The sequence below is a fragment of the Procambarus clarkii genome, chromosome 8 (genome assembly GCF_040958095.1).
Source record: "Procambarus clarkii isolate CNS0578487 chromosome 8, FALCON_Pclarkii_2.0, whole genome shotgun sequence".
Taxonomy (NCBI): domain Eukaryota; kingdom Metazoa; phylum Arthropoda; class Malacostraca; order Decapoda; family Cambaridae; genus Procambarus; species Procambarus clarkii.
Window position 1 is genome coordinate 304,509 of NC_091157.1, and position 72,089 is coordinate 376,597.

General features: G+C 45.3%; 1 protein-coding gene across 1 annotated transcript; it reads left to right on the forward strand.

The window, feature by feature from the left end:
- The first annotated feature begins 11,045 nt into the window (after window positions 1-11,045).
- Window positions 11,046-34,986, forward strand: LOC138361656 (hematopoietic prostaglandin D synthase-like). Its single transcript, XM_069320868.1, has 3 exons — window positions 11,046-11,193; window positions 31,602-31,794; window positions 34,761-34,986. Exons 1-3 carry the CDS (start codon window positions 11,061-11,063, stop codon window positions 34,969-34,971), a joined length of 537 nt encoding a protein of 178 aa, XP_069176969.1. The 5' UTR covers window positions 11,046-11,060; the 3' UTR covers window positions 34,972-34,986.
- The last annotated feature ends 37,103 nt before the right edge of the window (window positions 34,987-72,089 follow it).

The window sequence follows — 72,089 nt, forward strand, 5'->3', positions numbered from 1 at the left end:
TTCCTTTACGACTTGGGACTTAAATCCATTTACACTTTGGGCTTCTGAGTCTTTTAGTTTGTCAATGCTCTTCCTGATTGTGTCGCGTGTAATTGGTATTTCTCTTAATTCATTCTCCTTACCTCCTACAAACATTTGTGCTGGTGATGGGATGTCATTCAAGCTTTCTAGTGTGAACACTGATGTTAGGTATTCATTGAGAGTGTTTGCCGCCCTTTTATGATACAACTTAAAATTGTTAGTCTCATCTTTTATGGGTCCTACGGAGTCAGTTCTTTGTTTGGGTTTTACTTCGTATATATTTGCCCGAAACGCTATGCGTATTAGTGGCTTTAGGTATTGTATTTTAAATTTTAAAATTTTGCCCCGAGGAGCGAGTTTATTGGGAGTACTTAGCTGTATAATTAGCAAGGTAATTAACTATAGTTTGCTGTGCTCCGTCCTTTAACAAATCCATTGACCCCTCCCCTAACCTGCCTATTTTGTGTAATAGTCGGTTTAGGATGATCCTTTCAAGCATCTTCCAAGTGCATTACATGAGACTGATAGGTCTGTAATTGCCAGGGTCATTGGGTTTCGGTATTGGGACCATTATTGCATGTTTCCATTGTGTGGGCAACACTCCACATAGGAATGACTTGTTAAACAGGTGGAGTAGTGGATTGCCAGACACTTCACACAGTGCATTGAGTATGTCGTAGGTGATGCCATCTTCACCAGGTGCTGTACTTTTACCCTTTTCATAGCCCCCTTTACTTCCTTGGCTGTGATTGGTTCCTCATACTCGTCATCACTAGATTGTGCTCTTGTTATCCTAATCCTTCTGTCATTATGTCGGAGGAGCTGTTCCCTGCTTACTTCTGCAGGGAGGGAGGAGGATGATGCTGCATCACTCCACTTGTGTATTAGTTCTTCAGCCTTACCCTAGGGGTCGTTGTGAGCCGCAGGCCGGGCTCTGCTCCCCTTAGCTACCTTAATTTTTGCCCACACTTGTCTTGCATACGTTTCTCTTCCAATAGAGCTAGTGAACTCTAGTCATTGTCTTTCCCTTTGTAACTCATCTGCAATGTATGTACTTTTACCTGAATAAAAAATCTAATCTAAATCTATATCTAATCTATATGCTTAGATATATGCAAATGAGAGAGTAATAGAGCGAAACCTTTAAAATACTGAACAATTTGGAGGATATTGATTCATACAATTTCTTCAAAAGGTCAGATGTAACACGAACAAGGAGCAAAGGTTTAAAGCTCAACAAGCCACAGTGTAGGAGTGACAACAAATGCTTTTTAACCCATACGATTATGATCATGGCAATAAGGTTTCTAAAACAGTAGGCATTCTTCCAAAGTCAGACACTGTACTATGTTCCTCGCCCTAACCTAGTCACTCAGTATTATTCACTCATTTATCTATGTCTTGTCTATTTTTGTCTTAAAGGTTACAAGACGTACATTAGTCAAAACAATTGGTGCTAAAAATGTTAAGGATCTCTTGTGAAACACGGGTATTAATAACAAAATTTATTATGTAAAATAAATAAAAATGGCCCAAGGGCCATGAAGTAACAAGAATGCAAGGCTGGCACAAGCTGGCGTAAGTAGAGAAGACGGAAGATTCTTCATATTAAAAGACCCTGCTTCTCCAAGATGGCAGTCACACCCTGCTTGCCCTGGACAATCACCATATGGAGAAGGACTGTTTACTGTGAAGGGAAGTCCACAAATGCAATGCCAGCATGAGTCAGTCTTGAAGGGTAAACGATGATGGCACCCTCACAGTAACACAAAAGCCGAGCAAGCCCAGTGAGGAAGACCTGTTGATGGGAAAGGAGGAGAATCATTAGTCACAACAAAATCCACATAGAAACAAAGGAGAGAAAAAAAATAAAGTGGATGTCTTCTTTTTGTATAGACATAATAAATATTGCCATTTGGCTATGTATTTATATGATATATAATAGAATACAGCATAAAACAAAATATGAGGGGTGGTAGGAGAAGAAAAGATTAGTGTTCAGTGAGAATCCACAAGGTCTTCTCTGAATACTCTTTATTTTCTTCAAGGCTGTGGGTCCCTACAATTGCACCAGAGGTGGTACACACCCCTATTATTATTTAAACAGGTGAGTAAAAATAGGTGAGTACACATACGGTGTCAGCAAACTTAGCCTCCAAACACACACACACACATGGTATCAGCAAGATTAGCCTCCAAACACACACACACACACACATGGTATCAGCAAGTTTAATCTCCAAACACACACACATGGTATAAGCACGCTTAGCCTCCAAACACACACACACACACATGGTGTCAGCAAACTTAGCCTCCAAACACACACACACACACACACGGTATCAGCAAGCTTAGCCTCCAAACACACACACACACACATGGTATCAGCAAGCTTAGACTCCAAACACACACACACACACACACACGGTATCAGCAAGCTTAGCCTCCAAACACACACACACACACACACGGTATCAACAAGCTTAGCCTCCAAACACACACACACACATGGTATCAGCAAGCTTAGCCTCCAAACACACACACACACATGGTATCAGCAAACTTAGCCTCCAAACACACACACACACATGGAATCAGCAAGCTTAGCCTCCAAACACACACACACACATGGTATCAGCAAGCGTAGCCTCCAAATACACACACACACATGGTGTCAGCAAACTTAGCCTCCAAACACACACACACACACACATGGTATCAGCAAGCGTAGCCTCCAAATACACACACACATGGTATCAGCAAGCTTAGCCTCCAAACACACACACACACACACATGGTATCAGCAAGCTTAGCCTCCAAACACACACACACACACACATGGTATCAGCAAGCTTAGCCTCCAAATACACACACACATGGTATCAGCAAGCTTAGCCTCTAAACACACACACACACACAAACGGTATCAGCAAGCTTAGCCTCCAAACACACACACACACACACATGGAATCAGCAAGCTTAGCCTACAAACACACACACACATGGTATCAGCAAGCATAGCCTCCAAATACACACACACACATGGTGTCAGCAAACTTAGCCTCCAAACACACACACACACACACATGGTATCAGCAAGCGTAGCCTCCAAATACACACACACATGGTATCAGCAAGCTTAGCCTCCAAACACACACACACACACACATGGTATCAGCAAGCTTAGCCTCCAAACACACACACACACACACATGGTATCAGCAAGCTTAGCCTCCAAATACACACACACATGGTATCAGCAAGCTTAGCCTCTAAACACACACACACACACAAACGGTATCAGCAAGCTTAGCCTCCAAACACACACACACACACAAACGGTATCAGCAAGCTTAGCCTCCAAACACACACACATGGTGTCAGCAAACTTAGCCTCCAAACACACACACACACACACATGGTGTCAGCAAACTTAGCCTCCAAACACACACACACACACATGGTATCAGCAAGCTTAGCCTCCAAACACACACACACACACACATGGTATCAGCAAGCTTAGCCTCCAAACACACACACACATGGTATCAGCAAGCTTAGCCTCCAAACACACACACACACAGAAAATGGGGACATTGAAACAGTTGATAAACTTGATTTCAAGAGAGAGAGACGTCACTATGGGGGAACTTCAAAATTTTTTTAATAAGTAATTAGGCAGACTTGTTGCTAGACAGGGAAGTAAATTAAATGTATGCCAAATTTGTCAAAATATACAATGAAGGCACACAAACATTCATACCAAAACAGAGATGCAGGGCCAGAAAACAGGATTGGTTCAACAGAAATTGAGAGAGGGCCACAGACCAAAAGACACAAAAATGGAATGAAAGACATTGAAAAACTACAAGCAGATGTCAACAAAGTTTTCGATTGGGCAGCAGAAAATAACATGATGTTTAACAGTGATAAATTTTAGGTATGGCAAAAATGAGGATCTGAAACATAATACAGGGTACAAAACACAATCAAATCTTCCCATAGTAGAAAAACAGCATGTCAAGGATTTGGGAATAATGATGTCCGACGATCTAATGTTTAGGGAGCATAACCAAGCAAATATTGCGTCCGCCAGAATAATGATCGGATGGATTATGAGAACTTTCAAATCCAGGGATCCCATCACAATGGTTGTACTCTTCAAGTCACTTATGTTGTCCCGTCTCGAGTACTGCTCAGTATTCACTTCCTCCTTCAGAGCAGGAGAGATTGCTGAAATAGAGGGAATACAGAGAACATATACGGCACGCATAGACGAGATAAAACACCTAAATTATTGAGATCATCTCAAAGCTCTCCAAATGTACTCTCTAGAAAGGAGACGAGAGAGATACCAAATAATATACACATGGAAGATACTGGAGGGCCAGGTCCCAAATCTACACAGTAAAATAACAACGTACTGGAGTGAACAATATGGAAAAAAATGCAAGATTGAACCAGTGAAGAGCAGAGGTGCCACAGGCACAATCAGAGAGCACTGTATAAACATCAGAGGTCCGCGGTTGTTCAACGTCCTCCCAGCGACTATAAGAAATATTGCCGGAACAACCGTGGACATCTTCAGGAGAAAACTGGACTGTTTTCTAAGAGAAGTTCCGGATCAGCCGGGATGTGGTGGGTATGTGGCCCTGCGAGCCGCTCCAAGCAACAGCCTGGTGGACCAAACTCTCACAAGTCGAGCCTGGCCTCGGGCCGGGCTTGGGGAGTAGAAGAGCAGAACCCCATCAAGCAGGTATCAATATAGAAAGTAGCCAAACCCCCAATCATACCAGCGATACAAAGATGCGAGAAACAACTATACAGCAGTAAGGGAAGAGGCAGAAAGAAATTTTTAAAAAGGGATAATGGATAAATGTAAAACAGAACTGGGCCTATTCTACAAATTCATAAACAACAAATTGCAGGTAAAGGATAATATCCAGAGGTTGAAAATAGGAAACAGATTCACAGAAAATGATAATGCAATGTGTGAAACATTAAACTAAAAGTTCCAAAGTGTGTTTATAGAAAATGAAATCTTAAGAGAACCAGACACAATAAGAATTTCTGAGAACATCATAGAGCGTATAGAGGTGTCTAGAGATGAAGTGGAAAATATGCTAAAGTAGCTAAGTAAGAACAAAGCAGTTGGTCCAGATGGAGTTTCACCATGGGTTCTGAGAGAATGTGCATCTGAGCTCAGCCTTCCACTTCGCCTGATCTTTCAGGCATCCCTGTGTACAGGAGTCATAGCAAACATGTGGAAAAGGCTAACATAGTTCCAATCTACAAAAGTGGCAACAGGGAAGACCCCACCTCTCTCAGTTATAGACCTGAATCATTGACAAGTGTAACAGTGAAAAGATTGAAAAAAAAAATAATAAAAACTAAATGGGTAGAACACCTGGAGAGAAATTATATGATATCACACAGACAGTATTGTTTTCGATCTGGAAGATCCTGTGTATCGAATTTACTCAGTTTCTATGATTGAGCCACAGAGATTTTAAAGGAAAAAGGTAGTTGGGTTGACTGCATCTATCTAGACATAAAAAAGGCTTTCGACAGAGTTCCACATAAGAGGTTGTTCTGGAAACTAGAAAATTTTGGATGGGTGACAGGTAAGCTTCTAACATGGATGAAAAATTTTCTGACTGATAGAAAAATGAGGGCAGTAATCAGAGGCAATCGGACTGGAGAAGTGTCACAAGTGGAGTACCACAGTACATGCACCAGAAATGTTCATTGTCTACATAAATGATCTACCAGTTGGAATACAGAATTATATAAACATGTTTGCTGATGATGCTAAGATAATGGGATGGATAAGAAATTTAGATGATTGTCATGCCCTTCAAGAAGACCTGGACAAAATAAGTATATGGAGCACCACTTGGCAAATGAAATTTAATGTGAATAAATGCCATGTTATGGAATGTGGAATAGAACACAGATCCCACACAACCTACAAATTATGTGAGAAATCTTTATATAATGCTTGCAAAATGTTCATTTTTAAAGCAGAAGATTAATTTCCTAGGTCATACAGTTACACCTTGAGGTATTACATTGAATGAATAAAAAATTATTGCTGCCCGTGATTTTCCAACACCTCGTACCGCAGAAGCCGTAAGACAGTTCACAGGTCTTGTAGGATTTTATCGTTCGTTTATTGCTGGATTCTCTATTATAGCCGCTCCGCTTTACAAGTTGCAAAGAAAAGATGAACCCTTTGTTTGGGGAGAGGCCCAGGATCAGTCATTCAAAAAACTCAAAGCAGCCTTGATTTCGTCACCTGTCCTTAGGTACCCAGATTTTTCTAAACCTTTTACGTTGGTTACAGATGCTAGTGACATAGGTTTAGGTGCTGCATTACTTCAAACAGAAGGTCACAGAGATCACGCAATAGCTTATGCTAGCCGTACATTATCTAAAGAAGAGAAAAATTATAGCGCAACAGAACGAGAAGCCTTGGCAGTTGTCTGGGCACTTAAACATTTCAAGGATACAATTTATAATTACCCAGTTCATGTTCTTACAGATCACCAACCATTAATTCCCTTGTTCAAAAATAAGAATCCAGTTGGAAAGTTTGCGAGATATTTGCTCACAATTCAAGAATTCAATCCCACATTTGGATATATTCCAGGGAAGCAAAATGTTGTAGCCGATGCGTTTTCTCGACACGTAGCTGCGATTCAGTTAAATTACCCAGCATTAGATGCTACAGTAGTAGAAACGGAACAAAGACAAGACCCCATATGGGCACCCGTCATTAAATTTTTGACTAAGCAAGACACTCGCCCGATTCATAAACCGCCAGTACCATTGAAAGAACTAGTTATGTTGGACAATTTACTGTGTAGAGTAGTAAAGCTAGGGACAGCCCCGAGGAAATGTTGTCAGTTAGTTGTTCCAGCTGTCTTGGTACCAACTGTGTTAAAAATTATCCATGATGCTCCTGCAAGTGCACATCCAGGAAAGGATCCTACACTCCAACAAGGTCAATTGAAGTATTTTTGGCCAAAAATGGCTAAGGAGATTGCTCATTATGTTGACAGATTTTTAACTTGTTTACAGCACAAAGGACATGTTTCAGGACCTAATCCAATTCAGGTGTACCCAGCAACTAAAGCTCCTTGGGAACGAATATCGATGGATTTATTGACAAATTTTGCGGAAACAGAGAAAGGGAACAAACATTTGCTTGTAATGGTCGATAATTTGTCACGGTTTTGCGAACTAGTTCCTATCCCGAACAAAACAGCAGAAACTATAGCCAGTGCATTCCATGACCAAATAATTTGTAGATATAGTATGCCTAAAGTAATCCTTTCAGATAATGGTCCAGAATTCAGTAATAGTATTTTAACTAGCTTGTGTGATTTATATAACATCAAAAAATGTAGCATCATGCCTTATAATCCAGCAAGTAATGGACTAGCCGAACGTACTAACAGGAAAGTGTTAGATGCCTTGAGAGTCACGTTGAATTTTGATAACAACAATTGGGATGATTTTATACCCTTAATTCAGTGTGCTATAAATTCTTCAATTAATGTTTCTACAGGTGACACACCTCACGCTATTCTTTATGGTACAGATAAGATCCTCCCTAATGAATTGATTAACGTACCTCCTACTCCCTTATATATCGTAGATGATTTTGTTCAGGTGAAGCGTAGACAGATGCAATTAGTATTCAAGAACAACGTGAACAACTGTCCAAAGCTACAGCCGAGTTCACTCTAGCAAGGAATGCACGAACTAAACCCAGTAAAATAACTATTGGATCTGTAGTAATGATACTTAACCAACACAGGTCTGGTCCTATGTACAAGTTAACTAAGAAATTTTTGGGTCCATATAAGGTAATCGAGCTTATTAAAGGTAACAAATACAGACTTAAGAACTTGTTAACAGGAGAGTATATAAATGAACATTTAGACCACATGAAGTTAGCTAAAATGACTGTTGACGAGACTGATGAGGAAGATGACAATGAACTTACCCAGACAGATCCTCCTATTGGGACACCACCTTCTGTGGTTGACAGACCACTTGATGTTCAGCAACCCCATACTAGCACTTATAATCTTAGATCTAGACCTCTCGTTTCAACCGTGCACTCACCACATGTCCATTGGCTAGATGTTAACGAGGATATCTCTCAAGATGATAGTTTGTCACATGAAGTTTCATCTGTTCCTGACCTTCAGTCAGAGCCAGAGTTGTATAGTGCTCTGGATGAGCTAGGTGTAGATATCCGCAGAATTTATAATTGAGTGCACTCTGCAGTTATTCTGTTTGTTTTGAAAAAAAAAAACTCATTTGCAGTATTTCTACCACATGTGTCTTATTATTACCAATACATATAAATATAGTATGATGTTTCTCAACTTTATTTTGTTATAAATTAGATGCCATTGTTAAGTCTACTACCATTTGTATTTTTACAGTGCTTGTCATAAGAGTTATTATTGTTCTAGCAACCACATTGTGGCCAGTGAATCCTGACTGCTATCACGCAGATGTTAGTCTTCTTGTTCCAGGTCTTGTATATAGCTTGTAAATATATGGCACATTAGTCTTGTAAATATATTGTATATTTCAGTGTCAAAGAAAAAAAAGAAAAAAAAATCATTATCTATCTTGAAATTCATTTGTGGTTGTTAGGTCAGAACTTTGTTCCATTAATGTAATAATTGTTTAATTTTGTATGGTTTTCAAGCACATGCCATTGACACATGTTAATAATTTTGTTTAGGCAATACCTTGAGTTGTATTGTTCATATCTGATCAGTAGACATACACATGTTCTTAATACTCTGGTTTAATCAAAGCATTGTTACCATGATTTTCACCTATTATGATGAATTTTTTTTTAGTGCATATATGCCGAGTTGTTAGTATTACGCACACCTGATCTTCTTTCAATGTTTTATTATGCAAAATTCACATGTAAGCCATTATTGAATGCCACCGAGGTCCTTCAGTATCATTGTAACTATATAGCTAGCCAGAGCTTGTCGACAAGGGACGTCGACTTGGTAGCGTGTCCGAGCGGTGTTATACTCAAATTCTATGGCAGTTGAAATGTAACCAATCACAGGCAAGTAGGCCTCTGACGTCATGCCAGACAGAGGAGCATCAGCCATTGCTCCCAGCAGCCTCAGTTCTCCTCACAGACTCAGAGTAGGTGGACCTCGGCTGGCTAGTTATACACCTGTTTGCCTCACTCAATAAATATACAGAAGCGACTACTGTGTCTACCTTCAACCCGAACAAGGCAAATGAATACTAGGTAACAGGGGCATAGGGTGGAAGAAACTCTGCCCATTGTTTCTCGCCGGCGCCCTGGATCGAACCCGGGACCACAGGAACACAAGTCCAGCGTGCTGTCCGTTCGGCCGACCGGCTCCCTCAAACCTGCACACCACCACGGGCTGATGTGCACATCACCACTGGCTGACGTGCACATCACCCCACAACCATCACGGGCTGACGTGCACCCCCCCCCCCGCGCCCACAACCACCACGGGCTGACGTGCACACACCCCCCCCCCCCCGCGCCCACAACAACCACGGGCTGACGTGCACACACCCCCCCCCCCCACAACCACGGGCTGATGTGCACACACACCCCCCCCCCCCCGCGCCCACAACAACCACGGGCTGACGTGCACACAACCCCCCCCCCCACAACCACGGGCTGATGTGCACCCCCCCCACCCACAACCACCACGGGCTGACGTGCACACACCCCCCCCCCCCCCGCGCCCACAACCACCACGGGCTGACGTGCAGACCCCCCCCACCCACAACCACCACGGGCTGACGTGCACACCCCCCCCCCACCCACAACCACCACGGTCTGACGTGCAGACCCCCCCCACCCACAACCACCACGGGCTGACGTGCACACCCCCCCCCCACAACCACCACGGGCTGACGTGCACACAACCCCCCCCCCCCACCCACAACCACCATGGGCTGACGTGCAGACCCCCCCCCACCCACAACCACCACGGGCTGACGTGCACACCCCCCCCCCCACAACCACCACGGGCTGACGTGCACACCCCCCCCCACAACCACCACGGGCTGACGTGCAGACCCCCCCCCCCACCCACAACCACCACGGGCTGACGTGCACACAACCCCCCCCCCCACCCACAACCACCATGGGCTGACGTGCACACCCCCCCCCCCCACCCACAACCACCACGGGCTGACGTACACCCCCCCACCCGCAACCACCACGGGCTGACGTGCACAACCCCCCCACCCACAACCACCACGGGCTGACGTGCACCCCCCCCCCCACCCACAACCACCACGGGCTGACGTGCAGACACCCCCCCCACCCACAACCACCATGGTCTGACGTGCACACCCCCCCCCCACAACCACCACGGGCTGACGTGCACACCCCCCCACCCACAACCACCATGGGCTGACGTGCACACCCCCCCCCACCCACAACCACCACGGGCTGACGTGCACACAACCCCCCCCCCCACCCACAACCACCATGGGCTGACGTGCACCCCCCCCCCACCCACAACCACCACGGGCTGACGTGCAGACCCCCCCCCACCCACAACCACCACGGGCTGACGTGCACACAACCCCCCCCCCCACCCACAACCACCATGGGCTGACGTGCACACCCCCCCCCACCCACAACCACCACGGGCTGACGTGCACACAACCCCCCCCCCCACCCACAACCACCATGGGCTGACGTGCACACCCCCCCCACCCACAACCACCATGGGCTGACGTGCAGACCCCCCCCACCCACAACCACCACGGGCTGACGTGCAGACCACCCCCCACCCACAACCACCACGGGCTGACGTGCAGACCCCCCCCCCCCACCCACAACCATCACGGTCTGACGTGCACACCCCCCCCCACAACCACCACGGGCTGACGTGCACCCCCCCCCCACCCACAACCACCACGGGCTGACGTACAGACCCTCAACTGTTGTTCTCTCCCGTTAACAGGACCACAACAACACCACCATGCCGGAGTACAAACTGGTCTACTTCAACACCGCGGGCCGCGCCGAGCTGGTCAGGTGGATCTTCGCCTATGGCGGCATCCCCTTCACTGACGAGCGCATCGAGAAGGAGGACTGGCCGGAGAGGAAGAAAAGTGAGTTTTAATTTAGTATTTGTCATTAGTTTAGCAGCATTTAACTGAACTATGACAAACAAAATATATCCAACAAAAAGTTGAATTAAATATCTGAAAAGTTAGATGTTCCAGTACTATAAGACTCATGTTGAGTTCATTATGTTCATTTCAACCCTGTATCACAACCCTTTTATTTACCTTAAAATGATATTGACACTTTCTATATCCTGTGATCTATAACTCTGGATAATGAGCATGATCTAGAGAATTGTCAAACGTTATATCGAGAGCTGAACATGCATTTCCCAAACCTAGAATATCCATGAATTAAGTATACAGTTTAAATTTTTCCCTGTGGGGCGAATTTATTGGGCAGAGGCACTCATCCTGTGAGTGGACATTCAGTCATAGCAGCATGTTCAATACCCCCCAACTGCAAGAAAACTTGTTGGGTTGTCCATCCTGTCACTTGAACCAAGACTGGCACGAGCTTAAATATCTCAAGTGAACAGCTTCTCAAACAAGAAGATTGACATTGTCAACCTTTAAAAATCTTTCGTTATTGTGCTGGTACAAAAGGGGGGGAATCTCTTAGAACAGTTGCTATATTTGACAAATAGTGTTTTTCTAACTCAAACAATGTGGGGTTTATTATTCTACCCATATTTCTGGGGTTTATTATTCTACCCATATTTCTGGGGTTTATTATTCTACCCATATTTCAAATGACTCTTAGATGTTCACATTCTCTCAGGTAGTGGTCAATGCGGTGTCCATCACTCTCGCTACAGATTCTGCAACTGCTCTGCTCAACTGTTGTTTCTATTCTAAATCTCCACGGATATTTGTATCCAAGACGAGTTCTTAATATTACTGATTCTCTCCCGTGGCCACCTCCTCTTCGTCCAAATAGATTGGAATTGCCAGCAGCAACCATATTGTTCCAGCGTACAGATTCACTGACTTGTTCTTCTATACTCCTTTCCTCAGTTACCTTGTCACGATGATATTGCCTGATAATACCTCTAATTAGTAGAAGAGTCTTGAATATGTAGTATTCCATATGGTCTCCTTTAGCGCCTACAGCAGCCAGCACATCTGCTCGTTCATTTCCACAGATTCCAACATGGGAGGGAATCCACAGAAATTCTACGCCTTTTCCCTGATTGGTTAGTACTCTCACAACTCTCTTGATTTCAGCGACTATCGCAAAATTTTGTGCCCGTTTTTACTAAGGCTCTGTAGCGCTGCTTGTGTATCAGTGTAGATCACTGCACCATTAGTTCTTCGTTCAAGAAATACGAACGCCATAACAATGGCAGTTAGCTTCGCTTGCATTGAAGAGGCATAGTTCTCAATGCGAGCTTTTTCTTCGTTTTTGCGTTGGAAGACATTATTCCTATTTACATTGTATGCGGCACCAGCCATTCCATTTACAGGATTAGATGACCCATCAGTGTATATTAGATCTAATTCATTTCCGGCTTAATAAATTCTTTATAAATTCCCTAAAGATACCTGTGCCACATTACCTTTGGTATCATGTTAGACTTTTTCGTTATCATTTAATTGATGATAATCCTACATGGGTCATCCTCCCAGGGAGGTAATCTCTCTCAAGCATAAGCTCACGGGCTTGCTCAAACAGGTGAAGTTCTTCGAGGCAGCAGACTGATCTGTGATGCCAGTTTTTTTATTTTCCTGTTTCCTTCTAAATAGCAAAGAACTCAGTTTTTTCTTGGCAATATCTTTGTAAGGGGGATCTCTGGCTATCTTAATTGCAAGCTCCGCATTCATTTCCTTAATTATGCTTTTTAACAGTCGAGAGAGAGAGAACTCCTCCCGTAGATTAGATGTTTTGGCAGTTCTTGGGACTTCAAGAATGAGTGTCATGGCTTCCTTTTGGTTGCTTTCAAATTTGTTCATCACACTTTGGGAACGAGTCCACAAAACTGGTGTGCCATAGTTTACGAAGGAGCACACATTTCGTACATCATTTAAAAAACGGCAATAGATGCTCCATGGCCATTCCAGGTCACAGCTTTCAGTGCCCTAAGTCGAATTTTACATGTTACTATAAATTGGTTGAGGTGCTCTTTCTTCCCCCTTGTTAGAGCCGACAGTGACACTAAGGCACCGATAATAGTCAACCCACTCAAGTTTTACATCATTAACTTGTAGTTCTTCATTATCTCCGCGCTTGTGATGAGACTATGCTTTTGTCTTGTTTATGAAGAGAGAGTGAAACCGAGTTCAACACATTTCCTTACAAGGAGGTCAATGGACTGTTTAATTTTTCCCAAGGTTTGGCCTGTATTAGGACATCATCTGCATACCCCACTTGTTGTGTTCCTTCCGGAATTTCAATACTTGCAATGGCGTTCATAAGTATGTCAAATAGTGTGGAGCTTAAGACTCCTTCTTGAGGGGGTCCAGAGTTCCACACTCTCTGTGGCTCATTTGGGTACTCAGCTTCATCCTGTGTCCCCTTGTGCGTGTGCCACCCGTGTTAAATAATCCATCCTTGTCCACCCTGTCAATTCCCCTGAGAATTTTGTATGTGGTGATCATGTCTCCCCTAGCTCTTCTGTCTTCTAGCGACGTGAGGTGCAGTTTACGTAGTCTGTCCTCATATCTCATGCCTCTTAGTTCTGGGACTAGCCTAGTGGCATACCTCTGAACTTTTTCCAGCTTCGTCTTGTGCTTGACTAGATACGGGCTCCATGCTGGGGGACACATACTCCAGGATTGGCCTTACATATGTGGTATACAAGGTTCTGAAGGATTCCTTACACAGGTTTCTGAAAGCAGTTCTGATGTTAGCCAGCCTCGCATAGGCCGCTGATGTTATTCTTTTGATGTGGGCTTCGGGAGACAGGTTTGGTGTGATATCAACTCCCAGATCTTTCTCTCTGTCCGTTTCGTGAAGGACTTCATCTCCCATTCGGTATCCAGTGACTGGCCTCTTAGTTCCTCCTCCTAGTTTCATTACCTTACATTTACTTGGGTTGAACTTTAGTAGCCATTTGTCGGACCATTCCTTCAGTTCGTCTAGGTCATCTTGTAACCTAATACTATCCTCCTCTGTCCTGATCCTCCTCATAATTTTTGCATCATCAGCAAACATCGAGAGGAAGGAGTCAATTCCTTCTGGGAGATCATTTACATATATCAGAAACAGTATTGGTCCAAGGACTGATCCCTGTGGGACTCCACTGGTGACTCCCCGCCACTCCGAGACCTCACCCCTCACGGTGACTCGCTGTGTCCTGTTGCTTAGGTACTCTCTTACCCAGTGGAATACCTTCCCTTTCACTCCTGCCTGCATCTCTAGTTTGTGCACTAGTCTCTTATGTGGTACTGTGTCAAAAGCTTTCTGGCAGTCCAGAAATATGCAGTCTGCCCAGCCCTCTCTCTCTTGTCTGATCTTTGTTGCCTGGTCATAAAACTCAATTAATCCTGTTAGGCATGATTTGCCATCTCTGAACCCATGCTCATGTTGTGTTACAAAGTTCCTTTGCTCCAGATGTTCCACTAGCTTTTTTCGCACAATCTTTTCCATCATCTTGCATGGAATGCAAGTTAGGGACACTGGCCTGTAGTTCAGTGCCTCCTGCCTATCACCTTTCTTGTATATTGGGACCACATTGGCCGTCTTCCAAATTTTTGGCAGTTCACCTGTTACCAGTGACTTCTTGTACACTATGGAGAGTGGTAGGCACAGAGCTTCTGCTCCTTCCTTTAGAATCCATGGTGAGATTCCATCCGGGTCTATAGCCTTTGTCACGTCCAAATCTAGCAGGTGCTAGATTTGGTAATCACAAACTCACCTGGTGGTGTCTGGGTTGATGTTCCCTTCCTTATCTCTGAGGCTTCTCCTTGCTCAGGTGTGAAGACTTCCTGGAATTTCTTATTGAGTTCCTCACACACTTCCTTGTCATTTGTAGTGAATCTTTCTGCCCCTATCCTCAGTTTCATTACCTGTTCCTTCACTGTTGTTTTCCTCCTGATGTGGCTATGCAGCAGTTTGGGTTGATTCTTTGCCCTGCTTGCTAAGTCATTTTCATATTGCCTCTCTACCTCTCTTCTCACCCTGACGTATTCATTCCTGGCGCTCTGGTATCTTTCTCTGCTCTCTAGTGTTCTGTTGTTTCTATAGTTTCTCCATGCCCTTTTACTTAGCTGCTTTGCTAGCTTGCAACTCTGATTAAACCATGGGCTTCTCATCTCCATTTCATGTTTTTCCTTTTGGACTGGGACGAACTTGTCTGCTGCCTCCTTACACTTCTGTGTGATGTAGTCCATCACGTCTTGAACCGTTTTTCCTCTGAGCTCTGTTTCCCAAGCTATTTCAGTTAGGAATTTTCTCATCTCATAGTTTCCCTTCCGGAATGCCGGCCTCTTGCTTTCTGATCCCTTCCTTGAGTATATTAACCCTTCTTCGACCTGATACTCAGAAAACAGTACACTGTGATCACTCATACCCACGGGGGCTTCATGATCAATTTTCCTTATGTTTGAATCGTTCAGAGTGAATACTAAGTCGAGTCTTGCTGGTTCATCATTGCCTCTCATTCTCGTGAGACCCTTGACATGCTGACTTAAAAAGTTTCTAGTCGTCACCTCCAGCAGTTTCGCTCTCCATGTTTCCTCACCTCCATGTGGTTCTTTGTTTTTCCCAGTCTATCCTTCCATGATTAAAGTCCCCCATGATGAGCAGATGGGATCGATTTCTACAGGCAGCAGCGGCTACTCTCTCAATGATAATGTTAACTGCTATGTTGTTTCTGTCATACTCTTGCCTGGGTCTTCTTTCATTTGGTGGTGGGTTATATATCACTGCTACTACTACTCTTGGTCCTCCCATCGTCATGGTGCCTGTGATGAAGTCTCTGAACCCTTCGCAGCCTGGAATAATCATCTCCTCGAAACTCCATTCCTTTCTCATCAGTAGAGCCACTCCGCCTCCTCCCCTTCATTCCCTCTCTTTTCTTATTACAGTGTAGTCCTGGTGAAACCCCCCCCTCCCCTTCGTTATGATTTCTGAGAGTTTTGTTTCTGTGAGTCTAATTACATCTGGGTTTACATCTTGTGTTCTTTCCCTAAGTTCACTGGCCTTGTTTGTAATCTCATCTATGTTCGAGTACATGACCTTGAAGCTGACTTTCTTCTGTCCATACTCAGTTTCTGTTGATTCCACTGGAGTTGGGGGGCAAGGGATGTCTGGGATGGGTGAACCTAGGAAGGAGAACCTGGGGGGTCTGGGGTGTGAGGGGGGCTGGGAGGATCTGGAACAGGGGGGAATAGGGGGGTCTGACGTGATGTGGCTAAGGGGATCCAGGGTTGGGGGTTAGTTGGGGCATGGGATGGGGGACCTGGAGGGGCATGTGGTGGGTTGTCACGGGTTGGGGTATGCAGAGTAGACTGGGGTGGGTTGACAGGGAGGTTAGGGGTTGGGGAGGGGAGGGAGGGGGTGGGGTAGGGAGGAGAGCTTGTGGTGGGGAAACTGGGAAGGGCACAGGTTGGAGAAACAGGGAAGGGCATGAGGTGTAGGAACAGCGAGGGTGGTAGGGGTTGGAGAAGAAAAGGGGTATGGGGGGGGAACATGGGGGGTCTGCTGTCAGGGAACTTGGGGGCATGGTCTGAAGGGGGACTTTACTGTCTGCGGAGGTGCAGGTGGTTGGTGGGGGATGGCTGAGGGGTTTGTTGGTGGGAGGCTTCTGTTACAATCTTCCCTGGGGGTGCTGGCCTGCTGGTGGGGGGATTCCCACTCCCTTCTGAGGTTCCTTGAGACACTGAGCTGAGTCCTGTGGCTCCCATATCCCCACCCCTTTCTCTGCATCTCCTTCTTGCTTCTGCAGCTTTCCTTCTCTCCTCCCTTGTCATGTCCATTTGCAGAAAGACGTAATCGTATCCCCCCCTAGCCTCACAAGTCTGCTCTTCCTGGATAGGATTTTTTCCTTTGTTGCCTCGTTCGTGAGCACTACCTTTATCAATCGTTTCCTTTCCTTCTTGTTGATGCCCAGCCTGAAAACCTTCTCTATGTTGCCATTTGGATCTTCCATATCCAGTCCCTCCAAGATCTCTGTCATAGTTGTTCGGTCCCTCCTTCTCCACTCCTCCCGATTGGATCCCTCTGGTTCCTGTACTCCTACAACTATAATTGCTCGTTTCCTTTCCAGCATTTGTTCAGCGCATTTTGCAGCTTCCTGTGAGGTAGCTGCTATCATAGCTGCTGCATCTAAAGCGGCCTTGGCACTTGGGCTGTTCTGCAGTATTCTGCAAAAGAGAGTCCCCCCTGGAAGGAGCCTTCCATCAGCTTCGTTCCCTGTTTCCAGGAGGTTGCATACTCTATACTGGTTTGAATTCTGATTTTCCCTGAGTCCCTTTATCTTCTCTCTGGCTTCCTCTAACTCACTCCTTTGGATCTGTATTAATAATTGCATTTATGCAGGTCTCTGCCGAATCCCCCTAATGTCTGGTTGAGCCATTTAAAGGTAGTATCCACCATTCTCCCCCTGTCCATGTGTGTAGTGATGTCCCTCCATCATTTTCCCTGGCTGAGGAAAAAAAACGTCCTGGTTTTTCTTGTGCGTTTGTTTGTTTATATGTAAGTGTGTTTGCTGTATGTGTACTCACCTATTTGTGCTTGCGGGGGTTGAGCTTTGGCTCTTTGGTCCTGCCCCTCAACAGTCAATCAATTGGTGTACAGATTCCTGAGCCTACTGGGCTCTATCATATCTACATTTGAAACTGTGTATAGAGTCAGCCTCCACCACATCACTGCCAAATGCATTCCATGCGTTAACAACTCTGACACTGAAAAAGTTCCTTCTAACGTCCCTGTGGCTCGTGTGGGTACTCAGTTTCCACCTGTGTCCCCTTATTCGCGTACCACGAGTGTTGAATAGTGTATCCTTGTTTACCCGGTCGATTCCCCTGAGGATTTTGTAGGTTGTGATCATGTCTCCCCTTACTCTTCTGTCTTCCAGTGTCGTAAAGTGCATTTCCCGCAGCCTTTCCTCGTAACCCATGCCTCTTAGTTCTGGGACTAGTCTAGTAGCATACCTCTGAACTTTTTCCAGCTTTGTCGTGTGCTTGACAAGGTACGGGCTCCATGCTGGGGCCGCATGCTCTAGGATTCGTCTTACATATGTGGTGTACAAGATTCTGAATAATTCCTTACACAGGTTCCTGAACGCTGTTCTGATGTTAGCCAGCCCCGCATATGCCGCAGACGTTATTCTTTTTATGTGGGCTTCAGGAGAGAGGTTTGGTGTAATATCAACTCCTAGATCTTTCTCTCTGTCCGTTTCATTAAGTACTTCATCTCCTATTCTGTATCCTGTGTCTGGCCTCCTGTTTCCACTGCCTAGTTTCATTACTTTGCATTTACTCGGGTTGAACTTCAACAGCCATTTGTTGGACCATTCACTCAGTCTATCTAGGTCATCTTGTAGCCTCCTACTATCATTCTTTGTTTCAATCCTCCTCATAATTTTTGTATCATCAGCAAACATTGAGAGAAACGAGTCTATACCCTCTGGGAGATCATTTACATATATCAGAAACAGTATAGGTCCAAGGACTGACCCCTGCGGGACTCCACTTGTAACGTCTCGCTAATCTGAGACCTCACCCCTCACACTGACTCGTTGTCTCCTGTTGCTTAGGTAGTCCATTATCAAATGGAGTACCTTCCCTTTCACTCCAGCCTGCATCTCCAACTTTTTTACTAGCCTCTTGTGTGGCACTGTATCAAAGGCTTTCTGACAATCCAAAAATATGCAATCTGCCCACCCTTCTATTTCTTGCCTGGTCGTAGAATTCAAGTAACCCTGTGAGGCAGGACCTGCCATTCTTGAACCCATGTTGATGCTGTGTTACAAAGTTCTTTCGCTCCAGATGTTCCACTAGCTTCCTTCGCACAAACTTCTCCATCAGCTTGCATGGTATGCAGGTTAGGAACACTGGCCTGTAGTTCAGTGCCTCCTGTCTATCCCCTTTCTTGTCTATCGGGACTACGTTAGCTGCTTTAAAAATTTCTGCCAGTTCCCCTGTTGCTAGTGATTTGTTATACACTATGGAGAGTGGCAGGCACAGTTCTTCTGCTCCTTCCTTTAGTATCCAAGGAGAGATTCCATCTGGACTTATATCCTTTGTCACATCCAACTCTAGTAAACACTTCCGTACTTCCCCGCTGGTAATCTCAAACTCATCCAGTGGTTCCTGGTTAACTATTCCCTCTCTTATCTCTGGAATTTCTCCTTGTTCTAAGGTGAAGACCTGGAAATTCTTATTCAGTTCCTCACACACTTCCTTGTCGTTTGTAGTGAATCCTTCTGCCCCTATCCTTAATTTCATAACCTGTTCCTTTACTGTTGTTTTTCTCCTGATGTGGCTATGCAGCAATTTAGGCTGAGTCTTTGCCTTGCTTGCGATGTCATTTTCATATTGTCTTTCTGCCTCTCTTCTCATCCTGACATATTCATTCCTTGCACTCTGGTATCTTTCTCTGCTCTCCAGTGTCCTGTTAGTCCTATAGTTTCTCCATGCACTTTTACTTTGCTGCTTAGCTAGCCTACATCTCTGATTAAACCATGGGTTTCTCATCTTCATCTCACTGTTTTCCTTTTGGACTGGGACAAACTTGTTTGCTGCTTCCTTGCATTTCTGCGTGATGTAGTCCATCATGCCTTGGGCCATCTTTCCCCTGAGCTCTGTTTCCCATGCTATATCTGTTAGGAATTTTCTTATCCCGTCATAGTTTCCCTTTCGGTATGGCAACCTTTTGTTTTCGGTATCCCTCCTCGAGTTCAATAATCCTTCTTCAATCAGGTACTCAAACACCAGGACACTGTGGTCGCTCATTCCTACTGGGTCCTCAAAACCGATTTCTCTTATAATGGAGTCGTTCAGAGTGAAGACTAGGTCGAGTCTCGCTGGTTCGTCATTTCCTCTCATCCTTGTGGGTTCTCTGATATGCTGGGTTAAAAAGTTTCTAGTCACCACCTCCAATAGTTTGGCTCTCCATGTATCCTTGCCTCCATGCGGTTCCTTGTTCTCCCAGTCAATCCTTCCGTGATTGAAGTCGCCCATGATGAGCAGGTGGGATCAATTTCTACATGCAGCAGAGGCTGCCTTCTCAATTATAGTGTTAACTGCCATGTTGTTGTTTTCATACTCTTGACTGGGTCTTCTGTCATTTGGTGGAGGGTTGTATATTACTGCTACTACTATTCTTGGTCCTCCCATTGTTATGGTGCCTGCTATGTAGTCTCTGAAATCCTCACAGCCAAGGATAGCTATCTCCTTAAAACTGCATTCCTGTCTCATGAGTAGGGCCACTCTGCCTCCTCCCCTACCTTCCCTCTCCTTATTACTGTGTACTCCTGGGGAAACACGGCATTCGTTATGATTCCTGCGAGTTTGGTTTCAGCGAGTCCGATTACATCTGGGTTCACTTCCTGTGCTCTTTCTCTTAGTTCACTTGCCTAGCTTGTGATCCCATCTATGTTCGAGTACATTACCTTGAAACTGACTCTCTTCTGTATCTCCTCAGGGGTGGGGGGGATATCTGTGGGATCTGGGGTGAGCGGGAGCTGGGAGGATGTGGTGCAGGGAGACTGGTGGAGGAGGAAGGGCTTGGGGGGTGGGTAAAAGGGGGAGGGTAGGGGGGTGAGAGGGGGAAAGTAGGGGGGGTGAGAGGGGGAGAGTAAGAGGGGGAGAGTGAGAAGGGGAGGGTTTGGGAGGGGGTGAGAGGGGGAGGGTTGGGGGAGCATGGGGGAAGGAGAGGCTTGGGGGGATCGGGGAGAAAGGGGGGCTTGGGGAGGCAGAAAAAGGGGAAAGGCTTGGGGGGCGTTGGGGGGGGGGGAAGGGAAGGCTGAGGTGGGTGAGGAAGAGGGGAGGGTTTAGGGGAGTGGTGGAGAGGGGAAGGCTTAGGTGGGGTAGGGGAAAGTGGGGGGCTTAGGGGGGTGGGGGAGAACGGAGAGCTTGGAGGTGGGAGAGACGGGAGGGCATGTGGGAGAAGGGAGGGCTTAGGTGATGGGGGAGAATTGAGGTCCTGGGGAGAGGGGTGAGTTGGAGGAGGGGGTGATTGGGAGTAGGGGGTTGGGTGGGGGGGAGGGTGCCCTATGAGGGTACTTAGTGGGGGGGCTGACAGGGGATGGGGCAGGTTGGGTGTCTGTTGGGTAGAATGTGGGGGTGGTGCTCCGGCTGTTGCACTGTTTGAGGAGGGTTCCCCACTCTCCTCTGGGATTGTAGGGTTTGGGGTTGTGGTTCTCTGATCCCTTTCTCTCTCCCTGCGCTCTTTCCTTGTATCTGCTGCCTGCCTTCTCTCTTCCTTTGTCATATCCCTCTGCAGGAATACTTTTTTGAACTTCTGTACATTTACTAGACTGCTCTTCCTTGCTAACAGTTCCTCTTTTGTGATCTCGCTCATGAATACCACCTTTATCATTCGGTCTCTGTCCTTGTTGTACTTTCCAAACCTGGAAACCTTTTCAACATTTTGGTAAGTTCCCTCCATCCTTACCTCTTTAAGGATCTCGGTAACTATGTTTTTGTCCTAGTCTCTCCACTCCTTTGGGCTGGTCACTGTTTGCTCTTTAATGCCTGCTACTACTACTGCTCTTTTTCTCTCTATCAGCCGACTAGTACATCTTGCTGCTTCCTGAGAGGAAGCCACTTCCATGGCAACTTCCCTAACTGCGGACCTAGCTTCAGGGATCTTTTTAAGAGCCCTGAAGCATTTCAGCAAATGAGAGCTGTGTTGTGGAGGTCCCTTCCACAGTAGCATTCCCATCTCCCTGAGATACGGTTTGTGCCTGGTATTGCGGAGGAGTCTCCTTCAGGCATCTTATCTCCTCCTTTGCTGCCCTTAGATCATCTTGCAGGTTGGCTACTGTCTCCCTCATTACCCTCAGTCCTTCACTTAATTCATTCCACATGTGCTGGAATACTCCCTTCATCCAGGCTTCCTGTTCAACTCCATCCTCTGAGTTTGTTCCAGCCGTGATAGTCCTCCTGCGTTTGTCACCCCGAGTTTGTGTCCCTGCCATGTTTTCCCTATGAGAGAGAGAGAGAGAGAGAGAGAGAGAGAGAGAGAGAGAGAGAGAGAGAGAGAGAGAGAGAGAGAGAGAGAGAGAGAGAGAGAGAGAGAGAGAGAGAGAGAGAGAGAGAGAGAGAGAGAGAGAGAGAGAGAGAGAGAAAGAGAGAGAGAGAGAGAGAAAGAGAGAGAGAGATAGAGAGAGAAGGAGGAAAGAGAGAAGGAGGAAAGAGAGAGAGAGAGAGAGAGAGAGAGAGAGAGAGAGAGAGAGAGAGAGAGAGAGAGAGAGAGAGAGAGGCTGTGTGTGTACTGTTGGTGCTATGGTGGGGGGTGGTGGGGGGGTGAGAGAAGGGGAGGTAGTTCTCCGGTGTAGGGCGTAGTGTTTTTTTCACACTTGGGTGCCAGAAACTAGTTCCCACATGAGCCAAATATTTCCCTTGAGGTTCGTTTCCATTTGTTAACTTATATCCAGAAGTGTGTGGATATATATGTGGTTGTGTGTGTGTGTGTGTGTGTGTGTGTGTGTGTGTGTATGTGTGTGGGTGTGTGTGTGTGTGTGTGAGTGTGTGTACTCACCTAGTTGTGTTTGGAGGGGTTGAGCTCTGGCTCTTTGGTCCCGCCTCTCAACCGTCAATCAACAGGTGTACAGATTCCTAAGCTTATTGGGCTCTATCATATCTACACTTGAAACTGTGTATGGAGTCAGCCTCCACCACATCACTTCCTAATGCATTCCATTTGTCAACCACTCTGACACTAAAAATGTTCTTTCTAATATCTCTGAGGCTCATTTGGGCACTCAGTTTCCACCTGTGTCCCCTTGTGCGTGTGCCCCTTGTGTTAAATAGCCTGTCTTTATCTACCCTATCAATTCCCTTCAGAATCTTGAATGTGGTGATCATGTCCCCCCCTAACTCTTCTGTCTTCCAGCGAAGTGAGGTTTAATTTCGCTTGATATGAGCTTCATGGGACAGGTCTGGCGAGATATCAACCCCCAGGTCTTTCTCTCTCTCTGACTCCTGAAATATTTCATCTCCCAAATGATAACTTGTATCTGGTCTCCTGCTTCCTACCCCTATCTTCATTACATTACATTTGCTTGGATTAAACTCTAACAGCCATTTGTTCGACCATTCCTGCAGCTTGTCCAGGTCTTCTTGAAGCCTCAAGCTGTCCTCTTCTGTCTTAATCCTTCTCATAATTTTGGTGTCGTCAGCAAACATTGAGAGGAATGAGTCTATACCCTCTGGGAGATCATTTACGTATATCAGAAACAGGATAGGTCCAAGTACAGAGCCCTGTGGGACTCCACTGGTGACTTCACGCCAGTCTGAGGTCTCTCCCTTCACTGTAACTCTCTGCTTCCTATTGTTCAGGTACTCCCTTATCCACTGGAGCGCCCTACCAGTTACTCCTGCCTGTTTCTCCAGCTTATGCATCAACCTTTTATGGGGTACTGTGTCAAAGGCTTCCCAAAAGTCCAAAAAAATGCAGTCCACCCACCCTTCTCTTTCTTGTTTAATCTTTGTCACCTGATCGTAGAATTCTATCAAGCCTGTAAGGCAAGATTTACCCTCCCTGAACCCATGTTGATGCGTTGTCACGAAGTCTCTTCTCTCCAGATGTGTTACTAGGTTTTTTCTCACAATCTTCTCCATCACATTGCATGGTATACAAGTTAAGGACACTGGCCTGTAGTTCAGTGCCTCTTGTCTGTCACCCTTTTTGTATATTGGTACTACATTAGCAGTCTTCCATATTTCTGGTAGGTCCCCCGTTTCCAGTGACCTACTATACACTATGGAGAGTGGTAGGCAAAGTGCTCCTGCACACTCTTTCAATACCCATGGCGAGATTCCATCTGGCCCAACAGCGTTTCTCACATCCAGCTCCAATAGGTGCTTCTTGACCTCATCTCTTGTAATTTCGAACCTATCCAAGGTCACCTGGTTTGCTGCCACCTCTTCTAGCGCCGCGACATCTCCCTGTTCTATTGTAAAGACCTCCTGGAACCTTTTGTTGAGTTCTTCACACACCTCTTTGTCATTCTCTGTGTACCTGTCCTCGCCCACCCTAAGTTTCATCACCTGTTCCTTCACTGTTGTCTTCCTCCTGATGTGACTGTGTAGTAACTTTGGTTCGGTCTTGGCTTTATTAGCTATATCATTTTCATACCTTTTCTCAGCTGCTCTTCTCACACTGACATACTCGTTCCTGGTTCTCTGGTATCTCTCTCTACTTTCTGGTGTTCTGTTATTACGGAAGTTCCTCCATGCCCTTTTGTTCAGCTCCTTTGCTTTCATACATTCCTTATTAAACCACGGATTCTTCCTTTGCTTCTCTGTTTTTTCCTGTTGGGATGGGACAAACCTGCTTACAGCCTCCTGACATTTTTGGGTGACATAGTCCATCATTTCTTGTACGGACTTGGTTCCGAGTTCTGTGTCCCAGTGTATATCCCATAGGAATTTATTAATTTCCTCATAGTTTCCCTTTCGGTACGCCAGCCCTTTGGTTCCCAGTTCTTTTTTGGGGGGTGATAATTCCCAGCTCAACCAGGTACTCAAAGCTCAATACACTATGATCACTCATTCCCAAGGGGGCTTCCAACTTAACTTCCCTTATATCCGACTCATTTAGGGTAAATATCAGATCAAGCAAGGCTGGTTCATCCCCTCCTCTCATTCTTGTCGGTCCCTTGACGTGTTGACTTAGAAAGTTTCTTGTTGCCACATCCAGCAGCTTAGCTCTCCTGTGTCTGGGCCTCCATGTGGGTCTCTGTTCCCCTAATCTATCTTCCCATGGTTGAAGTCTCCCATGATTAGAAGTCTGGGGCCGGATTCAGGAAGGTACTTACGAAGGTTTTTCCTCTTAGCTAAGAGCGTTTTCCGTCTTAGCGCCTTCGTGGCGGCTACGTCCGTATTCAATAAACTACCCTAAGTGGAAAAACCTTCGTAAGTTCATTCCGGGATTTAAGTGTGGTTTCGACCACTCGTAGCTTTACGTAAACTGGATATAAGTCATTTTTTCTCTACTACATAACACTGGGATCGATTTATGATATTGGAACATGACCAAAATATTATAGCTGGTGAATCTAGTGAAGAGGAGTCCTTTGTGTTAGTTATATATGCATTCTCTGCTTGAAACTTGAAGTAAATATGTGTTTGATGATAGTAGAATTAGTTTTATAATAGTAAGATATTATACCAGTAGTTATTAAGTAAATAAACACTGGTGAACATGAAATATGAGAGAAGGTGATGAGCCCTGCCTGATGGGATCATTTACTATCACCAAATGCCCCTGTTCACCTAGTAGTAAGGGTGTACCTTAGCTATACATACCCATTTCTAATTTATTTAGTTTGGTTTTATTTTGAAATTAAATCTGGGTGAGACATAAAATAAAAATATGCTGCACAAATGATGTTAGGTAAGGAAAAGGGTAAAAATGTCAAAAACTTTATTCATTGAATACTTAAAGCTATAATTATGACTATATAGATTATTAAAAAAGAGAGAGGGAAGTAGGGGTCCAAGACCTCTTCCTGTTATACAATTTGGGTGTGGAACAAGTAATTATCAAAAGAAGGCACCATGCCGGGAAGGCTATGTAGCAGTAAGGCAGTGAGGTGAGGCAGCTACTTATTTGAGAAATGCTTATTTTATTTACCTTATAAGCTGAGGCAACTTATTTTATTTGAGGAATACTCAACTGATTCCTCTACATTTAGCATGGAACAAATTTGTGTCCAAGATCTCTTCCTGTTACTCAATTTGGCTGTGTGTAACCAAACTAGAAGTGCTCTACAAATCAAGGGACCCAGAATGTGGAATGACCTCCCGAATCATGTCAAAGGCTGTACCTCTCTCAACCAGTTTAAGAGTTAAACCAAGTACTGCCTAATTAACTCCATGTAACCTAACTTACCTCCTAAATGTCAACCCATGTCTTGCTATTTTTTAAACAACGCTGTTCACCAACATGTGCAATTGCTGATTTATGCTATATTAACCCCCTTTTTGTATTTTTTATTCCTTCTTTCAACACAATTTATACCTAATCCCGATTACTATTAAGTTTTAGTCTGTGTTTTTTTCCCCCCACACCTTGCCCGAAATGCTATGAGTATTAGTGGCTTTAGGTATTGTATGTACTAGCTCTGCCTATAAATCCAACATTATGTTTGTAAATCAACTGTATGTACTTTTCCTGAATAAAATGTATTTATTATTTATTTTTTAATCAGTAAGTATTAAAAGAAGGCACCAAGCTGGGAAGGCTATGTAGCACCATTGTGTGCAACAATAAACCCAATTTTTTTTAACAAATAATGCACCTGTATGGGAAAACAAATCCTGTCAGCTGTAAAAATATTGATGCAGTTATTTAAATGAAAAATATAATGAAAGAAATATTACTGGTTTATTTTTATCCTATCTTTTTGTACTGTACAGTATATCCAAGGAAGTGAAAAATTGAGACATAATGCACAATTTAATGAATGATTAGCATGGATTAGCAGTTCAAAAGAAATATGACTTGTATTACATATCAACATGAGATCTTAATGATCCATGGTCAACATGATTTAATAAGGATAATACAGTACTGTATTTGTAATAATACAAACTATAATTTAAAATCTTTATTACTGATTTTTTTTATTAAGAAGATTAGGTATACACAGCAATGTGCTGCTACCCTATTCTATATGGAATATTACACAGTGTAGATACAAAACTAGCTATAAGTTTATCTAATAATCCCATCTCACAGGATGGTTAGACATACTGTACATGGAATCAATTTAGAAAATACCAGCCTCAGTACAAAAAACAAATCAACTCTGACTAAACAACTCTAAGCAATTTTCACAAGAGGTAAGCACTGAATCATGGAAACATTATATTATAATTACTCTTACAAGTTTCTACAAGACTCCTCTCAAACAATGTATTTTTAAACATGTTTAGGTATACACAGCAATGTGCTGCTTCCCTATTCTGTATAAAGGACCACACAGTGTAGATCAAAAACCAGCTACCAGCTCACCCAACATCCTCACCTCACAGGATGGCCAGTCATACATGGAATTAGGAGAGAACAAAATACTTAATGCTGATCTATTAGCCTCCACTGGCAAAATCTGGGTGCAGCACAAGAATATCTTCCAATATTCCTGAGTGTATGAGGTAATTACAGAGCTCAAAATACCTCATACCATTTGGTATGAAGTCACTGATAACAGGACAATCACAGATATAGTGTTGGAGAGTATGTTCTCTCTAGTAGGACTGAAAACAGATGTTTTTTTCCACCAAGAGGGCTATAAACAAATGGAACCGCCTACCCGCTGAAACCGTAAATGCCAAATTCCAGCTAAAAAATATCATTAAGACAATTGACGGGCCCTTTAACAAGCCGCCGGCTTTCTGTCCTCTTCGAGGCCACTAGATAGTTAGTGGCCCTTGGGTAAATTCAGTAAATATATACAATAATTGTCAGCGCATCTTCCGAGCAACAAGGACAGCTACACAGTATCTCTTAGAATTACGTAGGTAAACAACAAATGTAACATATTTGTTTACTACAATGTCGGTGCTGGCTGTAGAAGTTGAAAAAACATTATTTTACTTCGAAATATACTAATTTTATAAGAAAATTCGACGTAAATAGGAGGCAGTAGAGCTCCGATAAGCCAGCGCTAAATCTTCAATATGAAGAATGTTGCTGCTCTCTGATTGGCCAAACGAAACACAGTAGTGACCTCTATCGGCACGCAGGTGAACCAACAATTTTCTTCCTAAGTATACCTTATTGAATCGCACCTAAGCATCTTCTTAGGGCGCACTTAGGAACCTTCGTAGCAAACCCACTTACGAAGAAATACACAGAGCTTCCTGAATCTAGGTCCAGGATCCGTTCCTGCTAGCCACAGAAGCTGCTCTCTCTATTATATTGATGGTGGTCAAGTTGTTTCTATCATATTCCTGTCTGGGTCTTCTGACATTCGTTGGGGGGTTATATATCACTACTACTATAATTTTCTGTCCTCCAGTTGCTATGGTGCCTGATATGTAGTCACTGAAACCTTCACAGTTCTGAATTACCATCTCTTCAAAACTCCAACCTTCCCTTAGTAGCAAAGCTACACCACCTCCTCCTCTCCCTTCTCTCTCTTTCCTCACTACATAGTAGCCCTGTGGAAACACTGCGTTTGTTATGATTTTCGTTAACTTAGTTTCTGTGAGTGCTATTATATCTGGGTTTTCTTCTAGTGCCCATTCTCCAAGTTCACTTGTTTTATTTGAAATCCCATCTATGTTAGTGTACATCGCCTTGAAGCTCACTTTCTTCTGTTCATTTTCATGTCCCTTTCTTGGCGAGCATTCTGCTAATGTGGGAAGCTGTTCCGTGGGTGAGAGGATCTGTGAGGTGGTTTGCAGGGTCTCAGAGGATTTTGGGATGGGGGTGGGGGTTTAAGGGAAGGGGGGACAGGTAGGGTGGGGGTTAAGGAGATAGGGGGGACATGGAGGACACGGGGTGAGGGGGGAGGAAGGATAGGGAGGGTATGGGATGAAGGGGGAGGGGGGATAGGGGGGAAAGGTGGGAGGGGGGACATGATGGGAATGGGGAAGGGGTGTCAGGGTCAGAATGGGGTGGGGGGGGAGGGAGGGTTTGGTGGGGGCAGGTGTGTGTGTGTGTGTTTTGCATGTGCATGCGTGTGTGCATGCATACGTACGTGCGTGTGCGTGCATGTGTCACGAGGGTCCTGTAAGTGTCAACTTCTACCCGGAATGAGCCACTTTGAATTTTTAACTATATATGATATACTGAACAAGAATTTGATAATATTTTACCTCACTCTGTACACCAGAATAATTGACCAGAGAGGGTACCTACCAGTCAGCCTCCCGCTCACACAACCAGGTGAATAAGGACAATGTATGGATGACGGGGTGCCGTCGTCGCCTCCCACGTGGTGATTCACTAAGTTCCAGTAGATTGATGATGGCGGTTCTTCTCTATCTAACACAAAGCTCTGGAGTCAGGAGATGTGTTGCATCATCTTGCACCAGACTCTGGCTTGCTGGACCTCCACTTGATGAACTCTGCTGTTGCAGGATTTTTAGGATTTGGTCCTGAGTCGTCTTAATCTGGCAGAGGGCTTTCTCAAGTTCCGTTTGTTTTTTGCAATATTTGGTGGACGACTGAGTGAGCTTGTATCATATGGTCTAATATTGCGTTGACACAAGCCAGAGTGACGGTCTCCTGGGGGTCAGGATGGTGGCCGGCTCTTTGGGAAGTGGTGTTGGCTGGAGTGCTTGGAAGGGAAGGGGAGGTAGATGGGAGACGGTGGAGAGGTCTTGTTCATTGGTACGGGGGAGGGGGGAGGGTGGCACCATGGGTAGGGTTTGAAGTGTGGGTGGGTGGGTTCCTGGCAAGGGAAAGAGGTGGGGTAGACCTCAGGGATAGGGAAGTGGTGGTGGTGATCTACACTGCTCATGCCAATGCCCCAGGCCTGATTGCCCTCCTAACCCTGGGTTCCTCTATTTACTGATTCACCTGGAACCTGAATCGGTTAATGTGTTGGGCAATGCCAAATAGGTCTCATTCTGCAATATCGATTCCAGGCATAGTGGGATTGCTTGAAGTTGACACATTTGGGTGTTTCAGGGACACCATCATTAGTCTTTTCCAGACATAGTTTAGTGTCGTGAAAGCTGTGCAACACCCTCACCTAATTTGGCTATCACATTGCCAGGTTCTGTGGATCTTCCGTTGGCATTTGCTGCATAAGAACGAGCTGCCAGATATATAGTTCCACTCTGCATGGCCCTATGCCCGGTACTGTAATCACGGAGCAATTGCTTGATTTTTTTGGCACTCTCCCAGGTCCCATGTTGCTCTTGGCCCAGATGGTCTGGGGAAGCTCTTGAATATACCTAACATCAGCATGAATACTGTAGTTCTTAATAATTTTGGTCCGTCTAATCTATTGACTTGCTTTCAACAGCTTTAAACTCTTACCTTCATACGCCTGCTCATTCTCTGTGATGAACTTCATGGCTCTGTCTCCACCCACCCGTACAATGACGCTGCTACCTGCAAATTTGCTCTTAATGCGGTGTTCTTTGTGGGTGCGGGCAGCCTAGATGATCCATTTAAACTTATCTGCTGATCTTATGTTTGTTTCAGAGAAGATTATGGTGTGTCATTCACTACCATCGGCTTGTTGTAGCTGTCATCGTTGTTGTTGTTGAATATTTGAATAAAATATCTCCAAAGTTAGATGATCCAGTACTGTAATCCTCATGCTGAGTTCATTACGTTCAATTCAACACGGAATCACAACTCTTCTATTTACCTTAATATGTTATTGACACTTTCATTATCCTGTGATCTAAGACTCTGAACAATGAACATGATCTTGAAATGTGTCAAACATTTTTTTTTTTTTTTGCAGGGATATTCCTGCACGTGCCCTAAGCCTCTGGCTGGCCCCACTAAGTGTTGCTTGTTTCTGTTTTACTTGGGCGGAGTATGAGTATTTAAGACTCGTATGGTCGCTTCAGAAAGATTTTGCCATATGTGTTTAACAACTTCTTCTGATCTGTGGAATCTAAGTTGAAATCTTAATGGGTTTGTAACTGTGCACTGTGTTAAATAATGTTCCAGTGGTCTGTCAGGCATTTCTCCACAGTGTTGACATTTCCACTCATCTTCCGGAGCCTGTAAGCCTATTTCCCATACACATGGGTATCCAAGCCTGATGCGATGTAAGTGTACTTCTGTTGCTCTACTGCTCCCTTTCATCAAACTAAGGGGTTCGTAGTTGGTTGAATTTTTGTACCAACCCGCAGATCCTGATGTTACAACTGCTGTGTTGTGGTCACTGTACATCTTTTGCTTTGCTTTGTTTCTAATTACTTTCTTAATCTGTGATAGAGTCTGTGGTATATAAATGTCTACATTTCTTCTCTTAGTTGCAAGTTTTGCAGCTTCGTCTGCAATGTCATTTCCTATTATTCCCACATGACTTGGCACCCAGTTGATAAGTACCCTTCGGCCTTGTCGTTTGAGTGTTTGCATTAATGATATGACATTTGTGATCAGATGTATGTTATCACATATGTGTTCTTGTTGCAAGGTTTCAATGGCGGTTCTCGAATCTGTATGTATGATAACATGTTGTCGGTGATGTGTCAAACGTTCTCTCAAGGGCTGAACATCTGCACTCCCCAAACATAAATACCCACGAAGTTATTTGTACTTTTATCTTAACTTAAGCTATTTATTTTAACGTTATACATTATATTTTACTGTTCACAATGATCTCCATAATGACCTTATCTTGCGTGTGTTTGTCCAGCTACGGAAGGAGGCAAATTGCCGGTACTGATTGTTGACGGTAAGACGCTGCCCCAGTCACTGGCCATCGCTCGCTTCGCTGCCAAGAAAGCCGGACTCGTGCCGGAAGATGACCTGGAAGCTGCTTTTTGTGACGCTCTTGCCGACACTGTCTTCGAACTGTTAATGGAGGCACACAGCATTTGGCACGGAGGGTATATTGCCTTTTATTGACTTTAAAAATGTCAAGAGTTGTGAAGTTAGGCTGGCTGAGGTTCACAAACTGTTGAGCCGAACTGTGCAGAGCTGGTAGTTGTACTCAATGTTTGTGGTGGGGTAGGTAGCAGCAGAGAGTGGGTGGGAGTAGGGAATAAGAGGAAGTGGGTGGGGTAGAGAGAGTGGGTTGCGGTAGGGAGTGAGCGGGAGTGGGTAGAGATAGGAAGTGGGTGAAGGTAAGGAGTGAGGGATAGATGGGGGTAGGAAGTGATGCAGATTTGGTGGGAGTAGGGAGTGAGGGGGGGAGTGGGTGGGGTAGAGAGTGAGGGGGAGTGGGTGGTGGTAAGGAGTGAGTGAGATTGTATGGGAGTAGGAAGTGAGGGGAAGCGGGTGAGGAGAGGGAGTGAGAGTGAATAGGTGGAGGTTGGCAGAGGGTTGGGGTTAGGAGTTAAAGGGAGAGGTCGGGGGTAGGGAGGGAGGGGGAGTGGGTGGGGTAGGTAGTGAGGTGGAGTGGGTTGGGGTAGGTGGTGAGGGGGGTAGAGAGTGAAGGGGGTAGTGGGTGGGGATAGAGAGCGAGGGGGGGTAGTGGGTAGGGGTAGAGAGTGGGAAGAGTAGGTGGGGGATAGGTAGTGGGTGGGGGTAGAGAGTGAGTAAGAGTTGGTGGGAATAGGAAGGGAGGGGGTTGGTGAGAGTAGGGAGTGAGGGAGAGTAGGGAGTTGATGGGTGTAGGGAATGAGGGGATGGGCGGGGGTTTGGAATGAGGGAGAAGTAGGAGGGAGGAGGGAGTGGGAGGGGTTAGGGAGATCATTTGTTGGGGCCATGTTAGCAACACAAATGCAAACAAGCTTGAATGATTCCCAAGCATATATGCAACCGAAAAGTCTGGGTTCGAATCCTTCTGGGGTGTGGAGTTTTCGGTTGTATATTTGGCTTGTGAACCATTCAGGCTGGTTTACATTTGTGTTGCTCACGTGGCCCCAACAAATGAGGTGATTTAATGAAATATCTGTGACCAAGTTGACCACCAAACACTGTCGGGTGTTGGAGAAATCGTCCACGACTACCAACACTTTTGAACAGTCAGTTGTGGTCTAGCGGCTAAAGTACTTGATATGCCACAGTGCATTGTGATCCTCTCTGTCTGGGTTTAAATCCCTCTAAGGTGTGCATATTGGCTTGGGAACCATTCAAGTTTGTTCGCATATATAAATAAATGGTCAACTATGCAAGGTCCGATTTGTCTAATAGACCACGTTTCCTGAATTTTATTTATTTTTCTAATTTTTTTCTTATGAAATGATAAAGCTATCCATTTTATTTCATATGAGTTCATTTTGTTTAATTTAAGTTTAAACTAACGTAGATATATAACCTAAACTAACCTAACTTATCTTACCCAAACCTAAACTAACATAACTAAGGCAATAATTTATGTTCCTAGTATAATATAATAATAATAATTCAAATACACCAATTGTATTTTTTGGGGGGAAATAAAGAAAATCACTTGGCCTAATAGGCAAATCGAGCCTTGCATAATAGGCCGAGAAGTGCGTTCTGGCTACTAGGTACGACACACACACACACACACACATAGGGGGCCTTGTAGCCTGGTGGATAGCGCGCAGGACTCGTAATTCTGTGGCGCGGGTTCGATTCCCGCACGAGGCAGAAACAAATGGGCAAAGTTTCTTTCACCCTAAGTGCCCCTGTTACCTAGCAGTAAATAGGTACCTGGGAGTTAGTCAGCTGTCACGGGCTGCTTCCTGGGGTGTGTGTGTGTGGTGTGGGGAAAAAAAAAAAAAAAGTAGTTAGTAAACAGTTGATTGACAGTTGAGAGGCGGGCCGAAAGAGCAAAGCTCAACCCCCGTAAAAACACAACTAGTAAACACACACACACACACACATATATATATATATATATATATATATATATATATATATATATATATATATATATATATATATATATATATATATATATATATATATATATATATATATATATATATATATATATATATATATATATATGTCGTACCTAGTAGCCAGAACGCACTTCTCAGCCTACTATGCAAGGCCCGATTTGCCTAATAAGCCAAGTTTTCATGAATTAAATATTTCTCGACTACCTAACCTAACCTAACCTAACTTTTTCGGCTACCTAACCTATAAAGATAGGTTAGGTTAGATTAGGTAGGGTTGGTTAGGTTCGGTCATATATCTACGCTAATTTTAACTCAAATAAAAAAAAATTGACCTCATACATAATGAAATGGGTAGGTTTATCATTTCATAAGAAAAAAAATTGAGAAAATATATTAATTCAGGAAAACTTGGCTTATTAGGCAAATCGGGCCTTGCATAGTAGGCTGAGAAGTGCGTTCTGGCTACTAGGTACGACATATATATATATATATATATATATATATATATATATATATATATATATATATATATATATATATATATATATATATATATAAACTTTAGACACACAACACCCACCAGGGGACTTGAACCCTGGCCACCAAGATGGCAGGTACGCACTTATACCCACTGCACCACACTCAGAGCCCTAAAGAGATGGGAATTCTAGGGTATTTAACTCCCAAACAAAGGTGTTCTCCCATATAACAGGGCTTAATGGAAAACGTCAATGGCCCCTCACTATACCATTGCCTGGAGAGGATGGGTTGTTTGGGAGTTAAATACCCCAGAATTCCCACCTCTTTAGGGCTCTGAGTATGGTGCAGTGGGTATAATTGCGTACCTGCCATCTTGGTGGCCAGGGTTCAAGTCCCCTGGTGGGTGTTGTGTGTCTAAAGTTTATATATATATATATATATATATATATATATATATATATATATATATATATATATATATATATATATATATATATATATATATATATATATATATATATATTATTAAGTAAAACAAATTATGGTTGGTGTGGCAGCTCCCCAGACAAGAGTGACGAGCAGAAGCAGCTGAAGGATGATTACTTCACTAACAACATTGATCCCTTCATGACGCGCCTTGAAAAGCGGCTGAGCGAGAAACAATGGTTTGTCTCTGATAAGGCGAGTACCCACCACACGTATACTCTCTTTCTTATTTTAGGTAAAGTACCTGGGGTTTACCGCCCACAGGTATACGCTCTACCTTAGTTTGGGTAAGGTCAGTACCTACCACAAGTTACTTTACCTTAGTTTAGGTAAAGTACCTGTGGTTTACCTACCACAGGTATACTCTCTACCTTAGTTTAAGTAAGGTCCGTACCCACTACAGGTATACTCTGTGCCTTAATTTAGGTAAGGTTCGTAACCACTACAAGTATACTCTGTGCCTTAGTTTAGGAAAGGTTCGTACCCACTACAGGTATACTCTGTGCCTTAGTTTAGGTAAGGTTCGTAACCACTACAGGTATACTCTGTGCCTTAGTTTAGGAAAGGTCCGTACCCACTACAGGTATACTCTGTGCCTTAGTTTAGGTAAGGTTCGTACCCACTACAGGTATACTCTGTGCCTTAGTTTAGGTAAGGTTCGTAACCACTACAGGTATACTCTGTGCCTTAGTTTAGGTAAGGTCAGGACCCACTACAGGTATACTCTGTGGCTTAGTTTAGGTAAGGTCCGTACCCACTACAGGTATACTCTGTGCCTTAGTTTATAGGTAAGGTCAGGACCCACTACAGGTATACTCTGTACCTTAGATTAGGGATGTTAGTTACATTTTCTACCATAGTTTTCCTGCGTTATGGAAAACAGGAAAATGTTAACACTGAAACCATATATAAAAACGGAATTAAATCACTCTATTGAAAGAAAAATCAATATATAGGATCAAGGAGTAATCATGTCAAAAACCTTACCTCTAAAGAGCACAATAAAGTAATTGTCACGACTGCAAGAAAAATGACAGGTTGGATTAAAAGGACCGTTCAAACAGGGCATGCCATACCAATGATACTTTTCAAGACACGATCGCGTGCTCTCTAGGGTGGAATATTGTTGCACATCGACATCCTCATTCAGAGGCAGAGAAATGGCTGACCTGGAAAGCGTACAGAAATCATTTACTGTTGGATCCACTCTATAAGTCATCTAAATTATTGGGACCGATTCAAAGTTCTAAATCTGTATTCTCTAGAGCGCAGACAAGAGATACATAATAATCAACACGTGGAATATTTTAAAGGGACTGGCTCCAAATCTGAATACGGTGATTACATCACATCAAAACCAGAAGGCATGGCAGGATGTGTAAAATACCCTCGTTGAAAAGCAGAGGTGCAATACGTACTCTGAGAGAGAACTCTATCAATAACGGAGGCCCGAGACGGTTCAACACTCTACCACTACACATAAGGACCATATCTGGCCGGCCTCCCACAGTCTTTAAGCGAAAACTCGACAAACACCTCCAAGTAATATCTGATTAACCAGGCTGTGATTCATACGTCAGGCTGTGAGCAGCCGGTATCCAACAGCCAGGTTGACCTGACGACCAACCGGGAGTCCTGGTCGGAGACCGGGCCACGGGGCCATTGATCCCGGAACCATCAAAAGGTAGCCGCAAGGTAGGTATGTAAGGTCAGTACCTGCCACAGGTATACTCTGTGCCTTAGTTTAGGTAAGGTCAGTACCTGCCACAGGTATACTCTGTACCTTAGTTTAGGTAAGGTCAGTACCTGCCACAGGTATACTCTGTGCCTTAGTTTAGGTAAGGTCAGTACCTGCCACAGGTATACTCTGTACCTTAGTTTAGGTAAGGTCAGTACCTGCCACAGGTATACTCTGTACCTTAGTTTAGGTAAGGTCAGTACCCACTATAGGTAGACTCTGCAGCTTAATTAAGATTAGGTCAGTACCCATTACAGGTATACTCAATATCTTGGTTTAGGTAAGGTCAGCACCCACCACAAGGTACTCTCTACGTTAGTAAAGGTTAATGTCATCACCCATTACAGGTACACTCTGTATCCTCGTTTAGGTAAAAAAAAATTCTTATGAAATGATTAAGCTTCCATTATATTATAAATGATTTTTGTTAATAATTTTAGTTAAAAACTAACGAAGAAATAGAACCAAATCTAACCTACATATGCTATCTTAACTTACCCTAACCTAACATTAACTAAAATAACTATGTCAGTAATTCATGTTCTTAATATAATATACTAATATTAATTCTAGTAACTCAAATGGAATTTTTTTTTTGAGTTGGGGGTGGCGACTTAAAGACTTATCAGGGTAAAGTGCCTAGCCATTACGACTATATAGGACTGGGAAGGCTCTAGATAGGGAATTGGGATGGGACAGTGGGAAGAAATTGTGCTCAACCACTTGGACGGTCGGGTATTGAACGCCGACCTGCATGTAGCGAGACCGTCGATCTACCCTCCAGTGCAAATGTTTAGGCTTGAGGGGCGGGGCAGAAATAAAGAAAATCACTCCTCCTCAAACACAAACTCCTTATCAAAAACAGCCCGAAGCCGACGGAGAACCCTCTACAGCAGTCAAGCGTTGTATACATGTACACTTGCCCCCACGAAGGATGTAACCTTCAATGTAAGTACATAGGTATGACGTCGACCAAGCTGACGAGGCGTTTGACATGCCATCTTCAATCTGGTGCCCCTAGGAATCACATGAGACAAGCCCATGACATTACTCTAACAAGAGAAATGTTGAACAAGAATACTTGCATAATAGACAAAACCCAAGATTCAAGAAGATTACAAACTCTTGAGGCAATTCACATAAGAATAGAGCGACCTACCATGAACACCCAAATCACGGAACTATTTACTCTACCCACCATGAGAGTAAGGACAAGACAAGAACATATCGATGCCAACACAGAAGACAATGTCCAACATAACAGGCCAATTACACTGGATTAATCTTTGTGTTTAGATAGGAGATGCCTCGTATGGGCCAATAAGCCTTCTGCAGCCCCTATGTTTATCCCTTATGTATCCCCCCATGTTTTCACCTTCATTGTATTATCACCTGACCTAATGCGGGTATAAAATCAACTAGTATTGTAAGATCTGTTCACTTGAGAATGAACCATGGAGGTTCGAAACGTCGTGCAAATTATACAAATAAGTGTAATACACTCTATAGTAAATCACTTCTTTTCTTCACCTTAAAAGTACGAAAATGAGTTTTGGAGAACTCCTATTTCAATTAAGCCCTGATGCTAAGAAAATAGTTAGAGGGATAGAAGCCCTAAACCAGAAAATAATAAATACAGAATATGCGGTCATATTCAATGAAACATATATATATATATATATATATATATATATATATATATATATATATATATATATATATATATATATATATATATATATATATATATATATATGTCGTACCTAGTAGCCAGAACGCACTTCTCAGCCTACTATGCAAGGCCCGATTTGCTTAATAAGCCAAGTTTTCATGAATTAATGTTTTTTCGACAACCTAACCTACCTAACCTAACCTAACCTAACTTTTTCGGCTACCCAACCTAACCTAACCTATAAAGATAGGTTAGGTTAGGTTAGGTAGGGTTGGTTAGGTTCGGTCATATATCTACGTTAATTTTAACTCCAATAAAATAAAATTGACTTCATACATAATGAAATGGGTAGCTTTATCATTTCATAAGAAAAAAATTAGAGAAAATATATTAATTCAGGAAAACTTGGCTTATTAGGCAAATCGGGCCTTGCATAGTAGGCTGACAAGTGCGTTCTGGCTACTAGGTACGACATATATATATATATATTGTGACGGTAACGCGTTGGTGTTCGGCTGTTTAAGGCTAGGGGTATGGCCTCGTCACATAGTTATAAAAAAAAATAGAAAAACTGGAACTTCGTCTGTGGTAAGGTAAGGAGAAGACACACAAAACACAAGTAAACTTTAACAATGAAATTTTAATTACGTTAAATAAATCAAAACATGAAAATAATGCACAAACAAATATGTATAATAAAATCAATGAATCAAAATAATAAGAATACTTAAATGACACAATGAAAGTTACGTTAAGGCAAAATAATAAGAAGTGCAACACAAAAGTTAAGTGGGAGGTGCTGGAATATTGGCTTAAAGCCACCACCTCTCTCAGTACACGCTAACGTCTAGCTGGGAGGAGTGCTGGCTACGAAAGCACGGAACATTCTCAGGACTGATGTTGGGGCGACCCCAGACATCAGGTAGTATTGGGGGGCGAGTGCAGGTGCAGCCAGACCGGCGACCAATCAGCGGAGCCGTAGCGATCAACGGGTAGTTTGGTGGTTGGAGTTCGAACAGGTGGCTGGATGCATACGTTTCTGCTCACCCTGGCAAGCCTTGCTGGTGCTGGTGTTGTTGTCGTTGTTGGACATTTCTTCCATAGTCTTTTTATATAATTGTGAAGACGTAATTTTGGAGGGAAGAGCAGGCTCAATCTCTTGAAGGAGATTATCGTCACAACTCTCCCCCGAAGCCTGCGGTTCTGGAAGAAGTACGTCGTTATGTGGTGGAGTAATGGATGGAGTCGCTTCTACTTCATAAACTCTGGAGAGGGCATCGGCTATGGTGTTGTCAGACTCTTGGTATAGCGTGTCTCCAGGTTGAATTTCTGCAGGTAGCAAGCCCATAGTAGAAGACGTTGAGATGAGAAGTGGGCGTGCTGCAGGAGGTGTAGGGTGGTGTGGTCCGTATTGATGGTGGACCGAGCACTTTTCAGGTGTGGAGTGAAGTGCTGAAGCTTCAGGATGAGGAAGAGTAGCTCCTTGCCAATTGTTCCGTAGATCCTTGTAGCAGTAGTCGCTGACAGGTGTATTCTTCTCGCCTCGTTGCTGCATCACGACACCACCCACGTCGGTACCATTGGCGTCGACATGGAGGATGAAGGGCTTATCTGACGAGGTGAGAGTGGAATTAGAAGAGGGCATAGGAGCACGATTATTATCCTGAAAGCATTTGGGAAGATCATTAAGGATTTTGGAATTAGAAAGCGCCGACTCCTTGTCAGTGCTTTCGGGAGGAGAAGCTGGGAAGGTCTCACTGTGGATGTAGGGTTCTGTGAATGTGGAATAATTAGTCAAGACAGTGGGAGGAGTACCATTATATTGCTTCAGGAGGTTGACGTGGCACAGCTGGGTCTTCCGCCGCCTATCAGGAGTCTCTATCACATAATTATTATTATTCCTGCACTCTTTGACGCAGTAGGGTCCTGAAAATCTGTTTTGTAAAGGTGAACCTGGGATAGGGAAATAAGCAAGGACGAAGTCTCCCGGCTTGAATTTTCTTATTTTGCTGGTCTGGTCGTAATGAGTCTTCATTCTCACCTGGGCTTTCAATAGATTATCATGAGCAAAGCGGTGGACTCTCTCTAGAATATGTTGAAGGTTTTGAAGAAACTGGGGCACATTCTGATGCTCACTGAAGGTGGCATCTCTGAGAGAGTCTTTGAAAGCCTTAAGGGGAGTACGGCACTTACGGCCGTAGAGCATCTCATAAGGAGATACTCCTAGGGACTCATTGGGGAGACTTCTGAAAATACACATTATTAGGTCAATCTGCTTATCCCAATCCTTTGAGGTTTCACTACAAAACTTTTTCAAGAGTGCTTTGATGGTCTGATGACTACGTTCAAGAGAACCCTGTGAAGCAGGATGATAGGGGCTGGACAATACCTGTTTGATGTTGAACTCCTCCAGTGTCCTTTTGAAGAGATCACTGGTGAAGTTGGTGCCACAGTCACTTTGAATCTCCCTGGGAAATCCGTATTGAGTGAAGATCTTCAGTAGATGTTTGATAACCGTAGCAGCCGTGATGTTCTTCACTGGAACTGCTATGGGAAATCTGGTGGTAGGACACAGGATGGTTAGGATGTAGGCGTTACCTGAACTGGTCCGAGGTAAAGGACCAACACAGTCTATTATGAGTCTGTGGAAAGGTTCCGCAGGCACCTGTATGGGAATCAGTGGTGCTCTGGGAATGGAGACGTTCGGTTTGCCTGCCATCTGACATGTATGACACTGTTTTACGTACTGTTTGACGTTATTTACCATACCTGGCCAGTAGTAGTCTTGGCGAATCCCATGGTAAGTCTTGTTGAAGCCGTAGTGGGAGAATGCTCCATGGGCCAGGTGTAGAATAGTGGGCCGCAGGCTGGTGGGAATCACAAGTTGTTCGGTGTTGGCCCAATCGTCCTCCTCCTTCAGTTTACTGGGTCTATATCTGCGGTAGAGCAAGTCGTTCTCTAGGAAGAACCCAGGAATACTGTCGGGTTGAGTCTCAGCCTGGAAAAACAATGGTGTTAAAGTAAGATCTTCCCTCTGCAACTTACGGAACTCCAACTTGGTCAGATGCGGGGGTAGTTTCTGAGGGTCTTGAGGGACAGCGGTAGCAGTAGAGTCAGCTGGCTGTGGACGTGCGGCTTGTGCACGGGTGGTCACGAGAACCGGAGGAGAAACTTCATCACTCTCTTGAACCTCTGCTGGAACATACTCAAGAATAGGGTTACTTGGCACAGAGTTACACACCTGGGGTTTGTCCATGACGATCAGGTTGGTTGGTTGCAGGTCTTCTGCCAAGTCGTTGCCTAGGAGAAGTTGCACTCCAGGCATGGGAAAAGGCTTTTCCCTGACGGCGACTTGGACTTCCCCGTTCACGTAGGGACAATCCAGGTGGACTCTGGCGAGAGGGTATGGAGTGGTAGCAGTGAGGTCAGTGATGAAGACTGTTTCCCCGGTGTAGACTATGTTGGGCACAGCCGACTTCAAGATGATCGATTGTAGAGCCGCTGTGTCCCTCAAGATCTTCAATTTGAAACGTCCCTCCGGATTTGAACCGTTGGCAGAGACAGTTCCAGTATACAGGTGGTTACTGAAAAGAGAAAGATCATTAACATCAACACCAACATTCATCACAGGCTTACCGGACTTAGGAGGAGTTGGTTTGGGTCGTTGTTGGTCAGTGGTTCCCTTGTATTGAGACTTACCACACTTGTCTATGGTATGTCCATAGAGTCTACAATACTTGCAGTACAGTTGTGAACCAGCTTGATCGGGGCTCACCTTCTCGTAACTGTACCACGACTTCTTACTGGAGGATGGTTCAGGTGTCAGCCGGTGGATGAGGCTGTAAGTGTCAGCCGACTTAGCACACTTCAGGTAGTCGGTTTCTTCTTTATCTGCTAAGTAGAGGCGGACAGGAGGCGGCACACGTCTCAAGAATTCTTCAACAAGCATCAGGTTGACGAGTTCTGTAAAAGTAGAGACATGTGCTGCTTCCAGCCATTTCATGAAATACCTCCGTTTCGTGTTAGCAAACTCGAGGAAGGTAGTGGTACTTGCCTTCAGGTGGTCACGGAATTTCCTTCTATAACTTTCAGTAGAGAGGAGGTAGGCGTCCAACACTGCTTGTTTCAGAGTGTAGTAGTCATTCTCAGACGCCAAAGTACTGAGTGTGACTGCAGCTCTACCTGTAAGATGGACTCTGAGAAGTGTGGCCCATTGGTCGACAGGCCAACTGAGTTGATTAGCAAGGGTTTCAAAGGTGGTAAAGAACACATCAACTTCTGCTTCTACAAAGGATGGCATTAACTTACTTGCATGTGATATATTAAAACTGACGGGAAGATTGGCAGTAGCTTGTTGGCGTTGAGTGAAGTGGGAAGTTTCCAAGGCGATTTCACGTTGACGACACTCTAGAGCCAGAGTCGCTTGTTGCTTGTCATGTTCGCGTTGCATCTCCAACTCGCGTCGTTTGGTTTCAAGCTGTACTCGTTCCCGCTCCTGGAGTAGTGCAACCTCACGTTCTTGGAGGGCGAGTCCTCGTTCGTGTTCTTCTCTCCTCAAAGCAGCTTCACGTTCTCTGAGGGTGATTTCTCGTTCTTGTTCTTCCCTCCTCAAAGCAGCTTCGCGTTCTTGTTCTTCTCTTCGTATGGCAGCAGCTCGTTCTTGTTGTTCGAGGGCTTCCCTTTGCTGTTCGCGGGCTTCCTTTTGCTGCTCACGTTCAATCTTAGCCAGCTCTAGTTTAAGTTTCATCGTTGCCAAGTCAGTTTTATCTGCAATATAGTAAGTTTCATGAGTTTCAGAGTCTATCTTACCTTGCTCTAAATAGTAATCCAGCAACAGGTTGTGTAGGTCATTTTTGTTGGCTTGATAGGGAACTTCTAGTTGATACTCATGTGCAAGAGTTTGTAGTTCAGTCCTCTTGGCACGACTTAAAGTCCCTATTTCACCTGCTGGATTTGCACGGAAAGTTTGGAGACGAAACATGGTGAAATTAGCAAATAAAGGTACACGAATGTTCAATAATGAAATGTCAGAAACAGGACAACGTGGCAACTGGTACCTATCCTGTGTGATCTTTAACAATTAACGTTAAGTGAAAGATATTAAATGATTAAATGAAATCAAGGGCGCAGGAAATCTTGTACCCGGTACTCGTGTAAGAGAATAAGGGCAAGAAAATCCTACTAACAAATGAAACAAAGTTTCGAAAACAAATGAAACAGTTAAATGCTTCAAAAGTAAAATTGGTAGTCCAAGGATGTAGGCATACCTTGCCAAGTCTCTAAAGGACATAAAGCAAGTTTTTCCCACTGAATTTAATATGATACTTACAGAATTAGCGAACTTTTGTGCTCTGAAAAAATAAGCTAATTCCCTACCGTTGTATGTATCATCATCTCTGACTGACGTGTAGGGGTGCGAGGTGTCAACTGGTGACGAGAACTGCTGCTGAGGTCCCAATTCAGCAACTAAAGTTCGAGCTAGAGGAACTATGGCCCTCTTTGTCCTCCTACAGTCAGATTGCAGAAGATTGGGTACTCTTGACCCGGGGCAGACCACAGTACCAGGGTACCAATATGATGATCTGTCAGAATGAGAAATATTCAAGGGACATAGATGGTAAATACGAGTAATAACAAGGAGGGAGAGATGACCAATTAAGAGTATGACTGCGGCCTACAGTCACCACGTAATCCAAAGTTGTCTCACCTTCACTATATGTTACTCTCGTAATGCACAATACACCGCACCTTATAAAAAATGAAATTGAATGAAAAATAGTAAAGCTACGTTAACAGAGTTAAATACGCTTACCATAAATTACCACTTGGCACCAGTACCTGAGTGAGGCTCTCCCGGACAGGCCCCCATATAACTTGTGACGGTAACGCGTTGGTGTTCGGCTGTTTAAGGCTAGGGGTATGGCCTCGTCACATAGTTATAAAAAAAAATAGAAAAACTGGAACTTCGTCTGTGGTAAGGTAAGGAGAAGACACACAAAACACAAGTAAACTTTAACAATGAAATTTTAATTACGTTAAATAAATCAAAACATGAAAATAATGCACAAACAAATATGTATAATAAAATCAATGAATCAAAATAATAAGAATACTTAAATGACACAATGAAAGTTACGTTAAGGCAAAATAATAAGAAGTGCAACACAAAAGTTAAGTGGGAGGTGCTGGAATATTGGCTTAAAGCCACCACCTCTCTCAGTACACGCTAACGTCTAGCTGGGAGGAGTGCTGGCTACGAAAGCACGGAACATTCTCAGGACTGATGTTGGGGCGACCCCAGACATCAGGTAGTATTGGGGGGCGAGTGCAGGTGCAGCCAGACCGGCGACCAATCAGCGGAGCCGTAGCGATCAACGGGTAGTTTGGTGGTTGGAGTTCGAACAGGTGGCTGGATGCATACGTTTCTGCTCACCCTGGCAAGCCTTGCTGGTGCTGGTGTTGTTGTCGTTGTTGGACATTTCTTCCATAGTCTTTTTATATAATTGTGAAGACGTAATTTTGGAGGGAAGAGCAGGCTCAATCTCTTGAAGGAGATTATCGTCACAATATATATATATATATATATATATATATATATATATATATATATATATATATAATATATATATATATATATATATATATATATATATATATATATATATATATATATATATATATATATATATATATATATATATATATAGCCAGAACGCACTTCTCAGCCTACTATTCAGGGCCCGATTTGCCTAATAAGCCAAGTTTTCATGAATTAATGTTTTTTCGTCTACCTAACCTACCTAACCTAACCTAACCTAGCTTTTTTTGGCTACCTAACCTAACCTTACCTATAAATATAGGTTAGGTTAGGTTAGGTAGGGTTGGTTAGGTTCGGTCATATATCTACGTTAATTTTAACTCCAATAAAAAAAAATTGACCTCATACATAGAGAAAAGGGTTGCTTTATCATTTCACAAGAAAAAAATTATAGTAAATATATTAATTCAGGAAAACTTGGCTTATTAGGCAAATCGGGCCTTGAATAGTAGGCTGAGAAGTGAGTTCTGGCTACTAGGTACGACATATATATATATATATATATATATATATATATATATATATATATATATATATATATATATATATATATATATATATATATATATATATATATATATATATATATATATATATATATATATATATATATATATATATATATATGCAATTGACGATCACAAAACACTGATCATTTTATGCGGAAAATCCACAGAGAAATATGAAATAAGGTGAACGTTTCGGCTTTGTTAAAGCCTTTGTCAACACCAGACTGACTAAGGAGAAGGGAGAAGGGGGAGGATATATAGGCCGACACCTGACCAACCCATCCCTAGGGTTGGTCAGGTGTAATTAACCAAAAACAGGTATAGCTTAGAATGGTCAAAGAGGATTAAGCGGTCAGAGAATAAGGATGAAAGATTAAAGAAAAGCCTCATGAACACACAATATATGAATATACAATTATAATGAGACATTGTAAGCCTCTCTATCAGAGTTGTTTCTTAAATTGTTGTGCAATATTATAACTTAAAAATGGATCAAGTTTGTACATTCCAGTACTAACATTAAGAAGATTTGGACACTGACTGATTAGAGCAGACTCAATTAAATTCCGTTCCACGAAATCCTCACAATTGGTAATGCTTTTTGCCCCATTCCAGTTAATATTGTGATCGCATAAACTCGTATGTAGATACAATGCATTAGACGTTTGGGCAGTTCTAATACTATAAGCATGTTGTGACAACCGCAATTGTAAGGACTTTCCTGTTTGTCCAAGGTACACAGAATCACAATCATTGCAGGGAATCGAATACACACAACCTGCTGTATCAGGGGAGTTTTTTATTAAAATGGATTTGATCGTACTATTAGTGAACACCAAATTTATATTAAGTTTCTTAAAAATCAGAGACAATTTTTCAAGTCCACTCGCATAAGGTACCACCAATGAGTTAATAATTTTTGGTTTCGCCTTAGGGACGTGATTATAAAACGTACGCTTGGCTTGTACAAACGAGAAATCCAAAAACCTCTTAGGATATTGTAAACTCTTCCCAATTTCATATATTTTAGCAATCTCTTCATCAAAAAACTCAGGGTTGCAAATCCTCAAAGCTCGTAGAAACATTCCTGAAAATACTGCCTGTTTAACTTTACTATGATGATTCGAATAAAGTTGGTCAGGTGTCGGCCTATATATCCTCCCCTTTCTCCCTTCTCCTTAGTCAGTCTGGTGTTCACAAAGGCTTTAACAAAGCCGAAACGTTCACCTCATTTCATATTTCTCTGTGGATTTTCCGCATATATATATATATATATATATGTCGTACCTAATAGCCAGAACGCACTTCTCAGCCTACTATGCAAGGCCCGATTTGCCTAATAAGCCAAGTTTTCATGAATTAATTGTTTTTCGTCTACCTAACCTACCTAACCTAACCTAACCTAACTTTTTCGGCTACCTAACCTATAAAGATAGGTTAGGTTAGGTTAGGTAGGGTTGGTTAGGTTCGGTCATATATCTACGTTAATTTTAACTCCAATAAAAATAATTGACCTCATACATAATGAAATGGGTAGCTCTATCATTTCATAAGAAAAAAATTAGAGAAAATATAATAATTCAGGAAAACTTGGCCTATTAGGCAAATCGGGCCTTGCATAGTAGGCTGAGAAGTGCGTTCTGGCTACTAGGTACGACATATATATATATATATATATATATATATATATATATATATATATATATATATATATGTCGTACCTAGTAGCCAGAACGCACTTCTCAGCCTACTATGCAAGGCCCGATTTGCCTAATAAGCCAAGTTTTCATGAATTAATGATTTTTCGATTACCTAACCTACCTAACCTAACTTTTTCGGCCACCTAACCTAACCTATAAAGATAGGTTAGGTTAGCCACCTAACCTAACCTATAAAGATAGGTTAGGTTAGGTTAGGTAGGGTTGGTTAGGTTCGGTCATATATCTACGTTAATTTTAACTCCAATAAAATAAAATTGACCTCTTACATAATGAAATGGGTAGCTTTATCATTTCATAAGAAAAAAATTAGAGAAAATATATTAATTCAGGAAAACTTGGCTTATTAGGCAAATCGGGCCTTGCATATTAGGCTGAGAAGTGCGTTCTGGCTACTAGGTACGACATATATATATATGCGAACAAGCCTGAATGGTCCCCAGGACTATATGCGACTGAAAACTCACACCCCAGAAGTGACTCGAACCCATACTCCCAGGAGCAACGCAACTGGTAACTACAAGGCGCCTTAATCCGCTTGACCATCACGACCGGACAAAAGGAAGTGATAGCCGAAGCTATATGAACCACTTCCCCGCTGGCAAAGCATGAGGTGATGGGTTCGAGTCACTTCTGGGGTGTGAGTTTTCAGTCATATATATAGATATATATATATATATATATATATATATATATATATATATATATATATATATATATATATATATATATATATATATATATATATATATATATATATATATATATATATATATATTACATTTTCAAAGACTTTAGTTTACACACACACACACAACTTTAACTGAATAGAGCTTAAACATCTTCGAGTTTTTTATACCTACATTTGGATGAGGTGACATGTTACAATAGTTTTGGATGAGGTGAAAATAAACTTTTTACACAAGACAGAACACGAAACAATGGGTATTAAAGGTAGGTAACTGCAGAAGACCTATTTTTATTGGCCCATATTTCTTGATGCTTCTATATTGGAGCGGAATCTTGAAGTGGGTAGAATATAGTTGTGCATTAATTGGCTGTTGATTGCTGGTGTTGACTTCTTGATGTGTAGTGCCTCACAGACGTCAAGCCGCCTGCTATCGCTGTATCTATCGATGATTTCTGTGTTGTTTGCTAAGATTTCTCTGGTGATAGTTTGGTTGTGGGAAGAGACTATATGTTCCTTAATGGAGCCCTGTTACTTATGCATCGTTAAACGCCTGGAAAGAGATGTTGTTGTCTTGCCTATATACGGAGTTTTTTGAGGCTTACAGTCCCCAAGAGGGCATTTGAAGGCATAGACGACGTTGGTCTCTTTTAAAGCGTTCTGCTTTGTGTCTGGAGAGTTTCTCATGAGTAGGCTGGCCTTTTTTTGGTTTTATAGTAAATTGTCAGTTGTATCTTCTGATTTTTGTCTGAAGGGATAACGTTTCTACTAACAATATCTTTCAGGACCCTTTCCTCCGTTTTATAAGCTGTGGAAAAGAAGTTTCTGTAAAATAGTCTAATAGGGGGTATAGGTGTTGTGTTAGTTGTCTCTTTAGAGGTTGCATGGCGTTTCACTTTCCTTCTTATGATGTCTTCCACGAAACCATTGGAGAAGCCGTTGTTGACTAGGACCTGCCTTACCCTACAGAGTTCTTCGTCGACTTGCTTCCATTCTGAGCTGTGGCTGAGAGCACGGTCGACATAAGCGTTAACAACACTCCTCTTGTACCTGTCTGGGCAGTCACTGTTGGCATTCAAGCACATTCCTATGTTTGTTTCCTTAGTGTAGACTGCAGTGTGGAAAACTCCGCTCCTTTCCATGACTGTTACATCTAGAAAGGGCAGCTTCCCATCCTTCTCCATCTCGTAAGTGAAACGCAACACAGAATTCTGCTCAAATGCCTCCTTCAGCTCCTGCAGATGTCTGACATCAGGTACCTGTGTAAAAATGTCGTCAACATACCTGCAGTATATGGCCGGTTTCAAGTTCATGTCGACTAAGACTTTTTGCTCGATGGTACCCATGTAGAAGTTTGCAAACAGAACACCTAGGGGAGAACCCATGACGACCCCATCTACTTGCTTATACATGTGTCCATCCGGGCTCAAGAAGGGTGCCTCTTTAGTACAAGCTTGGAGTAGTTTCCTTAGAATATTTTCTGGTATGTCAAGAGGAGTACAGGCCAGATCACGATACACTCTGTCGGCTATCATCCCGATTGTTTCATCCACAGGTACGTTGGTAAACAGTGATTCTACGTCCAACGAGGCTTTTATCCCTGTGGCCCGTCTTCCCCGCAGTAAGTCAACAAATTCCTTTGGAGACTTCAGGCTGGAGGCGCAAGGAACATAAGGAGTCAGCAAGCCGTTGAGTCATTTCGCCAGTCTGTACGTGGGTGTGGGTATCTGGCTGATGATTGGCCGAAGTGGGTTTCCAGGCTTGTGTGTCTTGACATTTCCATACGCATATCCAGGTTTATATTCCCCAATAATCTTTGGCAGGTGGAGTCCGGATTTCTTGGCGTTCACAGTTTCGATCAATTTGTTGACCTTTGCTTTCAATTCGGCTGTAGTGTCGTTCGTTACCCTTTGGAATTTAGTTTGGTCAGAGAGTATGAGGTTCATTTTCGCCAGATATTCGTCTTGTTTAAGAATGACGTATATTGGCGACTTGTCACCTCTCCTGACAACTATCTCCTTGTTCTCACGAAGGCTCTTAGCTGCCGCTTTGAGCTCGGGGGACAGTATGGTGTTTCTGTAGTTGCCTCGATTCTTTCCTCCTTCTGCAATAAGTTCTGCTTGTAAGGTATGTTTGGTGGTGACCTTCTTTTGTGTCTCGAGGTCGAATATGTCGTCCAACAGAATCTCCAACTCCACTTTCCTGGCCATCTCACTCGGTCTGGACATAACGTGACATATACATAACGTGATACATATATATATATATATATATATATTAGTATATTTTGGTAGCAGTCTTTCCTGTAGACATATATTAATAAATATGACCGAAAAAGTAAGATTAATAATTCTAACACGAATTTTCTCAATCTTTCGTAGATTTCTTTTCACTGATCGAGGTAATTCAAAAATCAATTCTCCAAAATTCATTTTTATTTCTAGTCTGACGCGACACTTGAGCACGTTTCGTAAAACTTATTACATTTTCAAAGACTTTACACATACACAACTGAATAGAAATTACGATTGATTGATTGATGAAGATTAAGCCACCCAAGAGGTGGCAAGGGCATGAATAGCCCGTAAGTGGCGGCCCAGTTGAGCCAATACCAGTATCAAGAGCTGATACTGGAGATCTATGGAGGTGCGACTGCACCCTGCGTGACGGGAGATGTCTCCCGTGATAGAACTTACATATCTCCGATTTGTTTATATCTACATTTGAGTGAGGTGGATGGGGTGAGGTGGTATTTAATAGGGTATTAATTTCATCAACACAAGACAGAACACGAAACAATGGGTATTGAAATGGAAGTGATTGTAGAAAGCCTATTTTTCCATATTTCTTGATGCTTCTATATTGGAGCGGAGTCTTGAGGTGGGTAGAATATAGTTGTGCATTAACTGGCTGTTGATTGCTGGTGTTGACTTCTTAATGTGCAGTGCCTCGCAAACGTCAAGCAGTCTGCTATCGCTGTATCTATCGATGATTTCTGTGTTGTTTACTAGGATTTCTCTGGCGATGGTTTGGTTGTGGGAAGAGATTATATGTTCCTTAATGGAGCCCTGTTGCTTATGCATCGTTAAACGCCTAGAAAGAGATGTTGTTGTCTTGCCTATATATATATATATATATATATATATATATATATATATATATATATATATATATATATATATATATATATATATATATATATATATATATATATATATATATATATATATATATATATATATATATATATATATATATATATATATATATATATATATATATATATATATATATATACTGGAGATACTGGTCCTCGGTTCGTGGGGAAAATGTGCATTGAAGTTCCTGAAGGAATTGGGGGACAAATTGATCAGCGCTACAAAAGACCAGAGAGCAAAAAGTTTCTTGTTCCAGCGCCTCAGTGTTGCGATTCAGAGGGGAAATGCCTGTTGCGTCTTGGGCACTAGTCCAACTTCAGAGGAATTCGAAGAAGTGTTTGACTTGCAACAATGATCGAACCCGTCTGTGACATTCATCAATGTTTCCCATTGTTGTGTTCTTCAAGAGATCCATAACCTTTAAGCACCTTTTTGCATTATTATTTTTGTATCAACCCATGTATATCTTGTAACCATCAAATGCATAATAAAGCACAAAAAATATTCAAGGAAGGGGGTGGTAGGAGAAAAGCACACAGAAACTGTATTGGAGGGGATCTAAACATTCCCTCTAATGCGTTATGCGTGGTTTCCTCCGAGGCTATGGGTCCCCCTTCTTCCAGCTAGAGGTGGTACTCCCTTCCTATATATATATATATATATATATATATATATATATATATATATATATATATATATATATATATATATATATATATATATATATATACATATATATATGTATATGTACTCCCTTTTTCTTTTATATATATATATATATATATATATATATATATATATATATATATATATATATATATATATATATATTTATATATATATGTATATATATATGTATATATATATATATGTATATATATATATATATATATATATATATATATATATATATATATATATATATATAAAAGAAAAAGGGAGTACATATACATATGTATATATATATATGTATATATATATATATATATATATATATATATATATATATATATATATATATATATATATATATATATAAAAGAAAAAGGGAGTACATATACATATATATATGTATATATATATATGTATATATATATATATATATATATATATATATATATATATATATATATATATATATATATATATATATATATATATATAAAAAAGAAAAAGGGAGTACCACCTCTAGCTGGAAGAAGGGGGACCCATAGCCTCGGAGGAAACCACGCATAACGCATTAGAGGGAATGTTTAGATCCCCTCCAATACAGTTTCTGTGTGCTTTTCTCCTACCACCCCCTTCCTTGAATATTTTTTGTGCTTTATTATGCATTTGATGGTTACAAGATATACATGGGTTGATACAAAAATAATAATGCAAAAAGGTGCTTAAAGGTTATGGATCTCTTGAAGAACACAACAATGGGAAACATTGATGAATGTCACAGACGGGTTCGATCATTGTTGCAAGTCAAACACTTCTTCGAATTCCTCTGAAGTTGGACTAGTGCCCAAGACGCAACAGGCATTTCCCCTCTGAATCGCAACACTGAGGCGCTGGAACAAGAAACTTTTTGCTCTCTGGTCTTTTGTAGCGCTGATCAATTTGTCCCCCAATTCCTTCAGGAACTTCAATGCACATTTTCCCCACGAACCGAGGGTCTCCGAGCCGATCGGAACAAAGCTGTAGCAGTGTGCTAGACCTCTGTATTTAATAATTTTCTGCGATTCCCTGAAAGAAGCAGCACCACCGCTTTCACGTGTGCTGTAGTGGAGGTAGGTACTGGCCAGTGTGGCAGCGCACGTGTAGTCCCATACCACTTGCTTACCATCCTTCCAAGGTAGCAAGGTGACCCCATCAGGGCGCTTCTGAGGGTCGTTAGGTCTGGATAAGTGTGGTTCTCTTTGTGCCGGGCAGCGGGCTGTGGTGAGGCTCCTCTTGATGATGTCGTTGACTTCTTCATGTCTTGCAATTTTACCCTGTGATTTACGACATACCAGACCATGACGACCATATTGGTCTGCCATCGCAGTTCCGCAGATGCACCTATGTTCGGTGAGGATGGGGGCGGCAAGGCGAAGGGCAACTCCAATGCGGAGAGCGTCATGACTGAGGCGAGTTCCCAGGGCTGCATTGGGCACAGCAAATAAAAAATCCCCGGCGTGGGGTGCTGTTACCGCTAGGAGGCGGGCTTTGTTTTCAGCATCAGCGTTGTCAATCATTGCTGTGACAGTCTTTTCCATTATGGGGCTATCCCAGTGGGCCTGCTTGTGGTCTTTTGGGACTTGTGGTCGGGGTTGAGGGTGTGCAATGGTGTCCCATTGTCTGGCTGCTTCGATGAACGTTTGATTATGAGTTCCCGCTGTCTCTCTCATACGCTCTGGTAGGATCTGCCCTACCAATTCGTTGGCTGCTGTACATGAGGATAAGAATGCTGGAAGTGCTACCTCAGTTGCCTTTCGTATGCCTATCCCTCCAAATCTCACTGGTAGTGTTGCTTGGTCCCACTGACTGTCATCTAAATCTAGGTTGAGCGCCTTCCTGAATATTGACCTGAGGAGCTCATCATATTGATTTAGAAGTGGGTTGCCAAAAGTTGGTGCACACCTTAAGAAGTATGTTAGCCTGGGCAGGGTAAGGCACTTTGTGAGAAGGTAGAGGGCATCGTGGGAGTCCAAGTCCCCAATTCTCTCTTCCATCCTCTTTAGGTCTCTAAACTTTTCGTCAAGGACTGCAGCAATGGCATTGTGGCGCAGAGGTGCTCCGAGTAGTGTGCTGTCGGTAGGTTTAACGACTGAGGCTTCTGGCAGAACTGATTTCACTGCTCTAATGATTACTTCACTAGATGCAATAATTTCGCACTTGGAGGGGCTAAGAACGAGACCCATGGACTCCCCCCGTGTCTTCACCAGCTGTAAGTCTTCTAGCAGGGAATCTTGTGTGCCTGCCAGAGTGCCATCATCCAGGAACCAGATGTTGAGCTCGCTGGACAGTCTGGTTGTAATTTCTCGAACCGCTATGCAAAAGAGGAACGGTGCAAGTGGGTCACCCTGTTGAATTCCCTCTGCTGAGGTGACTTCATGTTTGCCAAACAGGAGGGTTGAGTCTTTGCTGTAGCCTGCTGACACAAACGGGAGAATGCTTGGGCAATGTTCCTGGACTGCAGTGAGGATTGCTTCCCTTTTGACCGAGTTGAAAGCGTTTTTAAAATCTAATTTTACTACTGCCTGGTCTTCAGTAAGAGAGCTAATGTAGGCTCGTGCAGCATGAGCAGCTGCTTCACAGCCTTGGGGGACTCCAAACCCCAGCTGGTTGGGTTGCAGCATGGTGGCTGCTTCCGTTCGGATACTTCTGACAGCAGCCCTTGCAACTAGGCGGCGAAGGGTATTACCAACGGCAATGGGTCTGATTCCTCCCCCCTTCTTTTTGAGGGCACATAGGGATGCACCAAAGAAGAATGGTTTGATTTCATCAGGGATTAACCCGGCGAGGCAGTTGTTGACAAACGTTGTGATTTCTGTCAGGAGCGCTTCTGCAGCTGGGCCAAGAACAGGGTTCACCATTTCCTTCACATGTTGAGGTCTTACCCCTGTGTAGCCTCCTGAGGAGCCCGGGGGAAATGAAACGATAGCTTTATATATATATATATATATATATATATATATATATATATATATATATATATATATATATATATATATATATATATATATATATATATATATATATATATATATATATATATATATATATATATAATATATATATATATATATATATATATATATATATATATATATATATATATATATATACGTGATACATAATATTCCCAAGGTTCCCAAGACTCCCTCCTGGAGGACATCAGAAAAATCCAGGAGCAAGGTGCAGTTTTAGGCCTCACCCTGAACCCTTCTAAATGTGAAATAATATGTTCCAACCAGGGCATCGTAGAGAGAATAGAGGGTCTTCTGCCAAATATCCATAAAACTAAACCTGAAGACAGCACACTCCTAGGAGCTCCCCTGGGGTTGAAAGCCATCGATGAGGTCCTTGATAAGAAAATCGCCGACCTTAAGAGGATGGATGGGAGGATTGAGGATATTGATGCTCATGATGCACTCTACCTCATCACCAGATGTCTGTCCCTCCCCAGGTTAACCTACTTTCTGAGGTGTTCACCATCTTACAGTAGCCAAAAACTAAGTGAGTATGACCGGTTACTGAAATCAATGCTAGAAAAAGCCCTTAACCTCTCTCTCGATGACCTACAGTGGAAACAAGCCTCTCTTCCCGTAAGATTTGGGGGCCTCGGAGTTCGAACAGCAACGCAAATCGCTGTTCCAGCCTTCCTGTCCACCTTATCAGCATCCGACGACCTTGTGAAGGAAATTCTACCTGCCCACTTACATCAGCTGGCAGGTGTACATGATCCCAATTTTACACGCTATGCCACAGAGTGGGCCTCTCGTGCAGGCCAATCACCTCAACCACCATCCCCAAAAGCCCACAAGCAATCCAGCTGGGATGGTCCCATTGTAGACCAAGTTGCTGCAGAGTGCCTGGGTGCTGCAACAACACAACACGACATTGCTCGCCTCACAGCAGTAGCTGCACCACATGCAGGGGATTTCCTGTTAGCAACCCCAATGTCGGCAACTGGCACGCGTCTCACACCACACGCCCTCCGAATTGCTGTGGCCCTCCGCCTTGCTGCCCCAATCCACACCAGATATAGGTGTATTTGCGGCGAGGTGGTGGCTGACAGGTACGGCCACCATGGCCTACTCTGCCAAAGCACAGGGGGATGGCACTCGAGGCACAGTGAAATTAACGACATCATGAAGAGGAGCCTCACCACAGCTGGATGCCCAGCTGAAAGAGAGCCCCGTTACCTAACGCCCCGTAACTCTGATGCTCTTATTGGTCGCCCGGATGGTATCACAGTGAACCCCTGGAAGAATGGCAAGCAGTTGGTATGGGACTACACGTGCGTATCAACCCTGGCTAACACCTACATTAACCTCAGTGTTGCACAACCAGGTGGCGCTGCCACCCACAGGGAAGCAGCCAAATCCCGTAAGTATAGAGAACTGGATCACCACTACAATTTTGTCCCCATTGCTTCTGAGACACTCGGCGCCTGGGGTAAAAGTGCTACCAGTTTTTTGAAGGAGCTGGGTTCTAGGCTCATTGAAACAACAAGGGACCCGAGAGCTGCAAGCTTTCTTTTCCAGCGCCTCAGTGTGGCGATACAGAGGGGAAATGCGCACTGCATCCAGGGTTCCTGCCCGCCATCTGAGGAGCTGGAGGAACTCGACAACCTATGACAACCATCTTTGTAACCCATATGTAACTCCATTTTTGTAACAAAGTTCAGATAAAGTAAATATATGTGTGTACATACAAAAGAATGGGGGTGGTAGGAGAAGATAATATTGGTGTTCGGTGAGAGACCACAGGGTCTCCTCTGAATACTTTTTGTTTTCTTCTCCGAGGCTATGGGTCCCCACATTGGCACCAGAGGTGATACCCTCACAAACAAAAAAAAACAAAAAAAAAAATATATATATATATATATATATATATATATATATATATATATATATATATATATATATATATATATATATATATATATATATATATATATATATATATATATATATATATTAAATAAGACGGAAAAAGTAAGATAAATAATTCTAACACGAATTTTCTCAATATTTCTTATGTTTCTTTTTCACTGTTGAAAAATCAGTTCTCCAAATTTCATTTTTATTTTTAGTCTGAGGCGACACTTGAACGCGTTTCGTAATAACTTATTACATTTTCAAAGACTTTAGTTTACACACACACAACTATAACCTGCAAACATTAAACAGATTTCTTACAATGCTATAATTCAAACTGCATTTCATTTTATATACCTGCATTTGGGAGAGGTGATATGTTACAACAGTTTTGGATGAGGTGAAAACAAACTTTCAACACAAGATAGAACACGAAATATTGGGTAATATTGGGTAAAGTTAAAGGGAAGAATGGAATTTAATGCAAAGGGCCTATTGGCCCATAGTTCTTGATGCTTCTATATTGGTGCGGAGTCTTGAAGTGGGTAGAATATAGTTGTGCATTAATTGGCTGTTGATTGCTGGTGTTGACTTCTTAATGTGTAGTGCCTTGCAGATAACTAGCCGCCTGCTATCGCTGTATCCATCGATGATTTCCGTGTTTTTTGTTAAGACTTCTCTGGTGATGGTCTGGTTGTGGGAAGAGATTATATGTTCCTTAATGGAGCCCTGTTGCTTATGCATCATTAATTGCCTGGAAAGAGATGTTGTTGTCTTGCCTATATACTGAGTTCTTTGAGGCTTACAGTCCCCAAGAGGGCATTTGAAGGCATAGACGACATTGGTCTCTTTCGAATCGTTCTGCTTTGTGTCTGGAGAGTTTCTCATGAGTTGGTTGGCAGTTTTCTTGGTTTTATAGTAAATCGTCAATTGTATCTTCTGATTTTTGTCTGTAGGGATAACGTTTCTATTAACAATATACCTTACCCCCTATTGGACTATTTTACAGGAACTTCTTTTCCACAGCACATAAAACGGAGGAAAGGGTCCTGAAAGATATATTTTATGTGTTTTTACTCCACCACACCCTATACCACCACGACCTCTACCACCACCACCACACAATACCACCACCACACTCTACCACCATGCACTCTACCACCACCCACTCTACCACCACACACTCTACCACCACACACTCTACCACCACGCCCTCTACCACTCCACACTCTACCACCACCACACACTACCACCACGCACTCTACCACCACCCTCTCTACCACCACACACTCTACCCCTACACACTCTACCACCACGCCCTCTACCACCACACACACTGTCACCATGCACTCTACCACCACGCCCTCTACCACCACCACACTCTACCACAACCACACTCTACCACCACACACTCTACCACCACGCCCTCTACCACCACACACACTGTCACCACGCACTCTACCACCACACTCTACCACCACGCACTCTACCACCACCCACTCTACCACCACGCCCTCTACCACCACGCACTCTACCACCACCCACTCTACCACCACGCCCTCTACCACCACCACACTCTAACACCACGCCCTCTACCACCACGCACTCTACCACCACCCACTCTACCACCACGCCCTCTACCACCACATACTCTACCACCACGCCCTCTACCACCACGCCCTCTACCACCACACACTCTACCACCACACTACAAACACGCCCTCTACCACCACACACTCTACTTCCACGCACTCTACCACCACCACACTCTACAACCACCACACACTCTACCACCACCACGCTCTCTACCACCACGCTCTCTACCACCACCACGCTCTCTACCACCATGCACTCTACCACCACGCTCTCTACCACCACGCTCTCTACACCACGTTCTCTACCACCACGCACTCCACCAACACGCACTCTACCACCACCCACTCTACCACAACGCCCTCTACCACCACGCACTCTACCACCACCCACTCTACCACCACGCCCTCTACCACCACACACTCTACCACCACCCACTCTACCACCACGCCCCTACCACCACACACTCTACCACCACGCCCTCTACCACCACGCCCTCTACCACCACACACTCTACCACCACGCCCTCTACCACCACACACTGTCACCACGCACTCTACCACCTCGCCCTCTACCACCACCGCACTCAACTACCACGCACTCTACCACCAACCACTCTACCACCACGCCCTCTACCACCACGCACTCTACCACCACCCACTCAACCACCACGCCCTCTACCACCACACACTCTACCACCACGCCCTCTACCACCACACACTCTACCACCACGCCCTCTACCACCACACACTCTACCACCACACTCTACAACCAGGCCCTCTACCACCACACACTCTACTTCCACGCACTCTACCACCAACACACTCTACAACCACCACACACTCTACCACCTCCACGCTCTCTACCACCACGCTCTATACCACCACCACGCTCTCTACCACCACGCACTCTACCACCACGCTAGCTCTCTACCACCACGCTCTCTACACCACGTTCTCTACCACCACGCACTCTACCACCACGCACTCTACCACCACGCACTCTACCACCACACACTCTACCACCACGCCCTCTACCACCACACACACTGTCACCACGCACTCTACCACCACACACATTGTCACCACGCCCTCTGTCACCACGCACTGTCACCACGCACTCTACCACCACGCACTCTACCACCACCAAGCACTCTACTGCCACGCACTCTACCACCATGCACTCTACCACCATCACGCTCTCTACCACCACGCACTTTACCATCACACACTCTACTGCCACGCACTCTACCACTACGCCCTCTACCACCACCACGCTCTCTACCACCACGCACTCTACCACCACGCACTCTACCATCACGCCCTCTACCACCACACACTCTACCACCACGCACTCTACCACCACCACACTCTACCACCACGACACTCTACCACCACACACACTGTCACCACGCACTCTACCACCACGAACTTTACCACCACGCCCTCTGTCACCACGCCCTCTGTCACCACGCACTCTATCACCACGCACTCTATCACCACGCCCTCTGTCACCACACACACTGTCACCACGAACTCTGTCATCACGCACTCTATCACCACGCCTTCTGTCACAACACACACTGTCACCACGAACTCTGTCATCACGAACTCTACCACCACGCACTCTACCACCACACACACTGTCACCACGCACTCTACCACCACGCACTCTACCACCACCCACTCTACCACCACGCCCTCTACCACCACGCACTCTACCACCACCCACTCTACCACCACGCCCTCTACCACCACCACACTCTACCACCACCACACTCTAACACCACGCCTTCTTCCACCATGCACTCTACCACCACCCACTCTACCACCACGCTCTCTACCACCACACACTCTACCACCACGCCCTCTACCACCACGCCCTCTACCACCACACACTCTACCACCACACTCTCCAACCACGCCCTCTGCCACCACACACTCTACCACCACCACGCTCTCTACCACCACCACGCTCTCTACCACCACGCACTCTACCACCACGCTCTCTACACCACGTTCTCTACCACCACGCACTCCACCAACACGCACTCTACCACCACCCACTCTACCACCACGCCCTCTACCACCACGCACTCTACCACCACCCACTCTACCACCACGCACTCTACCACCACGCACTCTACCACCACGCCCTCTACCACCATGCACTCTACCACCACCCACTCTACCACCACGCCCTCTACCACCAAACACTCTACCACCACGCCCTCTACCACCACACACTCTACCACCACGCCCTCTACCACCTCACACTCTACCACCACACTCTACAACCACGCCCTCTACCACCACACACTCTACTTTCACGCACTCTACCACTACCACACTCTACAACCACCACACACTCTACCACCACCACGCTCTCTACCACCACGCTCTATACCACCACCAAGCTCTCTACCACCACGCACTCTACCACCACGCTCTCTACCACCACGCTCTCTACACCACGTTCTCTACCACCACGCACTCTACCACCACGCACTCTACCACCACGCACTCTACCACCACGCCCTCTACCACCACACACACTGTCACCACGCCCTCTGTCACCACGCACTGTCACCACGCACTCTACCACCACGCACTCTACCACCACGCACTCTACCACCACCAAGCACTCTACTGCCACGCACTCTACCACCATGCACTCTACCACCATCACGCTCTCTACCACCACGCACTTTACCACCACACACTCTACTGCCACGCACTCTACAACCACGCCCATTACCACCACCACACTCTCTACCACCACGCACTCAACCACCACGCACTCTACCATCACGCCCTCTACCACCACACACTCTACCACCACGCACTCTACCACCACCACACTCTACCACCACGACACTCTACCACCACACTCACTGTCACCACACACTCTACCACCACGCCCTCTACCACCACACACACTGTCACCACGCACTCTACCACCTCGCCCTCTACCACCACCACACTCTACCACCACGCACTCTACCACCACCCACTCTACCACCACGCCCTCTACCACCACGCACTCTACCACCACAGACTCTACCACCACGCCATCTACCACCTCACACTCTACCACCACGCCCTCTACCACCACGCCCTCTACCACCACACACTCTACCACCACGCCCTCTACCACCACACACTCTACCACCACGCTCTCTACACCACGTTCTCTACCACCACGCACTCTAACATCACGCACTCTACCACCACGCACTCTACCACCACGCCCTCTACCACCACACACACTGTCACCACGCCCTCTGTCACCACGCACTGTCACCACGCACTCTACCACCACGCACTCTACCACTACCAAGCACTCTACTGCCACGCACTCTACCACCATGCACTCTACCACCATCACGCTCTCTACCACCACGCACTTTACCACCACACACTCTACAGCCACGCACTCTACCACCACGCCCTCTACCACCACCACGCTCTCTACCACCACGCACTCTACCACCACGCACTCTACCATCACGCCCTCTACCACCACACACTCTACCACCACGCACTCTACCACCACCACACTCTACCACCACGACACTCTACCACCACACACACTGTCACCACGCACTCTACCACCACGAACTCTACCACCACGCCCTCTGTCACCACGCCCTCTGTCACCACGCACTCTATCACCACGCACTCCATCACCACGCCCTCTGTCACCACACACACTGTCACCACGAACTCTGTCACCACGAACTCTACCACCACGCCCTCTACCACCACGCACTCTACCAACACACACACTGTCACCACGCACTCTACTACCACGCACTCTACCACTACGCACTCTACCACCACTACGCACTCTACAGCCACGCCCTCTACCACCACACACTCTACCACCACACACTTTACCATCACACTCTACCACCACACACTCTACCACCATGCACTCTACCACCACGCACTCTACCACCACGTCCTCTACCAAAACGCCCTCTACCACCACCACACTCTACCACCACCACACTCTACCACCACGCACTCTACCACCACCCACTCCACCACCACACACTCTACCACCACACACTCTACCACCACCAGACTCTACCACCAACAACACTCTACCACAACCACACTCTACCACAACGCCCTCTACCACCACACACACTGTCACCACGCACTCTACCACCACACACTCTACCAGCACACTCTCTACCAGCATGCACTCTACCACCACGCACTCTACCACCACCCACTCTACCACCACCCACTCTACCACCACACACACTGTCACTACGCACAATACCACCACGCCCTCTACCACCAACAACACTCTACCACAACCACACTCTACCACTACGCCCTCTACCACCACACACATTGTCACCACGCACTCTACCACCACGCCCTCTACCACCACACACTCTACCACCACACACTCTACCACCACATACTCTACCACCACACACTCTGCAACCACGCCCTCTACCACCACACACTCTACCACCATGCACTCTACCACCACGCACTCTACCACCACGCACTCTACCACCACGCCCTCTACCACCACGAACTCTACCTCCACGAACTCTACCACCACGCACTCTACTTCCAGGCACTCTACCACCACCACACTCTACCACCACGCACTCTACTTCCAGGCACTCTACCACCACTACACTCTACAACCACCACACACTCTACCACCACGCCCTCTACCACCCACTCTACCACCACACACTCTACCACCACGCACTCTACCACCATCACGCTCTCTACCACCACAACGCTCTCTACCACCACGCCCTCTACCACCACGCTCTCTACCGCCACGCTCTCTACCACCACGCTCTACACCACGCTCTCTACCACCACGCACTCTACCACCACCACACTCTACCACCACGCACTCTACCACTACGCACTCTACCACCTCGCTCTCTACCTCCACGCTCTCTACAACCACGCACTCTACCACCACGAACTCTACCTTAACGAACTCTACCACCACACACTCTACCACCACACACTCTACCACCACCACACTATACCACCACGCACTCTACCACTACGCACTCTACCACCACGCTCTCTACCTCCACGCACTCTACCACCACGCTCTCTACCTCCACGCTCTCTACAACCACGCACTCTACCACCACGACCTCTACCTTAACGAACTCTACCACCACACACTCTACCACTACGCACTCTACCACCACGCTCTCTACCTCCACGCACTCTATCACCACGCTCTCTACCTCCACGCACTCTACCACCACGCTCTCTACCTCCATGCTCTCTACAACCACGCACTCTACCTTAACGAACTCTACCACCACACACACTACCACCACGCACTCTACCACCACACACTGTACCACCACCACACTATACCACCACGCACTCTACCACTACGCTCTCTACCACTACGCTCTCTACAACCACGCACTCTACCACTACGCTCTCTACAACCACGCTCTCTACCACCACGCACTCTACCACTACGCTCTCTACCACTACGCTCTCTACAACTACGCTCTCTACCACCACGCACTCTACCACCACGCACTCTACCACCACGCACTCTACCATTACACACTCTACCACCACCACACTATACCACCACGCACTCTACCACTACGCACTCTACCACCACGCTCTCTACCTCCACGCACTCTACCACCACGCTCTCTACCTCCACGCATTTTACCACCACGCTCTCTACAACCACGCACTCTACCACCACGAACTCTACCACCACACACTCTACCACCACGCACTCTACCACCACACACTCTACCACTACGCTCTCTACCACTACGTTCTCTACAACCACGCACTCTACCACTACGCTCTCTACCACCACGCTCTCTACAACCACGCTCTCTACCACCACGCACTCTACCACTACACACTCTACCACTACGCTCTCTACAACCACGCTCTCTACCACCACGCACTCTACCACCACGCACTCTACCACCACGCACTCTACCACCACACACTCTACCACCACCACACTCTACCTCCACGCACTCTACCACCACACTCTCTACCTCCACGCGCTCTTCCACCACGCTCTCTACAACCACGCACTCTACCACCACGAACTCTACCTTAACGAACTCTACCACCACACACTCTACCACCACGCACTCTACCACCACGCACTCTACCACCACACACTCTACCACCACCACACTATACCACCACGCACTCTACCACTACGCTCTCTACCACTACGCTCTCTACAACCACGCTCTCTACCACCACGCACTCTACCACCACGCTCTCTACAACCACGCTCTCTACCACCACGCACTCTACCACTACGCTCTCTACCACTACGCTCTCTACAACCACGCTCTCTACCACCACGCACTCTACCACTACGCATTCTCCCACCACGCACTCTACCACCACGCACTCTACCACCACGCTCTCTACCACTACACTCTCTACAACCACGCCCTCTGCCACCACGCGCACTCTGCCACCACGCGCACTCTGCCACCACGCGCACTCTGTCACCACGTGCTCGCTGCCACCACGCGCACTCTGACACCACGTGCTCGCTGCCACCACGCGCTCTCTGCCACCACACGCACTCTGCCACCACGCGCTCTCTGCCACCACGCGCACTCTGTTATCATGCGCACTCTGCCAACACACGTACTCTGCCACTACACGCTCTTCGCCACCCCGCGCACTCTGCCGCCACGCGCACTCTGCCACCATGCGCACTCTGTTATCATGCGCACTCTGCCACCACGTACTCTCTGCCACCACGTGCACTCTGTCACCACGCACACTCTGTTATCATGCGCACTCTGTTATCATGCGCACTCTGCCACCATGCACACTCTGCCAACACGCGCTCCTGCCACCACGTTCGCTCTGCCATAACGCGCTCCCAGCTACCACGTGCACTCTGCCATAACGCGAACTCTGCCACTACGCGCACTCCGCCACCACGCACACTCTGCCGCCACGTGCACTCGGCCACCACGCGGACTCTACCACCACGGGCACTCTGCCACCACGTGCACTCTGCCACCATGCGCACTCTGCCTCCACGCGGACTCTGCCACCACGCGCAGTCTGCCACCACGTGTACTCTGCCACCACGCGCACTCTGCCACCACACGCACTCTGCCACCACGCGCACTCTGCCGCCACGCGCACTCTGCCACCATGCGCACTCTGCCTCCACGCGCACTCTGCCACCATGCGCACTCTGCCTCCACGCGCACTCTGCCACCACGCGCACTCTGCCACCATGCACACTCTGCCTCCACGCGCACTCTGCCTCCACGCGCACTCTGCCACCATGCGCACTCTGCCTCCACGAGCACTCTGCCACCACGCGCACTCTGCCACCACGCACACTCTGCCACCATGCGCACTCTGCCTCCACGCGCACTCTGCCACCATGCGCACTCTGCCTCCACGCGCACTCTGCCACCACGCGCACTCTGCCACCACGCGGACTCTGCCACCATGCGCACTCTGCCTCCACGCGGACTCTGCCACCACACGCACTCTGCCATCACACGCACTCTGCCACCACGCGCACTCTGCCACCACGCGCACTCTGCCATCACACGCACTCTGCCACCACGCGCACTCTGCCACCACGCACCTATTTACTCCTTTCAGCACAAATATTTCCACCCAGGCTCTGGCAAAATCATTTTCTCCACGTCCCTTGCTGTCCTGAAAAAGATACAACGTTGATGAGTCTCCTGTCAGGAAACTGTGCTCCATGAACAACAATCGCCTGCCAATCAGCCGCTAAACAATACCATTCATCAAGCTACCAGCGCCAATTAAAAATATCCTGATTGCCTCCAGTGCACTGTCTCGCGGCAACACTCCTTCCTGGATCCTCTCACACAAAATCACATCTTCCTTGTTTTATGGATTCTGTGTCTGCATTTCAGCCAAGATTCATAATATTCTCACTCTAATGAATCTTCCTAGTAGATTATGGCGTCGTCTTGCCGTTATTTGAGTCATCAGTCATAGAGTAGTCTTCAAGTCCCGGGGCGCAAAAGAGCCTGGCAGTGATACATGGGACGAGGCTCGTCTCCACCTGTCCCCGCCTCCCTCCTCTGCATAGAAAACCCCCCTACCCCCAACCCTCCCTGCCCCCACTCTAATGTTCAGCCAAATCTCCCTCCCCCCACACCCAATCCCCACCCTTCTACCCTCCCCTCCTCCCGAGTCCTCCCTCCCCCCCTTTCCTTCCCGTCCTCCCTCCCCTTTCACCCCATACCCTCCCTGTCCCTCCCCCTTCACTGGATCCCCCGCCCCTCATCCCAGTATCCTCTGAGACCCTGTTATCCACCTCACAGGTCCTCACAACCATGGAACAGCCTCCCCCCACCAGCAGAACACTCACCAAGGAGGCGATTTGAGAAGGGACAGAAGAAAGTGAGCCTCAAAGCGATGTACACTAACATAGATGGAATTACAAATAAAGCAAATGAGCTTGGAGAACTGGTACTAGAGGAAAACCCAGACATAATAGCCCTCACAGAAACAAAGATCACGAAAACGATAACAAATGCAGTGTTCCCACAGGACTATTATGTTATGAGGAAAGAGAGGGAAGGAAGAGGTGGGGGTGGTGTAGCTCTGCTGGTAAGAAAAGGCTGGGATTTTGAGGAGATGGATATTCAGGGCTGTGAAGGTTTCAGTGACTACATAGCAGGTACTGTAACAAATGGAGGGAAAAAAATTATAGTCGCAGTCATATATAATCCACCACCAAATGACAGAAGACCTAGACAGGAATATGATAGAAACAACATGGCCACCATTAACATAATAGAAAGAGCAGCTTCTGTTGCTAGCAGGAATGGATATGGACTACTAATTATGGGAGACTTCAACCATGGGAAGATAGATTGGAAGAACAGAGACCCGCATGGAGGACCAGAAACATGGAGAGCTAAGCTGCTGGACGTGGCAACAAGAAACTTTCTAAGCTCGCACACCAAAGAACCAACAAGAATGAGAGGAGAAGATGATCCAGCAATGCTTGATTTGATATTTACCCTAAATGAATGGGATATAAGGGAAGTTAAGATGGAAGCGCCCTTGGGAATGAGTGACCACAGTGTATTGAACTTTGAGTACTTGGTAGAGCTAGGACTTATCTCTCCCAAAAAAGAACTAGGAATCAAAAGGCTGGCATACCGAAAGGGGAATTATGAACAGATGAAAAGTTTCCTAAGTGAAATACCTTGGGACACAAACCTCAGAGACAAGTCTGTACAGGGTATGATGGACTATGTTACCCAAAAGTGTCAGGAGGCAGTAAACAGGTTCATCCCGGCCCAAAGGGAAAAATCCGAGAAGCAACAGAAGAATCCATGGTATAATAGGGCATGTATCAAAGCGAAGAAACTGAACAAAAAGTCGTGGAGGAACTTCCGGAATAACAGAACACCAGAAAGCAGAGAGAGATACCAGAGAACCAGGAATGAGTACGTCAGGGTGAGAAGAGAAGCAGATAAAAATTTTGAAAATGATATAGCAAACAAAGCCAAGACTGAACCAAAGCTACTCCACAGTCACATCAGAAGGAAAACAACAGTGAAAGAACAGGTATTGAAACTTAGAACAGGCGAGGACAGGTATACAGAGAATGACAGAGAGGTGTGTGAGGAACTCAACAAGAGGTTCCAGGAGGTCTTCACAATAGAACAGGGTGAGGTCACTGTGCTAGGAGAAAGGGAGGTACACCAGGCGGCCTTGGAGGAGTTCGAAATTACGAGAGAGGAGGTCAAGAGACACCTGCTGGATCTGGATGTTAGAAAGGCTGTTGGTCCAGATGGGATCTCACCATGGTGTTACGGCCCTCTCGGGACGCAACGGGGTTCTCACTCTGATGTTGTTAGAGGAAGATATATGTATCCGTTCCCAAGCCAGTAGTGGCTATCAAGGGATGAGATCCGTGACGCAAGTAACTTAAAGGGAGTAGGGAAAGAAAGCTAAGAACTTAATATAATATAATGTTCACCATCACCGTTTAAATATATAGAATAAAAGAGTACACAAGGGGGAGGGGTATTAACACTTTACAAGGGGATCGTGCACAATCTAGTCTTCTGCTGAAGACCCTTGATCAAGAAGCTAGGTGCCGAGTCTGCGGTGCTTTCTTCGTGGCCTCAAGACGTGTCTTCTGAGAATACTGAGCCTACCCTGGCCACAGGTCAGCCAAAACACAGGTCCACTGGGGGCACCGTCGTGGAGGCCGTCAACCACACGTCCAGCAGGTCTGCTGGCAGGTACTGAGCCACCAAGGCTGGTACGGCCACTCCACGAACGATAAAAGAGGTTACGCCCTAGACAGGAGTCTCGTGTGATATCACCAATCACCCTCCTGTCCTCAATACCCCAGTGGATTATCGTCTCCAACCGTCGGTCCCGGGTAAATCCTTTCACTGCCACTCCACTGGCAGGCTAACACACCACAGTGTTCTTCCGGGGGGACGACGTCACAACAGCTGCAGCAAACTTCACAGTATGGAGACTGGCTGCCTCGGGTAGACTGACTCCACCTTCAACACAGTGGTCCCAGGTCGGCTCTGTAAGCAGACACGTCATCAATAACAGGGACACTAAAACACCACACTTACAGCCTCAGACACAAACACCTGACGTATCCAGTCCATAGATGGCGCTGTCGTCGGAGCACCACCTCACCAGAGGTCAGGAGCGGCGGTGTTGAGCGCTGAACCAGACTGGAAACTGGCCCTTGTGGCCGATATTCGCCGTCCACATCCGGTGTCGTCGTTCGTTTGGCGGGGGTTTCGGGAGCTGACCCACAGATGGCGTAGTTGTTACTGCTCCTTGCTCGGACGCTGGATCCGGGTTCGTGACACATGGGTACTGAAAGAGTGTGCAGAGGCACTTCGCTTGCCACTCTCCATAGTGTATAGTAAGTCACTAGAGACGGGAGACCTACCAGAAATATGGAAGACGGCGAATGTGGTCCCAATATACAAAAAGGGCGACAGACAAGAGGCACTGAACTACAGGCCAGTGTCCTTGACTTGTATACCATGCAAGGTGATGGAGAAGATCGTGAGAAAAAACCTGGTAACACATCTGGAGAGAAGGGACTTCGTGACAAATCGCCAACATGGATTCAGGGAGGGTAAATCTTGCCTTACAGGCTTGATAGAATTCTACGATCAGGTGACACAGATTAAGCAAGAAAGAGAGGGCTGAGCGGACTGCATTTTCTTGGATTGTCGGAAAGCCTTTGACACAGTACCGCATAAGAGGCTGGTACATAAGCTGGAGAGACAGGCAGGTGTAGCTGGTAAGGTGCTCCAGTGGATAAGGGAGTATCTAAGCAATAGGAAGCAGAGAGTTACGGTGAGGGGTGAGACCTCCGATTGGCGTGAAGTCACCAGTGGAGTCCCACAGGGCTCTGTACTCGGTCCTATCTTGTTTCTGATATATGTAAATGATCTCCCGGAGGGTATCGATTCATTTCTCTCAATGTTTGCGGACGATGCTAAAATTATGAGAAGGATTAAAACAGAAGAGGACTGTTTGAGGCTTCAAGAAGACCTAGACAAGCTGAAGGAATGGTCGAACAAATGGTTGTTAGAGTTTAACCCAACCAAATGTAATGTAATGAAGATAGGTGTAGGGAGCAGGAGGCCAGATACAAGGTATCATCTGGGAGAGGAAATTCTTCAGGAGTCAGAGAGGGAAAAAGACTTGGGGGTTGATATCACGCCAGACCTGTCTCCTGCAGCAAATATCAAGCGGATAACATCAGCGGCATATGCCAGGCTGGCCAACATACGAACGGCATTCAGAAACTTGTGTAAAGAATCATTCAGAACTTTGTATACCACATATGTCAGGCCAATCCTGGAGTATGCAGCCCCAGCATGGAGTCCATATCTAGTCAAGGATAAGACTAAACTGGAAAAGGTTCAAAGGTTTGCCACCAGACTAGTACCCGAGCTGAGAGGTATGAGCTACGAGGAGAGACTACGGGAATTAAACCTCACTTCGCTGGAAGACAGAAGAGTTAGGGGGGACATGATCACCACATTCAAGATTCTGAAGGGGATTGATAGGGTAGATAAAGACAGTCTATTTAACACAAGGGGAACACGCACAAGGGGACACAGGTGGAAACTGAGTGCCCAAATGAGCCACAGAGATATTAGAAAGAACTTTTTTAGTGTCAGAGTGGTTGACAAATGGAATGCATTAGGGGGTGATGTGGTGGAGGCTCACCCCATACACAGTTTCAAGTGTAGATATGACAGAGCCCGATAGGCTCAGGAATCTGTACACCTGTTGATTGACGGTTGAGAGGCGGGACCAAAGAGCCAGAGCTCAACCCCCGCAAACACAACTAGGTGAGTACAACTAGGTGAGTACCTGTTGTATGTGTCAGGCTGTTGCCTCTGTATGGCGAGCCTGCAATAACTTGAAGGTACTATGTAATCTTCGGTCCTGTGATTCTCCTGCTGGTTTCATCCCTAGTTTGGATTGGTAGCGCGAACCTTTTGGCCGTCTTCATGAATACCCCACAACGATTGTGGGCCCCCACGACGGTTGTGGGCCCCCACGACGGTTGTGGGTCCCCACGACGGGGTTGGGTCTCATGACGGCTGTGGCCCCTCACGGCGGTTGTGGGTCCCCACGATGGTTGTGCGTCCCCTCGACGATTGTAAGGCCCCCATGACGATTGAGGGTCTCTACGACGGTTGTGGGGCCCTTACGAGGATTGTGAGCCCCCACGACGGTTGTGGGTCCCTACGACGGCTGTGGTGGTCACGACGGTTGTGGGTCCCCACGACGGCTGTGGTGGTCACGACGGTTGTGGGTCCCCACGACGGCTGTGGTGGTCACGACGGTTGTGGGTCCCCATGACGGCTGTGGTGGTCACGACGGTTGTGGGTCCCCACGACGGCTGTGGTGGTCACGACGGTTGTGGGTCCCCATGACGGTTGTGGGTCCACACGACGGTTGTGGGTCCACACGACGGTTGTGGGTCCACACGACGGTTGTGGGTCCCCATGACGGTTGTGGGTCCCCATGACGGTTGTGGGTCCACACGACGGTTGTGGGTCCACACGACGGTTGTGGGTACCCACGACGGTTGTGGGTCCACACGACGGTTGTGGGTCCCCACGACGGTTGTGGGTCCCCACGACGGTTGTGGGTCCACACGACGGTTGTGGGTCCACACGACGGTTGTGGGTCCACACGACGGTTGTGGGTACCCACGACGGTTGTGGGTCCACACGACGGTTGTGGGTCCACACGACGGTTGTGGGTCGTGTGGACCCACAAGACATATTTTAAAGACCCTCAACTCTTTAAAATATGGTAATCGTGCACGAAACATTAAGAACTGGGTAATGGTTAATCAAGATAAGGCTAGGAAGGCAATTGCTATATTGAGGCAGGAAATTCTGCAGCTTCGCATTGAATTGATGGAATACAAACAGGGTAAACGGGTTGTAGGTGAAGATGGCTCCGAGGCTCTCAATGTTATGTACCACGAGAACCAGATGCTTTCTTCAGAAATCAACAATATGCGAAACCGAATTAAAGCATTACAAGAAACTGTTGAAATGCTAACAGCTAAAAACACTATGCTATTGGCAGAGAAGGCTACAAGTGGCTGGATTACCTGTGAAGACTCAGACATGGCAACAGTTGTGCAGGGATATCTCAGAGATTGAAGACCTAAGAGCCAAATTGTGTGAAAGTGAAAATCTCTGTCAGCAGCTACGTAAACATGTTAATAACGTTGACAGGCTGTCAATGTCACCTGTACATATTGATATGTCTGGTTCCATGATTGGTTGTTTGGAAGAGAATACACAGTTGATCACTTCAGCAGTTTATTGCGTAAGGTAACAAGTTGTAAATCTGGCCTGCAGAGGTCCTACCTACTGTGGGTCTGTGAAAATACTGGCTTGCCACTAAAACGGCGAGTACCAGCTCTCTGTAGAGAATGACAGCAGAGGCTTACTCGATTGTGATTAGCTACATTACAACCGTCATACAATTTGAGTACTAACAGTTCATGTATGAACTGTGTTGACTGACGGTCATGTATGAACAGTGTTGACTGACTGTTCATGTATGAACAGTGTTGACTGA

Coding starts and splice junctions, on each gene's coding strand:
- LOC138361656 (XM_069320868.1), top strand. CDS start 11,061: ATGCCGGAGTACAAACTGGTCTACTTCAACACCGCGGGCCGCGCCGAG. Junction 11,194..31,601: donor CTGGCCGGAGAGGAAGAAAA/GTGAGTTTTAAT, acceptor GTGTTTGTCCAG/CTACGGAAGGAGGCAAATTG. Junction 31,795..34,760: donor CACAGCATTTGGCACGGAGG/GTATATTGCCTT, acceptor TTGGTGTGGCAG/CTCCCCAGACAAGAGTGACG.